The sequence below is a fragment of the Scyliorhinus canicula genome, chromosome 6 (assembly GCF_902713615.1).
Source record: "Scyliorhinus canicula chromosome 6, sScyCan1.1, whole genome shotgun sequence".
Classification (NCBI taxonomy): domain Eukaryota; kingdom Metazoa; phylum Chordata; class Chondrichthyes; order Carcharhiniformes; family Scyliorhinidae; genus Scyliorhinus; species Scyliorhinus canicula.
The window spans coordinates 86377182-86449270 of NC_052151.1; the positions used below are offsets into that span (position 1 = coordinate 86377182).

The 72089-nt window shown below is 48.3% G+C and overlaps 1 protein-coding gene across 3 annotated transcripts; it reads left to right on the top strand.

Moving 5' to 3' along the window:
* The first annotated feature begins 28219 nt into the window (after positions 1–28219).
* Positions 28220–55024, top strand: LOC119967291 (amine sulfotransferase-like). Of its 3 annotated transcripts, XM_038799627.1 has the most exons (8): positions 28240–28264; positions 29409–29508; positions 30882–31040; positions 41429–41631; positions 44151–44277; positions 47823–47917; positions 52212–52380; positions 54747–55024. In XM_038799627.1, exons 3-8 carry the CDS (start codon positions 30902–30904, stop codon positions 54860–54862), a joined length of 849 nt encoding a protein of 282 aa, XP_038655555.1. In that variant the 5' UTR covers positions 28240–28264; positions 29409–29508; positions 30882–30901; the 3' UTR covers positions 54863–55024. The 3 variants fall into 3 exon arrangements, with proteins under 3 accessions (XP_038655552.1, XP_038655554.1, XP_038655555.1); XM_038799624.1 differs by lacking the exon at positions 29409–29508 and having other exon boundaries at positions 28220–28264; XM_038799626.1 differs by lacking the exon at positions 29409–29508 and having other exon boundaries at positions 28220–28264; positions 30936–31040.
* The last annotated feature ends 17065 nt before the right edge of the window (positions 55025–72089 follow it).

Genomic DNA, 72089 nt, shown 5'->3' on the forward strand with positions numbered 1-72089 from the left:
AGAACAGTACAGCACAGAACAGGCCCTTCGGCCCTCAATGTTGTGCCGAGCCATGATCACCCTACTCAAACCCACGTTATCTACCTTAGATCTACCTTACTTTTATTAGGACACTACGGGCAATTTAGCATGGCCAATCCACCTAACCTGCACGTCTTTGGACTGTGGGGGGAAACCGGAGCACCCGGAGGAAACCCACGCACACAGGGGGAGGACGTGCAGACTCCACACAGACAGTGACCCAGCCGGGAATCGAACCTGGGACCCTGGAGCTGTGAAGCATTGATGCTAACCACCATGCTACCCTGCTGCCCCATATTGGGCAGCACGGTAGCATAGTGGTTAGCATCAATGCTTCACAGCTCCAGGGCCCCAGGTTCAGTTCCCGGCTGGGTCACTGTCTGCGCGGAGTCTGCACGTCCTCCCCGTGTGTGCGTGGGTTTCCTCCGGGTGCTCCGGTTTCCTCCCACAGTCCAAAGATGTGCGGGTTAGGTGGATTGGCCATGCTAAATTGCCCATAGTGTCCTAAAAAGTAAGGTTAAGGGGGAGTTGTTGGGTTACGGGTATAGGGTGGATACGTGAGTTTGAGTAGGGTGATCATTGCTCGGCACAACATCGAGGGCCGAAGGGCCTGTTCTGTGCTGTACTGTTCTAAATATCTAAACCCTCAGGAAGGCAAGTGGCAGAACAGTTTCAGGTCAGAGGCTCCATCTTTCCACCTGCCCTGCTTTAATCCTCCACAGTAAGGGATCAAAACACTTTGCAGCTTTCTTCATTACTCTCCCTGCAGGCACCTCACATCCCCATCTGAACAGTCAACATTCACATTCCTCGTCAGTTTATTAGCTTCTTGCACTAATTCCTCACAACCACCCTCCACAAATTGGATCCTGCCCTCCTTTCCACATGAGCCACTGAAAGCAATCGTTTATTGGCTTTCAGTAGACAATAGGCAAGTTGGTGAGAGGCAGCGACATGTTGGGGGGAAGGATGTGAGCTTCCTGTGTCAGAAACTTTGTCTTCCATTGGCAATGCATTCCCAACTGGTTGACTGGGAAGGAGGCCTTGTTCCAGGAGATTGCAAATATAAGCAGCGACCCACCATGAAGGTCTGAGTCGCCTAAGGCACTGGTGCTCAGATATGTTGAGACAACTGAACCTTTTCTTGGAGATTTGGGTCTCACTTCCTTCCCACTGGATCTTCATATTCATCCCATCAGACCTATGGATGGAGCATGCATCAACGGAGAACACAGCTGGTGCTGCTGTTATTCCTACTGCTGCTGGAACTATTGGGCATGGTTGGCTACAGCAGAAGTGGAAGATGGAGCTACGTAAGTTGCTGCAATGCTGTGGTGAAGGTTAGGAGCAAGGGAGTGCAGCTGAAGGTGAGTGATGTACTAGACAAGTGAGATACTTTCCACAAAGTTGGCAATCACCAGTCAAGCAGTGCAAGCATTCTTTTTTACAGGTTATTCTTTTAATTTAATGTACCCAATTCTTTTTTTGCCAATTAAGGGGCAATTTAGTGTGGCCAATCCACCTAGCCTGCACATCTTTGAGTTGTGGGGGTGAGATCCACACAGACAAGGAGAGAATGTGAAAACTCCACGTGGACAGTGACCTGGGGCTGGTATCCAACCTGTGTCCCCAGCGCCATGAAGCAGCAGTGCTAACCACTGCGCCACTGTACTGCCCAGTTCAAGCACTCTCTGAGAGAAGAAGTATTGTGGGCAGCACGGTAGCACAAGTGGCTTCAAACACACTGTGGCTTCACAGCGCCAAGGTCGCAGTTCGATTCTTGCTGGTTCATTGTCTCTGCGGAGTTTGCACGTTTTTCCCGTTCTGCGTGGGTTTCCTCCAGGTGCTCCGGTTTCCTCTCACATTCCAGAAACGTGCAGGTTAGGTGGATTGGCCAAAATAAATTGCCCATAGTGACCAAAAACATTAAGAGGGGTTAGTGGGTTACAGGGATAGGGTGGAAGTGAGGGCTTAAGTGGGTCAGTGCAGACTCGATGGGATGAATGGCCTCCTTCTGCACTGTATGTTCTATGTTCTATTTCAACAGCAGCCTCTCAATGGCCATGCTTGGAACTCTTCAGTATCACCGATCAAAGCCTTTCCAGCTTGTGAGTTTTACTGACAAAGTTCTTCTTGCTGTGCACTCACCTCAGTGACCCTGCTGAATTGCTGACCGGCCAGAAAACATGTCCCATGGCTGGGATATCCAGGATTCTGGGTTAAAAGCCCTCATAGCAAGCTTCTTAACAAGCTGAGAAAGCGCCTAATGAACTAACTGACAGAAACCAGGTTGTTCTCCACTAGCCTTTAAAGCTACCCTCGGGGAAGTTGGAAGTGGGTGGGATCACATCAGGATTCCAAAATGATGACACATTCCTGGACTTTCCCAGCCCACTCAGTGCAAAGTCCTAGCAGAGGAGTTTTCACTGTACACGGTGGTATTGTAGCACCCTTTGTGGCTAGTTTGTAGAACCTGGACGGGATTCTCCCAGCCCGTGCTGGGTCGGCGAATTGCTGGGGGGGGGGGGGGGGGGCGCCAATCCCGCCACGCCGCTCTGACGGGCTGCCAATTCTCCGGCGACCAGAGAATCGGTGTCAATCGCACCAGTGCGGTCACCATGGTGCCGGTCTGAGGCCGTTGAAAGCGGCCCCCGCGGCAATTCTCCGCGCTTGATGGGCCAAGGGCCCGCCAAGTTCTGCCGAGTCCCACCGGCGTCGTACGCATATGGACCTACCCAGTGGGACCTTTTCGTTCTGGTTGTGGGGACCATCCTGATGGGGGGGGGGAGGCCTCCACGGTGGCCAGGCTCGCGATCTGGGGCAACCGATTGGGGGGGGTGCTCATTCCAGGGGGGCCTATATTCTTCCGCGCCAGGCCCCTGTAGGCTTCCGCCATGTTGCCTGCGCGCCGGCACAGAGACGGCCGTGGCGCACATGCGCGGACCGCACTGGCTGTGGAGCCTATCCCGCGCGGACCCGGGCCAGCCATGGCGCACATGCGCAGAACAGCGCCAGCCGTGTAGGTGAGCATTCGGTGCCGGAGCAGCGCACAGCACTCCAGCGCCGTGCTCGCCCCTGAGGAAGGAATGGAGGCCCATTGACGCCGGCGTCGCTCGAGCTGGTTTTGACACCAGCGTCAACACTTGGCCGGGATTTTGGAGAATCCCGGCCCTGTGCTCTCCAATCTGCAAAGTGTTCTGGTGTTGGTCCCATGGGATCTCTGACTGTCTTATCCTGGTGCAACTGCACAGGGTACACGACCCCAACATGCCTCTGCATGAATAGAGGTTGTTGATGGGCAGGAAGTAAAGCATTACGTTTAAAGGTCATTGATTAGATTAGAGAAAAATTAGAAGGCACAAATAAATATCATACACAGAAGCAGTAAATGCTATTATTTCAGCTATCTTACCTTGAAGGCAAATACTCCTACTTCTAAACTGTGGCTTTTATACCACAGACACATGTTTCAAGGTCAATGAATTTTTGCTCTCATTATGTACAGATGATCCAGACTGGGGCATATTGAACATAATAATCAAAATTTGGAATGATATAGGACTGGAGGTCACAGGGCTAGCGCTGGACAAGGCCAGCAGGAATTTGAAAAGAAGGATATGAAATTTAAAATGGATGCATTGCCAGACCAGGGGTAAATGAAGCCCAGCAGTCAAAAGGATGACAGGTGAGTGATGTTTGGTGTGAGTTTCTAAACCAGCAGCAGAATTTTGGATGAGCTCACATTTACAGAGGGTGCAACCTGAAATGCCAGGCAGGAGAACATTGGAATATCGAGTCAAGAGGCATGGTTGCCGTGCAGATGAGCTGTGGCTCGAGCAAAGGTTTGACAAATAGATTGTTTTGGTAGTGAGGGTATAAGGGATCGGAAGCTCAACTCAGAATTGAAAAGCACAAGCAAAGTGGCAACTGTCTGGTGGCCAGTGGTCAGCGAGAGGCATAGAATTGGTGACCAGAGAATGGAATTTGTGACAGGACTTCACAATAATTGGAGGGAATTTCTGCCTATCTGGTACTGAATACTGGAGAAGCAATATGACAAATCTGAGGCAGTGGAAGAGACCAATCAGCTGATAGTCAGGTAGAGCTAAGGGAAGGTAAAAAAAAAATGCCAGAAGGAAACAATTTGAAAATTTAAAAACTCTCTTAAGAGCCCATTGGGTCACAGATCTGTAAGCTGCGTAGTTAAAATGGTGGACAATACCAGAACAGTAGGTAGAAATAGGGTCTACCGTTTCCTTCTGGTCAGGATTATTTTAAGATGCCTCTTATGAAGGCAGCTGGAATCTCCTTGGAGGGCAGTGGGAGGATCCATAGGCACTAATGTTGGAGTTTAAAGCATCTTCTACTGTAGGGGCCACCTCAGCTGCATCCCTAACACACCAAAGCAATTTATATCATAGGATTTTCCTCTGTTCCACCACCAACTTTGTTCTGCAGATTTATATTTATTTCCAGTTAACTGAAACCTTTTTTACGGAGGCCAATTTTTAGGAAACCATTCTTCAGGTGAAAATCCTTTTCAGTCAGTTTATTTGACCTTGATGGCAATTTGTATTGTGATTGCTGATTGGTTGTGAGGGGCTGCTAATGGACCACTTTATCAGAAATTGTGAGTTGCTGTGTGTCTGTGGTATAAAAGCCACAGTTTAGAAGTAGGAGTATTTGCCCTCAAGGTAAGATAGCTGAAATAATACCATTTATTGCTTCTGTGTATGCTATTTATTTGTGCCTTCTAAAGATTGCCATTGTCTTACATTAAAGAAGTTTGTGCTCTTGTTTTGTTGGCTGTCTCAGATTAACTGGATCACTAGAAAATTTTAATTTAAGTATCATTATAAAATTGAACCTTTGATCTTAATTGTGTTGATGCCATTGTAAATAACTTTGAATGGCTGAATTCCAGATGTAGAAAAAGCTGGAAATTCAGTTGAAGGTTGAATTGGAAGTGTGGACTAGCCCCCCCCCCCCCCCCCCCCCACATGTAGACTGCATATTGGGCTACCAATCAAAATTGGATGTGTTTCAATCCCTTGCCTCTGAATCACATCTCCCACTTTAGGGATTGGTGCATAAAATCAAAGCTAATGTTTGCGCAGTAAGGTATTGTTAATGGTACTGTTTTTGTGGGTTAAGGTCCTGAATGTGATGCTGGTGTGAGCTACCTGTTCTTTCAAAATGCATAGCTGGTGCAGCACGGTACCATGGTGGTTAGCATAAATGCTTCACAGCTCCAGGGTCCCAGGTTCGATTCCCGGCTGGGTCACTGTCTGTGCGGAGTCTGCACGTCCTCCCCGTGTGTGCGTGGGTTTCCTCCGGTTTCCTCCCACAGTCCAAAGATGTGTGGGTTAGGTGGATTGGCCATGCTAAATTGCCCGTAGTGTCCTAAAAAGTAAGGTTAAGTGGGGGGGTTGTTGGGTTACGGGTATAGGGTGGATACGTGGGTTTGAGTAGGGTGATCATTGCTCGGCACAACATCGAGGGCCGAAGGGCCTGTTCTGTGCTGTACTGTTCTATGTTCTATGGTGGAGGACTGTATTTGGGCTTAATGATCCTAATTGTTGTGTGGGTTGTTGTAAGGACAAAAGGGTTTGGCCATGGTCTGCTTTATGGCCTTCTGCCTCTTATCTAGATCAAGCCTTTGTACAATTCACAGCCATCTAATAAACCTCTGGCTATTGCATTCAACCCCATGTGCTTCAGCATTATGTTCTCTGTAGAATCCCTTGAGTGCAGAAGGAGGCCATTTGGCCCATCAAGTCTGCACTGAACTTGGGCCCACCCCCATGCCTTATCCCTGTAACTTCACCCAGGGCTGGAATTGCACCTGGGTCCCTGGCATGGTGAAGCAGTAGTACTAACCTCTGCTGCACATTCAAGTACAAAACACAACGCTAGTTGTGGATCAAAGGGAATGGAGTGTAGCAAGTTCAGAGGGGAGGGCAGCCTGGTTTGAGTGAGAAGATAAATTGAGACCAATATTATGCCAACAGCTCTAGGTAAGAGGTGGAAGAGAATGCTCAACCTGACAGGGTTTGCAATGTGGGGAGAAATCCTAATCCAAGTGGACACTGGTCCTTTCCTCAATTAGCCCTGCCTCTTTTTTTTTTTTGCAGGAGGTGCAGCAGCACTTGGGTGTGTGGGGGTATTGGTGGAAAAGCCAGTGTTTGTTGTTCAGCCTTAATTGCCCTTGAATGGAGAGTGGTGGGAACATTTGCTCCTGCCTGTCATGGCTGGCTGCCATTGCATCCCCCTCCCCCCTCCATAGGCTGGTGTAAAACCATTTTGTGTCTTGTTAATTAGTCCTAATCAGAATCTCCACCTTGTTCAGCCAGTGGGTTTTTGCACTTCTCCAGATTGCCTCCACACCAACATAACATGCACATGCCAGGACATAGCTGGAGGAAGGCAGTCTGCTGAGGTCTCCAGCAAATGTCCAGGAACACGTGCAGCAGTGGATGGGTGGAGCATTAATACATGGGCCGTCAAGCTGCAGTGGCAGCCTTGTGGGGAGGGTGGGTGGTTGGTTGGTTGGCAGAAGTGGGGGGAGGGTGGGGAGTGACTGTCAAATGATGCTTATGGAGAGGGATAGAAGAGGAGGGTGTGGATCACAAAGGAGGGATAATTGAGCAGCACATTGATGAGATGTGCCATGGCTGCCCACAACAGTGAGGAGCCTCAAAGCCAAGATCTCCAGATGCTGCAAGGGCTGGGTGGAAATGAATGAAATGAAAATCGCTTATTGTCACAAGTAGGCTTCAAATGAAGTTACTGTGAAAAGCCCCTAGTCGCCACATTCCGGCGCCTGTTCAGGGAGGCTGGTACAGGAATTGAAACTTGCTGCTGGCCTGCCTTTTTCTACATTACAAGCCAGCTATTTAGCCCAGTGTGCTAAACCAGCCCTCAACTGGACAACTAAAAGAGAACCCTAGCATGCCATGACTTTCATTGGAACAGATGTGTGAAGAGCAAAGGCTCTTTTGTGCAAGGGCCTTGGGAAATGTTTGCTTCCTACCGCTCTGCAATGCATTAGTGTGGAGGACAAAGATCCAGCCTGACATGGGAGTGGGCAATGGCAGATGATGTGTAAGGTACTCTGGGATAACACAGGCTGCAACTGGATGCAGCTTTAACCAAAAGATACTCCAGACCTTGAAGTTAGTTCAAACTGATTTATTGAACCTGTCGCACAATTCTGAGTTTGACTCTGACTCTTTGCAAACCTAAATGTGGTTACTCTGTCTGACTGAACCAGACTAGCAGACTAGCTCTTAGCCACGTGCTAGAGGCGTGATACTGTCCATATACCCTGACTCGCTCTGTAGATGTTCATCAGTGGAAAGAGGTGGAGTGTGAGTACCTTGTGCCTTTTATAGTGAGATACCACCCCTGAGTGTCCTGTCTGCTCATTGGTCACGTCCTGTTCTCGTGTTCATTAGCTGCCTGTCTGTATATCATTATCTGCATATCATGACAGCAGGGAGCATTAAGCTCAAGTAAAACTCATCCAACCCCAAGTGCAAGTACTAGTGTACCAGCTTGCTGTTGCTGTCCTGCTGTGTGCCAGCTGCTCCTTCTGCTATCAGAGGGCAAAGCTCAAGGGCTATTTTGAAGGGTTGGACAGTCTGAGTGAGAGGTCCCAGGCCACATCTCCCTTTGGATAACTAAGAGGCCCTGCATGACTCCTTGAAGGACAAATTTGCCACCACCTATCCCACCCCCCTCTGTCTCAGCCACCAGAAGCTAATCCACCATTACAGAAATGGTCTGCTTCTCTGGCAGAAATTGGCACTTGCATGGACCATGTTCTCAGTGCCATCTGTCACCCTCCCTATGGAGACCTTGTTGCATGTGCATGTTGGCACCATGCTGGCTTTGCTCAGTGGGCCAGACAGCTGGTTTGTGATGCAGAACAAGGCCAGCAGCGCGGTTTCAATTCCTGTACCAGCTGAGAATTTAGAATTCTCCCTCTGTGTAACCGAACAGGTGCCGGAATGTGGCGACTAGGGTTTTTTCACAGTAACTTCATTGCAGTGTTATTGTAAGCATACTTGTGACAATAAAGATTATTTACATTTACAGAGAGCAGGTGAATGGTACAAGAGCCCTTGGTGTTAATTCCCTTATTTCCAATTTCTTTATTTTTGCTGTTGTCATTTTGATCCATCGATGTGAAATGGATGAATAGGGGATAAAAGGAACACCAGTTAGGAACTCAAATGTTACAAAGAGAATACTGTGCTAAATTTTGAACAGCAAAACTCGTACTTTTCTGCAGTGGGACTTGGTTCGATTGGTTGGCTGATGGCCAAAGGCCATATGCTGCTCAGTAACGGGTGGTAATTGGATCCCACCCAAGCAGAATTGGTTTTCTTCACAAAGCCAAGGAAGGGCAGTTGAGTCCTGGATGCTGGGAGGAAAGGCCTTACTCTCTCTTGCTCCCTTTTCGCCAGAGACTTGAATGAGTCTACAGTTTAAAATCAAGATAGATTGAAAACAGAAATCTCACCAAGTGACTGTTTACATTGAAGGAAGAGGTGCTAGCTGCAGTGGCACCCTTGTGGGGAGGGTGGGTGGGTAATTGTTTGGTTGGCAGAAGGGGGAGTGGGTGTAGTAGATGTTGAATTTGCATATTTAATACCTAGTGACTGTCATCGCCAAAATGTTAGGTTTTTTTGAAGAATTTTGTTAATTTCAATAGTGTTGGATAAAGTGGGGCTGGAATTGACCACGCACTAGCCCAGGGGGTTGTAACAATAAACCTTGCATGCCACTCTGAGGGCCTCTGCCTAATGTTCCTCTACTTCTTGCAGCTTTCCTAGCATCTTGTGCAGGCCCCATCCCAGAGTCTTGTCATCTGACTTGGATGTCACAGATGCCTCTTCCCCAGCAGTCATCCAAGTGTCAAGTTTGGCGGTCCCTGCTGCAGACGTGTCCATGCAGTAATCGGCAAACTGAGACTGTGCCTGAACTATGTCTGATACCTATGGAGGTGTCTCTGCTCTGTTGATAGTGCTGTGATGCCTCCACAGTGCACTTTCTTCCTCTTTCTCTATGTCCGCTGTGGGCTGGAGGAACTACTGGGCAGGGCTTCCTCCTCTTTCGTTGCATTCTTCCTGCTGGCACCTGGAAGTGGGAGCAGAGATAGCGAGTGACTGCATAAGCTACCTCCACATGAAAGAATGCATGACCTTTTGGGTTCCTGTAACTACATTGAGCATGGACTGTTCCTGAGTGGAGGCTACCAGCTGGGCCGGCCGACTCTGAGAGAGAGGTTTTTGATGACAGGCCACTGCTCTCTTGCATCTTCCAGTCACCAAGTTTCTTTGTTTAGTTATTTCACCTCATTGTGTTTCGAACTACACCCAGCTTGGGTCACCTTGACCTGAAATGTTGACTCTGCTGCTTTTCCCTGTCTCTCTTTACAGATGTCGCCTTGCCTGTTTTAATATTTCCAGCATCCAGTGTGTTTTAATTGAGATTGTTAATTAAAATGGCAGATAATAGTCCTACCACCTAGTCCCTAGTCCTTCATATTCAGATTCCATTGTGGTTGGATGCTTCATTACCATGCAATTCCAATACTGTCACACCATTATTCCTTCTAATTCAACCAAGTGATGCTTTACACACAAACACTTGTCAATCCCAACATGTGTATAACCGACAATTGAACAAGATGTCAATTTGCATACCCCTGATTTCACTGCCCTTCTGTTGGGTCAGTTCAGCCAGCTGCTTCACTGACTGCATTGTTTTTCTTTTGCTCTGGAAATGCAAAAAATGAGCTGAATGGTAAGCAGAAAAGTGTCCAATAGGACATGTACCATAATGCCCGGCTCCAGCTAATTCTTTGCCAACATTAAAAATTTGTGTGCTTTCTTTGCCAAAATTAATGATATCCAAGCAGTGGAAATAAACTGAATGAATATCCAGCCTATTAGCAAAATATGACAAATATAAAATAAGATTTTTACAAGCACAACTGGAATATGTCAATCCAGGCAATGAAATCAACATTCATTTCTTCCCCAAGAATCAAAGTTGGTGGAATTGGCACATTCGGTGTGGTTGTCGCACTTAAAGCAATTGCAAAACCAGCTGGAAAATGTCCAAGGAGTAAAGTCAACAAGACTAACCACGGTCCCGGTTCAAAAAAAATCCACCCTTTGCCCTTTTCTTTCCTTGCAAACTATTGTCTCCTCCAATCCTTGAACACGTCACCTCCGAAATCAGTGTCCAACTTTTTTGAGCTCCTCCCATCCGATTCCTGCTCCTGCCATATTAATTAAACTGCTCTTATTGAAGTCTCATGATATTTGGGCTGTGACCTATTTGTAGCACAATCAAGCCACACCTCCCTCTTGTGTTGTTCCAGCTGAGCAGGTAAGCCTATGCCTGTGGGCAGCACAGTGGTTAGAACTATGGCATCACAGCGCCGGGGTCCCAGATTTGATTCCCGGCTTGAGTCATTGCCTGTGCGGAGTCTGCCCGTTCTCCCTGTATCTGCGTGGGTTTCCTCCAGGCTCTCTGGTTTCCTCCCACAAGTCCCGAAAGATATCCACTATTGGGTAATTTGGACATTCTGAATTCTCCCTCTGTGTACCGGGCAGCAGGGTAGCATGGTGGTTAGCATAAATGCTTCACAGCTCCAGGGTCCCAGGTTCGATTCCCGGCTGGGTCACTGTTTGTGTGGAGTCTGCACGTCCTCCCCCTGTGTGCGTGGGCTTCCTCCGGGTGCTCCGGTTTCCTCCCACAGTCCAAAGATGTGCGGGTTAGGTGGATTGGCCATGCTAAATTGCCCGTAGTGTCCTAATAAAAGTAAGGTTAAGGGGGGGGTTGTTGGGTTACGGGTATAGGGTGGATACGTGGGTTTGAGTAGGGTGATCATTGCTCGGCACAACATTGAGGGCCGAAGGGCCTGTTCTGTGCTGTACTGTTCTATGTTCTATGTTCTGCCCGAACAAGTGCCAGAATGTGGCGATATGGGCTTTTCACAGTAACTTCATTGCAGTGTTAATGTAAGCCTACTTGTGACAGTAAAGATTATTATTATTATTATAGTTCAATTTATTGCTATAGTGAAGTCAGAATTAACTGTAATGGCAACGCTCCCCAGTCAAGCCTCCAAGGATCTATTCTTGGTTTTGTCCCCTCCTATTTTCTATTTGCATGCTGTCCCTTCTATTTCTCCCCTCTGCTTTTCCATTGCCTCTGTGCCAGACTGGTGGCACAAACCAAAATTTCCTCCAATTAAATATTGAGGGCACCAAAATGATACCTCCTTTCCCTGCCCACTGCTTCGTCTCCCTTTCAATCCCCCCACCACCCCTGGTTGAAGCTGAGCAAGACTGATTGGGTTGGCACAGTGTTTAGCACTGCTGCCTCCGTGCCAGAGACCCGCGATCAATTTAGGCCTTGGATGACTGTCTGTCTGGAGTTGCCACGTTTTCCCTGTGTCTGCCTGGTTTCCTCCCTCAATCTGCAGGTTTTGCTTTCAGAATTGGCTTAGCTGGAGGAGACGGGGCGTGAATACAGATGGGTCCCCTATTGTTTGTCATTTTATTTAATTCCCGTACCAGCCTCTCTGAACAGGTGCTGGAATGTGGCGTGTGCGCGCGTGTGTGCGCGTGTGTGCGCGTGAAAGGTGAGGTAATACACTTTGGAAGGAGTAATTTGACAAGGGAAGTATTCAATAAATGGTCTGACACTAGGAAGTCCTGGGGACCTTTGTTTGTCCATAGACCTCTGACGGCAGAAGGTCAGGTTAATTGGCTGGTGAAAAAGGCAAATGCGGCACTTGACTTTATCGCTCAAGGCATATATTAGTAAATCACGGTGGTCATGTTGAGTTGTATAGAACTTTGATTAGGCCACAGCTTGAGTACTGTGTGCAATTCTGGTTGCCACATTATAGGAAGGATGTGATGAAGCGAGGTTGGATATGCTTCAATTGCTTTCATTTGGAGCAGAGAAAACTGCTCTGCCCATTGTGGGGCATGGGCAGGGTGGAGAGGGAGCAGTTGTTCCTGGTAGTTGAAGGGTCAGTTACGAGGGGACGTAATTTAGGGGAGATTCAAGGTAAATATCGTTGTTCCCCAAAGAGGGTTGTGATGGTCTGGAATTCACTGCCTGGGAGGGTGGTAGAGGTGGATTGCCTCTTAACAAGTACACCTAGCCATGCTGTGGGCCAAGCACTGGTAAATGAAATTGGTTCATATCCAGCAATGTCTAGATTTTTTATGTCACAAGTCAGAAAATGCTGGAAATATTCAGCTGTTCAATGTCCTTGGTCTGTATATTTCCAACATTTTTGTCTGTTTTTGTCAGATTTCCAGGATCTGAAATATTTGGACTTGGTTTCAAATCCCTCTGTGGTTTTGTTCCTCACTATCTCTAAGCTACTCCAGGCTAACACTGGCCTTGTACATGTCCAGGATTCTTCACTCCACTATGGAATTCTTTCCCTAAACCTCTCCATCCCTCCCTTGGCCTTTACAGGTTCCCTCTACCTCTTGGACCAAGATTTTGACCACCTGTTTGATAAATCTGTTATGGAAAAAGATAGGGCGGGATTCTCTAATCCCATGGCAGTGTCCACGCCGTTGTAAACGCCGTTGTGTTTTACGATGGCGTGAATGGGCTGACCCAAAGACTAATTGTGGCCCCAACAGGGGGCCAGCATGGCACTGGAACGGTTCACGTCACTCCAGCTGCTGATCCTGGCGTGAACTGGGCACCGCAGGATCCATTGTGCTGGCATCAACGTGTGCAGTAGCACTGGCCCTGACGCAACATGGCACAGGGCTACAAGGGCCAGCATGTAGGAAAGGAGGCCCCCAGACCCGATCGCAGGCCAGGCCATAATGGAGGGGCCCCACCCCTCCGATCCTTCCACGCTGAGGTCCCGCCGGCTGAGAGCTGGTGTGGATAGTGCGGCAGGACCTTTCATGGCAGCCGCTCGGCCCATCCCGGGCCGAGAATCGGAGGGCCAGCCGCGTAGTGCATCCCCTGACTGGCAGTGTCAACCACGCTGGCGTCAATTCTCTGCTCTGCGGAGAATCACGTGCTGGCATTGGGGCGGTGCAGCGCAATTTGCACCAGTCACGGGGATTTTGTGGTCCGGCCCCGGGCTGAGAATCCCACCCATAGTTTTCAAAAAAATGTGTGAATTGCGTGGGGGCAGGAGGAAGTGGACTTGGACCAGCTTCTTGTTGGTATTCAAAAGGGAAATGGGGGAGAGTACAGGCCCAACATGTTCCCTTTAGGGTGAAATGTAGAAGTAACTGTCCCAGAGAACCTTGGCTGTCTTGAAAAACACTGGATAAGAAAGAAAAGTGGCTTTTGGCAGGTTCAAAAGCAGAAAATCAGCATAGGCCAAAATTGTGGGAAAAGATCTTGAGAAAGCAATTGGAGAGCAAAGAGGGGTTGGATTAGGGTTTGGGATCAAGGGGGCAATCTGTGTGTGGGGCTGGAGGATATTGGTAAGGTGTTAAATGAGCAGCACTTCCCATCTGTTTTCACTTTGGGGAAGGGAGATGTACTACTGAATTTGGGGAGAGGGACTGAGGTTCTTGAACGGTTTGACATGTATAGGGAGTGAGACTATTTGATGTTTCGGTGAGCTTAAAATGCCCGGTCTGGATTAGTTTTATCCCAGACGGCTGTGAGAAGCAATGGAGGAACAGGGACTCTGACGCAAATTTTTAATTCCTCTCTGGCCACAGGTGACATGCCAGAGGAGTACATCTAATGTGGTTCCACTGAAAATTATAGACTGGTGGCGATAGAAGGCTGTTTGATACCACTGAGATCAGTGTTTGTCTCTTGTTGTTAACGAGAAAGTTCTAGTCACCTCCTAGGAAGGATGTGATGTACTGTGCAGAGAAAATTCACCAGGGTGGAATGGAGTATGTGAGCAATGAAGAGAAGTTGGCTTGTTCTCTTAGAGCAGAGAAGGTTGAGGAGGGACCTAATTGAGGGATATAGATAGGGTGGTTGGGAAGCAGCTGTTCAAATTGGTTGCAGAGTCAATAACTGAGGAGCAAAAGGTTGTTTCTTCCTCGGTGATCACTCACCAGCGAGTATGCCTGGCCACTACTGGTCATGGGTTCTTGCATGGCTAATAAGCCTGATCCTAGAGCCGCATCTTCGGCTGCACACATGACTGGCGTTTCAGGGAGCTGGGATTGATCCTTGGATTTGATGTCACTGATATTCCTTTTTCTGGGTCTCGTCCTGCTCTTGGTTGCCCTCAAAGAATTGTCCCTTCAATCTGGAGTTCCTCCAAGTGGTCCCTTCTGGGTAAGGGTATCCCAGGCATTGACATTGACATTTATGTTGCATTTCTTGAAGTAAGCCTTCAGGGCAGATTTGAAATGTGTCTTTAGTCCTCCTTGTTCAGAAGACTTCCTTGAGCTGGTCAAAGAAGATTTGCTTTGACAGTCAAGACTCTGAAATCCTAAACACATGGCCGGCCCAGCGAAGTTGGTTTTGGATGATCACAGCCTCGATGCTGGTGCTCTTCCTTCCTTTGAAGAACACTGCTAGTATACCTGTCCTCCCAGCTGATGCAAAGAATCTGTTTCACAGCGCTGATGGAACTCCTCCAGGTCCTTGAACTGGCATCTGCACATAATGCAAATTTCTGAACTATGAGTTCAGGGGATGACTGCTTTGTACGTGGAGGTCTTGGTGTCAGCACACATATGTCACAGTCCTTTGTCCTTGAGCGTCTGATGGATGTGCTTGTAGTTGGATACTATATTGGAGCTCCACATCATAGTCAGCTCCCCAGGTATGGGAAAAATTCCATACCGGCAAGGGCTTCGCCATTGATCTTGATTGGGCGGGTAGATTGGATCTTGGCCTGAAGCAGGTGGGTATTGAGTCTTTGAGGCTGAGACCGAAGATGTCATCTACATACTGAAGCTCCATAAGTGATGTCAGTATTATATATTGTAAACAATTTACTGTAACTCCATCCAACCACTCGATGGCGATCAAACGCATACATGTCGTGGATCATGTGATATTTGATTCGGGGAGAAGGTTGTTGGGCAAGATACAGAAAAGTTGTGTTATCAGGAGCTCTGTAATAGTTTTTTCCAAGCAAGTTAAATCTATTTAGTGGTAGTGTAAATAAATTAGCTTTGTTCAAAACATAGCTTGATGTTCTTTGTGAGACATTACACTTTGAAGCCATCCTCATTTAGAAAGCAAAGACCATCACAAGTATTACTTCTTGAGGTTTCAGCTGGTTGACATTGAAAAGCTTTTTTGTCCATCCTGTAGACCATACAATCTACTGGGAGACTTGCTCTTCACCAGGTGAAAGGTGGTGAAATTAAAGGAGATGTCAGAGACAATAATGTCTTGGGAGGTGTTGATGAATTTCACTGGGCAAACAGTTTTGACGGGATCTTCCACAGCACTTCCCGAAAGCCAAGCCTTGGTCAAATCTAAGGTGTGTAGCGTGGTTGATGTCGGCGAGCAGTCAAATCATGTCTGTTCCATGGTTTTTTTGGAAGCCACACAGGCTTTCCGGAAGGATTCCTTCAGAGATGGGGCTAAAGCAGCTGGCGAGGATTCGAGTAATGATCTTCCCAGCAATGGAAAGGAGGATGATTCCTTGGTAGTTCTGCTTTGACTCCTTTATTAGCGATGATTCTCTGTCCCAAATGGGTGATCTCTTTTCTACTGGAATCCTGTTCATTTCTGTGGCTTTTCCATTCTTCGTGTTAATGGTAGCTCCAATTCTTGGGAAGTGTTCTCTCCATTGTGCTTTCTGTCTCCAGAGGGGAAGAGTTGCAACTTCTTGGCTTTCTTAGTCCACTGTTAGTTCTTTATTTCCTTTGTACCTCTGCTTTGGCTAATTGAGCTCTCCTCTTTGCCTTGCTGGTTATGCTGTTTTGCCAGGCACAATAGCTTTCCTCTTCTTGTCGATGATCTTGAATGGTGTGGTCATTCTCATCGAACAATCTTGGTGTTTCCTGGTCATGTAGCCAATTTTGGTTTCTTCGCAGCTTGAGATATAGCTGTCTTCAGTTCAAATTGTTATTTTGCCATTGTTGGAAGTTCACAAGCATGCGTGGAAGCCTCTAACGTTGATCATTCTTAGCTGTTTCTTCATCTTCCGCTGCTTCTGATGAAGTTTGAACATAAGAGGAGTGGATGTGTCGGTCTGTCCAGCAGTCATTGCTTTGGCGTTTGAAGTCATCCTTCCAGAACAGCTGGTGTTCTGTGCATTGAGCAGGAGACCCCCGTCAAGTTGTAGTTCCCACCCCCTTCCTTTCCAATGGTTCCTTCCAACGCTGGCAGAAGGGTCATAAGGTGCTTGTTGAAGCCAACAGGAGCTTCTGAGTTGGTTGTTGAGTTCATTCTTGATGGCGAAACCAATTTGTGTCCTGAGCTGATACTTGGGGGTTTTCCTCGGTGTAACCACCACCACCTTCCCTCAGCCGCTCTTACTGCCTGAGTTCACCGGCAACAAGGACAGTTTCTGTTCTGATTATAGCTGCCAAAATACTCTCCTGTTCCTATTCCAAGACCAAAACAACTGAACCAAACTCCTCCACCTTTGTGCCAGTCTGAATCTAGGGGCTTCCAGATGTCATGGTCCGATCCCCATCACCTCTTTGTTAGTCACCGCAGTGGGACTGTGCTGGTTCCATCTAGGTAGATGCCTGTTAAACGTGGGTATGCCGTTGCACGGTCTGCGATGGAGCATTTAATCAAATCAAGAGGTTGGGTAAAGTTTGTCTTTAAAGCCGAGGATATACAAGAAAAGTAAGAGGAGCAGGATATTTGGCAGGGATTTCATCCAGTAGGTGGTGGGAGTGTGGAATGCACTGCCAAAGGCAGTAGAGGCAGAAACCGCAACTAGCTGAGCAGTCATCTTGAGGTCGGAATCTAACCTGGGTCCCTGATGCTGGGGCAGCAGTGCTAACAACTGTACCATCATGCCATATTAATGTTGGATGTTGCCTAGGCTGGAGAGCGTTATATATGAAGAAAGATTTTGATTCTTTTCCTTGGAGCAGAGGAGATGGGAGCAGGGGGAGAGGAGAAAAGAGAAAATGATTTGAGATGTATAAAAATGAGGCACATGGTTAGAATAGACAGAAGAACGCTCCCCTTTGTGAATCATAGAATCACTATAGCGACCCATCGAGTCTGTACCAAGCCTCCAAAAGATCACCCACCCAGGATCAGGTCTCAACCCAATAACTCCACTTTTGTACACTAAGGAACAGTTTAGCATGGTCAATCAACCTAACTAGCACATTTTTGGACTGTGGGAGTAAACCGGAGCACCTGGAGGAAACCCACACAGACATGGGGAGAAATTGCAAACTCCACAGACATCACCCAGGACAGAATTGAACCTAGATCCTTGCTGCTGTGAGGCAGCAGTGTAATCACTGTTTCCTAGAACAGTATGTAATGGAACCTACAAGGGAACAAGCGGTCCTAGATCATCTTGTCCTGTGTAATGAGACAGGATTGATTCATGATCTCATAGTTAGGGATCCTCTCTGAAGGAGCGATCACAATATGGTGGAATTTAAAATACAGATGGAAGGTGAGAAGGTAAAATCAAATACTAGTGTTTTATGCTTAAACAAAGAGATTACAATGGGATGAGAGAAGAACTAGCTAAGGTAGACTGGGATCAAAGACTTTATGGTGGAACAGTGGAGAACCTTCCAAGCGAATTTTTTTTTTCCTCCCCCCCCCCCCCCCCCCTCCCCCACAGTGCTCAGCAAAGGTTTATACCAACAAAAAGGAAGGATGGTAGAAAGAGGGAAAACCGACCGCGGATATCTAAGGAAATAAGGGAGAATATCAAATTGAAGGAAAAAGCATACAAAGTGGCGAAGATTGGTGGTGGACTAGAGGACTGGGAAATCTTTAGGGGGCAACAGAAAGCTACTAAAAAAAGCTATAAAGAAGAGTTAAGATAGAGTATGAGAGTAAACTTGCTCAGAATATAAAAACAGACAGTAAAAGGTTTTACAAATTTATAAAACAAAAGAGCGGCTAAGGTAAATATAGGTCCTTTAGAGGATGAGAAGGGAGTTTTAATAATGGGAGATGAGGAAATGGCTGAGGAACTGAACAGGTTTTTTGGGTCGGTCTTCACAGTGGAAGACACAAATAACATGCCAGTGACTGATAGAAATGAGGCTATGACAGGTGAGGACCTTGAGAGGATTGTTATCACTAAGGAGGTAGTGATGGGCAAGCTAATGGGGCTAAAGGTAGACGAGTCTCCTGGCCCTGATGGAATGCATCCCAGAGTGCTAAAAGAGATGGCTAGGGAAATTGCAGATTCACTAGTGATGATTTACCAAAATTCACTAGACTCTGGGGTAGTCCCGGTGGATTGGAAATTAACAAACGTGACACCACTGTTTTTTAAAAAAGGAGGTAGGCAGAGAGCAGGAAATTATAGGCCAGTGAGCTTAACTTCGGTAGTAGGGAAGATGCTGGAATCTATCATCAAGAAAGAAATAGCGAGGCATCTGGATAGAAATTGTCCCATTGGGCAGACGCAGCATGGGTTCATAAAGGGCAGGTTGTGCCTAACTAATTTAGTGGAATTTTTTGAGGGCATTACCAATGCAGTGGATAACGGGGAGCCAATGGATGTGGTATATCTGGATTTCCAGAAAGCCTTTGACAAGGTGCCACACAAAAGGTTGCTGCAAAAGATAAAGATGCATGGCATTAAGAGTAAAATAGTAGCATGGATAGAGGATTAGTTAATTAATATAAAGCAAAGAGTGGAGATTAATGGGTGTTTCTCTGGGTGTTTCTCTGGTTGACAATCAGTAGCTAGTGGTGTCCCTCAGGGATCTGTGTTGGGCCCACAATTGTTCACAATTTGCATAGATGATTTGGAGTTGGGGACCAAGGGCAAGGTGTCCAAGTTTGCAGATGACACTAAGATGAGTGGTAAAGCAAAAGTGCAGAGGATACTGGAAGTCTGCAGAGGGATTTGGATAGGTTAAGTGAATGGGCTAGGGTCTGGCAGATGGAATATAATGTTGACAAATGTGAGGTTATCCATTTTGGTAGGAATAACAGCAAACGGGATTATTATTTAAATGATAAAATATTAAAGCATGCCCCTGTACAGAGAGACCTCGGTGTGCTAGTGCATGAGTCACAGAGTTGGTTTACAAGTGCAACAGGTGATTGAGAAGGCAAATGGAATTTTGTCCTTCATTGCTAGAGGGATGGAGTTTAAGACTAGGGAGGTTATGTTGCAATTGTATAAGGTGTTAGTGAGGCCACACCTGGAGTATTGTGTTCAGTTTTGGTCTCCTTACTTGAGAAAGGACATACTGGCACTGGAGGGTGTGCAGAGGAGATTCACTAGGTTAATCCCAGAGCTGAAGGGGTTGGATTACGAGGAGAGGTTGAGTAGACTGGGACTGTACTCGTTGGAATTTAGAAGGATGAGGGGGGATCTTATCGAAACATTTAAAATTATGAAGGGAATAGATAGGATAGATGCGGGCAGGTTGTTTCCACTGGCGGGTGGAAGCAGAACTAGGGGGCATAGCCTCAAAATAAGGGGAAGTAGATTTAGGACTGAGTTTAGGAGGAACTTCTTCACCCAAAGGATTGTGAATCTATGGAATTCCTTGCCCAGTGAAGCAGTTGAGGCTCCTTCATTAAATGTTTTTAAGGTAAAGATAGATAGTCTTTTGAAGAAAAAAGGGATTAAGGGTTATGGTGTTCGGGCTGGAAAGTGGAGCTGAGTCCACAAAAGATCAGCCATGATCTCATTGAATGGCGGAGCAGGCTCGAGGGGCCAGATGGCCTACTCCTGACTCTAGTTCTTGTGTTCTTATGTTCTTATCGCTGTTACCCTGTCAATGACCACTGGGCATAGATTTCAGTTTGAGGGGGATGTGAAGAAAAACTGATCCCCAGAGGGTTGTGGAAGTTGGGACTCTCTGTCTGGAGTGAGACTCGGAAGTATTTAGATGTGTACTTGGATTGCTATGCCATGCAAAGCTACGGGCCAAGTGCTGGGAAATGGGATTAGAGTATTTGGGTTGTTTTTGACTTACGCAGGCTCAATGGCCCAAATAGTAGGATAGTAGGGTAGTAAGGGTTTGTCAGGATGAAGGTGTGGGGAAGGGGGCTCTTGGGTGGGAGTGGAGGATTGCTGTCATGGGTGTGGTTGGTGTGGCACAGTTGGGAAGGGAGCGATGGCGGAGGACATTGGGGCAAGCCTGGAAGAGCACATTATCCGGGCCGGGAGGGGCTGGTTAAAAGGGGTATGGTTGATGGTGGGGGGCAGGGAGCCCCCCAACCAGGCTGGTTACTTGGAATGTTCGAGGGTTGAATAAGACATTGGAGTCGAATTAAGCCACTCGGCCGATTGAGTCTGCTCCGCCACTCAAACATGGCTGATATTTTTCATCCCCATAACCCTTGATTGCCTTATTAATCAAGAACCTATCTATCTCTGTCTTAAAGACACTCAATGATGTGGCCTCCACAGCCTTCTGCAGCAAATAATTCCACAGATTCACCACTCCTCTGGCTGAAGAAATTCCTCCTCATCTCTTGTTTTAAGGGATAATCCCTTGTGTCCTCTGGTTCTAGTTTTTCCAACGAGTGAAACATCCCCTTCACGTCCACTCTATCCAGGTCTCGCTGTATCCTACAAGTTTCAATACGATTTCCACCCCCACCACCCTCATCCTTCTAAACTCCAATGAGTACAGACCCGGAGCCCTTGGCCGTTCCTTATCTAACAAGTTCTTCATTCCAGGATTATTCTTGTAAACCTCCTCGGGACCTTTCCAAGGCCAGCACATCCTTCCTTATACGGGGCCCAAAACTGCTCACAATACTCCAAATGGGGTCTGACCAGAGTCTTGTATAGCCTCAGAAGGACATCCCTGGTCTTGTATTCTAGCCCTCTTGACATGAATGCCAACATTGCATTTGCCTTCTTAACTGCCGACTGAACCTACACATTAACCTTCAGAGAATCGTGAACAAAGACTTCCAAACCCATTTGTGCTTCTGATTTCTGAAGCATTTTCTCATTTAGGAAATAGCCTCAATTCCAGTCTATGCCTCAATTCCTCCTTCCAAGTGCATAACCTCACACTTCCACATTGTACTCCATCTGGCACTTTTCCCACTCTCCTTGCCTGTCCAAACTTTGCCCACTCTCCTCGCCTGTCCAAGACCTTCTGCAGCCCCTATACTACTTGTCCCTCTACAGATCTTTGTTTCATCTGCAAACTTGGCAACAGTGCCTTCAGTTCCTTATTCCAGATCATCGATGTATATTGTGGAAGGTTGTGGTCCCAGCACAGACCCCTGAGGTACATCACGAGTCATCAGCTGCCACCCTGAAAAAGACCCCTTTATCCCCATTCTCTGCCAGTCAGCCAATCCTCTATCCATGTCAGGATCTTGCTCTTAACTTCTTTAACAATCTCCTATTAGCTTATTTAACCATCTCCTATGTGGTTCCTTGTCAAAGGTCTTCTGGAAATCTAAATAGATCGCGTCCACTGATTCTCCTTTGTCCAACTTCCTTGTTGCCTCCTCAAAGAACTCTTAACAGATTTGTCAGACATGACCTCGCCAATGACCGAAGGCGGGTTAGCCTGACTATAATTTCCCATCTTCTGCCTCCTTCTCTTCTTAAACAGCAGTGTTACTTTAGCCACTTTCCAGTCCTCTGGGACCTTCCCTGCTTCCAGTGATTCCTGAAAGATCACCACCAATGCCTCTGCTATCTCTCTTTTTTTTTTAGAACCCTGGGATGTAGTCCATCTGGTCCACGTGATTTATCCACGTTCAGACCTTTCAGCCTCTCCTTAGTGATGGCCACTACATTCACCTCTGCCCCCGATTCTCCTGGAGCTCTGGCATCCCACTGCTGACTTCCACCGTGAAGACTGATGCAAAGTAACTATTCAGTTTCTCTGCCATTTCTTTGTTTCCCATTATTACTTCTCCAGCCACATTTTCCAGTGGTCCAATGTCTATTTTTGCCCCCCTCTTGCCTTTTTATATATATTGAAAGAAACTCTTCCTATCCTTTTACCAGCTAGCTTACACTAATTTCATCTTCTCCCTCATCACCGCCCCCCTTTGCTTTTTTTAGTTGTCCTCTTCTCCCTTTTTTAAAGGCTTCCCACTAATCCTCGCTATTCTGTATGCTTTTTCTTTTGCTTTTATGCTGTCCTTGACCTCCTTGTCGGCCATGGATGTCCTCCGATAAACATGTTTCTTCCTCCATAGGATGAATTTCTGTTCTGCCTGCCGAATAACCCTGCAAAAGCCTCTACCATTTCTGTTCCACTGTGTTTCCTGCTGGGCTCCTTTTCCAATCAACTCTGGCCAGCTCCTCCCTCGTGTCTTGTAGTTATAATACAGTTGCATCTGATTCCAGCTTCTCCCTCATTCTATCATATTGTGGTCACTGGTTCCTCCACAAATTCCTTTTCCTGGGATCTACTACCAACCTGATCTTGCCAGTCCACCTACATATTGAAGTCCCCCATGATTATTGTAATATTGTCTTTTCTATCTCCTGATCTATTTTCTACCCCAGATCCTGCTAGGGGGCTTGTACTAATTCCCATCAGGACAACTCACATTAGGTTCTCTTTACCTTTGCGATTCCTCAACTCTACCCACGGAGATTCTATGCCTTCTGATCCTATATCGCTCCAAGCTATCTTACTAACTATGCAACCCTGCCCCTTTGCCCATCTGCCTGTCCTTTATGATAGGACACACATCCTTGTATATTTAGATCCCAGCCCTGACCCCCCTTGCAGCCACGTCTCTGATGCACACAACATTGTACCGGTCAATTTCAATGTACGCAACAAGCTCATTTTACCTTTTGTTCTATATACTGCGCGCGTTTAGGTAAAACACACTCAGTCCTGCATTGACCACCTCCCTTCTCATACTTGTCACCTTTTTTGCTCTACCTAAGGGTGTTTTTGTTCTCTTTTCCCTCCGTTATTACACCTTCTAAGCTAACGATAAATCCTCTTGAGCTACTCTCTCAAACCTCCCAGCCAGGATATTCGTGCCCCTCCAGTTTGGATGCAAACCATCCTTGTACATCTTCCACCTGCCCTGGTCCCAATGGTCCAAAAATCTGAAACCCTCCCTCCTCCTACACCACCAGCTCAGGCATATTTAGCTGAACTATCCTCCTATTTCTGGCCTCACTGGTACGTGGCACGGAGTAATCCTGAGGTTACAAGCCTCGGGCTAGTAAGCCCGAGTTTAAAGGCAGCGGTTGATTTTGCAGGCTGTGCACCTGAAATTGAGGATCAAGGGATGGGTGGGGCACGTGTCCCACTCAGGACTGGATATGAAGACTAGGGCGATGGCGGTACTGGTCAATAAGAAAGTGGGCTTTTGAGGTGGGTAGTATGGTGGCCGATCCAGGGGTAATTATGTGAGTCAGTCTGGAAGCTGGAGGGGATGCTGATGTGAATGTTGTGTCCCAAATTGGGACCACATGGATTTTTTAAAAATTTGTTCCTGGGATATGGGTGTCACTGGCAAGGCCAACATTCATTGCCCATCCCAAAATGCTCTTGAACTGAGGCTATTTCAGTGGTGGGCAGTTAGTCAACTGCATAGTCTGTGAGGTGGGTGTTGGGGAGGATCCCAGACCTGACTCACATCAGCTGATAATGGGGCGGGGGGGTGCAATTTAACACCATTCTGGATCAATGTGGACCAGTCAATTCCTGTGTCAGCAATGGCTGGGGAGCTATGGATCATATGAGGGTGGGGTGGACCCGTGGAGGAGTGGGAGGCCGAGGGTGAAGGAGTTCTTGTATTTTTAACGTGCACTGGATATATTCCTGGCATGGTTTCCTTTTGATGGATAAGTCCATGCTGGTGGGACGGGAGTATTCGCCGATGGTAATTTCTGGCTGCGCACTGCACTGGGTGGATTTGAGGATGGCATGGGGGAGGCTCAATGGTGTTGGAGGAGTGGGTGTGTGAGATGGTGAGGGCTAATGGAGGGTGAGGGCTGCCATTGGAGGCTATGTGAAGTGGAATGACACTGGGTCCACTAACTCCACGCTCTGGGAGGCACTTGTTAGGAGTCAATTTACTTTGATAGGGGGAGGGTAGAACGGGAAGAGAGCAAGGCTATTAGATGAGATTAAGTACTCGGTGGCACTGGAGGAGGGGGCTGTTGAAGGAGAGACAGAAGCTTCAGATGTGGTTAGGTTAGTGTCTATAGGGAAGCGGTGGGGCAATTGTGTAGGGGCCGTGTACAGGTAAAAGGGGAGAAGGAGGAGGATGTTGGCCCACCAGTTGAGGAAGCTGGCAGGGTGAGGGATCGGGGGCAAGGTGGTGTAGGGTCCAGAGGGGGTAAATGTGGTATTAAAATACAGGGGATCTGTCACCTGAGGGGTGGGTGGGGGGGGGGGGGGGAATTAGGCTGAAGGAGGTGACCGATGGCACTGCAGGCAGAGAAGACCCTGGGGTTTTGCCAGAAGTTCAGTGCGGAGTTGGGGCCCCTGTTGGTGAGGATCTACAATGAGACGAGAGGGAGGGCAGAGCTCTTTATTCCCCCTCCCGCTCCCACATTGTCACAGGTGTCCATCTTGCTGATTTTTGAAGAAAGATGGGGATGAGGACCTGGAGCAGAGTGGGTTGTACCGCCTGAATGCTTAATGGTGATGTGAAGGTGTTCGCGTCACAGAGGATAGCCTGCCAGGATTGATGGGGGAGAACCATACAGGATGTGTGAAGAGGTGGTAGTTGGCGAATGTGAGTAGGCTGCTTAATATTATGATGCCCTCAGGTGGTAGAAGCGATGGTAACAACAGATGTGGAGAAGGCTTTGATTAGGTGGAGTGGGCATATGGTACTGAGCTGGTTCTCGTTTGGCCAGGGTTTTGTGGATTGCCGATGGCAAGTGGCCGGACAAAGGAGTTTGGGCTACATCGGAGGATGAGGCAGGGGTGCCCATGCTCCCCGTTGTTCTTTATGCCTTTCTGGCAATGGTATTTAGGGCATTGAAGGGTTGGAAAGGATCAAGTGGGAGGGGGGGGGGGGGGGGGGGGCTGCAGGTGCAGTGCAGTCTTGTTGTATGGAGGCGATCTTTTGTTATATAGCTTCGAAATGATATTGGAGATCTTGAGGGAATTTGGCTGGCTTTCTGGGTATAAAGTGATCATGGGAAAGAGCAAGGTGTTCCTGATTAATGCAAGAGGTGATTGGGGGAGTTGCTACTCCGGATGATGTTGTCAGAACGGTGAGTATCGAACACCTACAGCGAATGGAGAAGATGAGATCAAGCATAAATGGAGGGAGGGAGGAAGTGTGCAGGAAAGAGGCCCTGCAGAGGGTGAATGCATCCTCCTCCTCATCTGCAAGGTTAAGTTTGTTTACATGGCTGTTGTAGAGGTGGAGAATGGCTGTGGAATGTGTGAAGTGGGGCCTGAGAACCACGTTCAGATGTTCTGGGCCTGTCTGAGGTAGAAGGAGTTCTAGCTGGGGTGATGCCAGAGATTCTGGATGTAGGAGTGGCCCTGAGTCCAGGGTGGCCATGGTGTTGGAAAAGAGGTTCACCCAGAGAGGAAACTGTTCATTGATTTTCTTGTGTTGCTGGGCAGGGGGAGGGAGAGAGTTAGGAATGTGGGGTGTGGCACCATGGAGTAAGTGGTCACACACAAGGCAGCTGCTGCCCAAGTTTACAGAAAAGAGATCTTTTTTTAATCAATACGGGGTGGAATTTTGATGAAAAGGTGTTAGTGAATATTGGAGGAGTACTTTCCCCCAGGAATGGTATGTTTCTTGGTTACCAGACCCGCAGAAACAGTGAAAGATTTGGCTGAAGCTGCAGCAAAGACAAAAGCCTCTTCCAGCATGCAGGCGGGGGAAGGGGCGAGCTTAAAGGCCTCAAGCTGATTTGAGGGCCTTTATGAAAGCTGAATTCTAGCAGCAGTGGGAGCAACTGTGAAAAGATCTCACCAAGGCCATTGAAGAAGCAGTGGCGGCTGACTTCCAGTGACGGCGGGCAGGAGGCAGCTGCGCGTTGGAGGGCTCCTGTTGGAGGGGCAGTGAAGGCCAGGAGAAAGCACAGGGAAGGGATATGTCGAGGTCCAGTAAGAAAACGGCTGTGAAAACAGCTGTAAGTTTGTTGGGAGTAGAAAGGTCACCGTGGGGTCACCAAGGAAAATAGAGGCTGGAGCAACAGGGGAGGCCGCATTGCTTACGGCTGAAGAAATAACTAAGGTAATGGCTGCGGAATTCGAAAGGCAGTTTACAAAATACATGGAGACAATGAGGAAGGAGATGAGGGAGGTATTGAGTGTGCTGGTGGAGGAGGCGATTTCCCCGGTGATGACAGCGGTGGCAAGCGCAGTGGCAGAGGTGCGTGAGCAAGGGGAGGCACTGAAGGAAGTGGAGGAGACATTATTGCAGCATGGTGATCAACTTACGTCGATGGGGAAGGAGATGAGGAAGATGCTGGAGATTAATAAGGATCTGCGAGGGGAAAAATGGAAGACCTGGAAAACGGGTCCAGGCGACAGAATTTGAGGATTGTGGGGCTGCCCAAAGGAGTTGAAGGGCTGAGACTGACTGAGTATTTTGCCGCAATGCTGGCGGAACTATTGGGGGAGGAGGAGGATCCCTCCCGATATGAACTGGATCGGACTCATCGGTCATGGAGGCCTGTACCAAAGGCAAGTGAGCCGCCAAGGGTAGTGACCCTGTGCTTCCGTAGGTACAGTGTGAAGAAGAAGGTCCTGTGCTGGGCCAAGCAGAAGCGGGTGGTGCAGTAGGCTGGAGCCTGTATACATGTATACCAGGACTTTACGGTGGAGCTGGCGAGGAGGCGGGCTGCTTTCAACTGGGTGGAGAGGGCACTGTACATTAGCAAGGTGCAGTGCGGCATTGTATATCCAGCGAAGCTGAGGGTGACTTACAAGCTCAAGGACGTTTATTTTGGAACGGCGGAGACAGCGGAGGAGTTTGCAAAGGCAGAAGGACTGTGGCAGAACTGAAAAATTGAGAAATGGCCATGTGCCGATGTAACCTCCATGACTATTTTTTTTGTTTGTTTGGTTCACTGCGTGCGGGTGTATGGGCTAAAGGAGCCGATGTTTTATATATTTGGACAAGGGAAGTGATGGGACTTTCACTCAAAGTGAGGGCTCTTTGGGGTGTAGGTGGATATGCGGGGTTTGTGTGCTAAAAGGGGATTTTTGGGCTTTCCTAGGGTTGGGCAAGGGGGAAAGGGACCCGGGCAGGAGCCTCCACACTGGCCGGTCTAAGCCAGTGAACGGGAGTGAGATGGGGGGAGGGGCTGCAGCCATCGGAGCCTGGCAGAACAGGGTCCGAGTGGTGTAGCCGGGGTGCAAAGTTGGGGGGGAAGGAACCGAGGTTGGGGGAAGGAGTTTTACAAGAGGCAGTGGACGGGAGGAGTGGGGGGGGGGGGGGGGGGTTTACAACTCTTGGGTATCATGTACGGCACTCGTTCAGAGGTTGGACGGCGTTGAGTGTGTGGGGGTGGGGGGGAGTGGACTCTATGGTGACCATGGGCGGTCCCGGACTCCTTTCTTCTTTTTCTCCTTTGTTTGTTTCCACCGTGGGAGGGTTTGTTTTATTGGATGCATATATTGGCAGGTGGGCTGTTGTTTGGGGTGGTGGGAGGATGGGATTGTTGTTATTGTTAAGGGGATTGATTTTGTATTTGCTGCCGTTTACTGTCTGTGGGTGGGGTGTAAATTTTGAAGGAAAATGTGAAAATGGAGAATAAAAACATTTATTGAATGTGGGGTGTGTTAGGGAGTATGTTAGGGCGTTTGTATCAGGCGATGGTGGGACATGTTCATGTTGGTTCAGCCAGCGATGCCTACATTCCAAGAACAAATTTAAAAACAAAAATCCCCAACCCACCAAAGAGCAAAGCAAATAAAATCCCTCATGATCTATCAACTGTGTCAGGATCCACAGATTTGTATCTGATTTTCATTCACTGGAACATTTTGATTTTTGTGAAATTGTTTTCGCTGGAAGAAATAGTCAGTCCATTTGACCTTTATGACCATTTGTGCTACACTGGCTGCTGATTGGTAGTGAAGAGCTGATCATTTGAATATATAATGATCATTTCCCTGAATAGTTCCTGAATGTGGTATGTACACAGGCCAGTTTGGAAGCAAGCATTTCTCCCAAGGTAAGGCAATCACAGACCAAACTAGTTCTTGCATGCTGTTTGGCATCTTCGTAAAGGTTGTAATTGCTGTACTTTTTGAAAGAATTTGTGTGCTCTTAGGATTTTAGTAGGTCAAATTTACTTTTGTTTCAAACATAAGCTATATACGATTTCAGTCAGTTGATGATGTTTACTTAATTGTCACAAATTGCAGATAAAATAGCAGAAAGTTTCAGATAAAATCAGGAAAATCTAGGATGAATGCCGTAGTTTTTAAGAGGAAAAGTTTGAAAAAGGGTATGTGGAAAGTAATTTGCTGGCAGAATTGAAACTGATTTGCATTCCCCTGAGAGCACATACCATATCCCTTGCCATGTAAGGTAAAAATCGCTTATTGTCACGAGTAGGCTTCAATGAAGTTACTGTGCAAAGCCCCTAGTCGCCACATTCCGGAGCCTGTCCGGGGAGTCTGGTACGGGAATCAAACCGTGCTGCTGGCCTGCTTGGTCTGCTTTAAAAGCCAGTGATTTTAGCCCAGTGAGCTAAACCAGCCCCTGATGAATGAGGGAATCCCACTATCTGGCTGCCATGGGAATCCATGATAGAATACCACTATCAGGCCATTATTTTCAGTGGGCGGCATGAAGTCCTGTGCCCCCCCCCCCCCCCATCTCACATGGGGATCCCCTGAATGGAGAGAGGCCCTGTCTGGAAGCTGAGCAGTCCAGACAGGAGCATTGAAAATCATTACTGTAACACTTGCCTGGATATTCCTCATGCCCCATTCCTGGAAGGAGAACAACTGTCACCTGTATTTCAACCCCTCCAATCAATTAGCTGCAAACCATTTGTTCCTTTCTAGTAATGCAAGATTAACCAAAGATCAGAGGCTGAATGCCTTTGACTGCTGAAGTGTTACTGGAAGGGAACATTCAAGGCATGGTACATTGGCAAGACCATGCAGATACTGCGACAACAGATGAATGGACATCGCGCGACAATCGTCTGATGTCTGATCGTGTTTCTGGTGTCGAAGTGGAGAATCCACCTCTGTATTTAAGGAATTTAATGGTCCCTAAGTTATTTCATGGTACTTGGAGCAGCAGTCAAATTAACAGGGAGTAATTGAGTTAATTGGAATGTGGTAATGCTTGTGTTACTGCAGGCACTTCCTTTCAGGCAAGGGTGACTATTCAATCGCATTCCTGTCTTGACACTTGCAGCTGACAAAAGGCTCGGAAGTCAAGAGGTGCACCATTCAGCGGGTATCCAAACTCTTCCTTTTACTGTCATGGTGATCTCACCGTTTGAGTTCAAATTTTGGTCAATGGCATCCCCATGCTTGGGGCTCAGGGTTGGTGGTGGAGAGGAGAAAAGGGTGACCGTCAAACAAAATCCTCAGCAGGTATGGAGGGAGACTCGAAGGTTGATGGACATTTCATTAGAACAGGGAAATTAGAAGTGTCTCCATTCTGAGCAGGTGAAATGGGAGGAGGTGGAGAGGAGGAGCTTGTCTGCTATTATTGTGGGTCTTCGATGAGGTCTGTTTTGATTTTGAGACTGCTGGAGGCCAGCTGGCTATTGGTAAATTTGACCTTTTATTGAACTCTATTCTACTAACTTTTATGTGCACAACAGGTCTTGTATGTATGTATGTATGTATGTATGTATGTATGTATAGGGGCCTCACGGTAGCATGGTGGTTAGCATCAATGCTTCACAGCTCCAGGGTCCCAGGTTCGATTCCCGGCTGGGTCACTGTCTGTGTGGAGTCTGCACGTCCTCCCCGTGTGTGCGTGGGTTTCCTCCGGGTGCTCCGGTTTCCTCCCACAGTCCAAAGATGTGCGGGTTAGGTGGATTGGCCATGCTAAATTGCCCGTAGTGTAAGGTTAATGGGGGGATTGTTGGGTTACGGGTATACGGGTTACGTGGGTTAAGTGGGGTGAGCATTGCTCGGCACAACATCGAGGGCCGAAGGGCCTGTTCTGTGCTGTACTGTTCTATGTTCTATGTAATATGTAGACATATTTATGCATGGCCTGTGTAAGATGGGAGAGATAACATGCCAAGGAAAATGGACTAGAAAAGAGAATTACATATGTGTAAATGGCAAAAGACAGCTGGTTCTGTTGCAGAGAGGGGCCAGCAAGCCCACTTTCTCAGCCTTGCCCCTCACCTGAGGATGGGTGCCCCCCCCCCCCCCCTTGTTTGTGGCCTATGGTCCCCGCTGGGGACTGTGGCGATGTTTATTATCTCAATGAATCTAGTAATTTCTCCATGGTTTTTATATTTTCTTTTGTTGAACTCCTGTGCTTGCCATTTTTAAAAGGTGCAGCACAGTGGGTAGCACTGTTGTTTCACAGCTCCAGGGTGCCAGGTTTGATTCCCGGCTTGGGTCACTGTGCGGAGTCTGCTCATTCTCCCCGTGTGTGCGTGGGTTTCCTCCGGGTGGTCCGGTTAGGTGAATAGGGTGGAGCTGTGGGCTTAAGTGGGTTGCACTTTCCAAGGGCCGGTGCAGATTCTATGGGCCAAATAGCCTCCTGCACTGTTGTAAATTCTATGAAAAGCAGGTCTTTGTTGTATTATGGGTGTTCTAAATTGCTGGTTGAGATTAGCATGTTTTTCTTTTTTATTCTAGCATTTGAAACCATTACGAAAATGTCAAAGAGTTATGATCTTTATTCCTTCAAAGGCTGTAACTTCATCTCCAATGTTCACAATGTAGAATATCTGGAAAAATTGCATTCTTTTGAAATACGGGACAGTGATGTGGTTGCAGTCACATATCCAAAATCCGGTAAGAAAATACTATTGTTCTCCTGTATTTTGGTGTAGTGATTTATAATTCAATACTGTTCCTATGAAAGGGAAGGTTGAGTGCTTAACCCAATCCAGGTAAACTAATCAAGGAGAATTTGGTCAGAATTTATTTGTTCCCCCACCACTCCTGCTGAGTTACAAACCAGCTGATAGCCAAATTTGTCCAGAACTGAAATACTAATGGCAGAGTAAGTGGGACTTCGGGCAGCAAGACTGCCTCTGTTCCCATTCCTACAGTAAACATGCGGTTGAGCTGGGGTCTGCTTTGGTTGCCATGCCTACAGTAAACATGTGGTTGAGCTGTGATTGCAAGTTGATTACTTGACAAACAGGGAGAATATTTCAATTTATTTCGGAGTACGATCATACCTTAAAAACGGGACAGGGACAAGAAATGATGGCACTCCTGCAGATACTGGTCCATTGCATAAAATTATGCACCCTATTAGCTTGCCCTTCTGCCTTCAGAGATCTATGGACAAACATGCCAAGGTCCCTTTGTTCTTCAACTTTCCAGTGTCATGCCATTCATTGAATACTTCCTTGTCACATTACTCCTTCCAAGTGTATAGAGTCATAGATGTTTACAGTATAGAAACAGGCCCTTCGGCCCAGCTTGTCCATGCTGCCCAGTTTCTATCACTAAGCTAGTCCCACTTGCCTGTACCCCTAGATCTCTTTGTTCCCTGGTTTGATCTATCAAAATACATCACCACATTTATCCAAATTAAACTCCATCTACCATTCATCAGCCTACTGGTCAAGATCCTGTTGCAATATAACCTTCTTCACTATCCACTATGCCACCAATCTTGGTGTCATCTGCAAACTTACTAACCATACCTCCTACATTCTCATCCAAATCATTAAAATATATTACAAATAACAGTGAACCCAGCACTGATCCCTGAGGCACACCGCTGGTCACAGGCCTCCAGTTTGAAAAACGACCCTCGACAACCATCCTTTGACCTTGATCGCCAATTTTGTATCACTTACTTTTCAAGGTTAAATTGCATCTGCCCGTACCATCCCGTCTATCTTCCTGTAACCCAAGACACTCAACCTCACTTAACGACCCGGCCTATCTTTGATGTCATCTGCAAACTTATTGATATGCACCCCCCCTCCCAATAGTAATCTGTAATTTATATAAATGACAAACCATAGTGGATCCACCATATCTCTGCAACCTTCCTTAAATAGTGGGACCACATTACCTGTTCTCCAGTCCTCTGGAAGCCCCCCTGAGGCCAGAGAGGAATTAACAATTTGCTTTCGAGCCCCTGCAATCTCCTCCCATACTTCCCACAGGATCTTGGGTCACAATTCATTTGGACCTAGAGATTTGTCCAATTTAAGCCTTCCAATATCTTGTCACTCCCTGTGACAATTTGCTTAAGCTCACCAGTCTCGCCCCCAAGTTCATATCTACCTCTTCATGCTCTTGGGTGGAATTATTCATTCAACACTCCCACCAATGTTCTCTGGCTCCACCTACAAGATGTCCCTGTTGGTCCCTAAAGGGCCCTACTCTTCCTCTGATCATCCTCTTCCCATTGATACACTTGGAATATCCAGGGATTTTCCCTACTTTCAATATCCCCTTTTTTGCTCTCCTAATTGTTTATAATCAATTGTGCACTTTCTGTACTCCACTAATGCCTCCTTTGATTTTGTTCCCCTTGTACTTGCTAAAAGTTTCCCTTTCTTTCTTTCTTTCTCCTATCCGGAATGTCTCTAGTCATTCATGGTTCTACTGGGCTCGTTACTCATTCCTGGCCTGTATCTTCCCCATTTCCTTTTTGAACACCCTCTCTCTTTCTCTCCCCCCCCCCCCCCCCCCACCCAACCTCCCTTGGCCAGATCCTGCCATATTTTACTAACATTCGCAACCCCCCCCCCCCCCCCCCCCCCCCCCCACAAAAATCCACGACTTTTGGGTGCGATTCTCCCCCAAAATTTCTCAGAACCAGGGGGCTACCCTGAACTATCCCTGACCAGCCAGGGATCTCCGATGGCCCTGGAGACCCCTGGGTACTGTTCTGCCTGGTTCATGTTTGTGTGGACCAGACTTCTGAGGCGCCCGCGAGAGGGCTGTCCCGGCATTAACCAGCCCCACTGTGCTCGAGCAAGAGCGCAACGCGGCCAGTGGATCATGCCCTTTTCTTAAAAAAAACTTTGTCCAAATTGAACCATGTTGTGGTCGCTATGACCAAATGCTCCCCCATCAACCACCTGTTCAGCTTCATTCCCCAGCCCTTCACAGTCCCTTGGTGGACCCCTCACATATATTGAGTTAAAAGGTTTTCCTGTATACGTTTTAAGGACTTGGATGAGTGGAGTTCTCAGTGACTTCTCAATTAAGTTGAAATTCTCTAATAATAGTAATTACCTTTTTGTTTTGTGGGACACTGACTACAGCATTGAGAAAAGGAGGTATAAGGACTGATTTTACTGTCCCCCTAGGCTTGGGAGGCAATGGATGATCTTAATATGGCAAGGAAAGATGCCTATTGCCTTCTGCCTCCATGGCATAGTGAGAAGATGGAGGATGATGCTCCTGCACAGAGACCAAATCTGGCCTCTTTGTCCTCTATGGGGGCTTAAAATACAGCCAAATAGCTGAGACAGAGTTGCCCTGGCTTTCCGACACAATGTCAGGGCAGTAGAAATAAGTAGGAAATGAGTAGTTTCAGACAAAGATAAGGAATAGTATAAACTCAGAACCCAAGTGTAACAATCCTCCTGTTATTACCTGTTCATCAATTTGTCCTTTAATTTCTCCCTTGTTTATTTTTTCCTTTTAGTTTTTGAACATGGACAATTTTGTGCCCATCACTTTTTAAAGTAAATTTAGAGTACCGATTTTTGTTTTTTGCCTGCACATACTTTTGGGTTGTGGTGGCGAGACCCATGTAGACACTGGGAATGTGCACATGAACAGTGACCGGGGCCTATGCCTTTAAGATAGACTTCACCTTTAATTCAAGTGGCTGTTAAACTGAGGTTGGCCTTGACCCAAGGCGAGACTGGTTGCAAAGAGCTATTTACATTTCAGATGAGCAGATTCCAGAGAGATCACTGCTGACACACATTGATGGACTTGGCTGGTGGCCAATGAGCTGGCTCAAATTGCCGGGTCTTTGTTAATACTCAATCCTGATTGGTGCTGACCACTCTGGAATATTCTGCAGAGCCAGAAGGATTCATCTTGCTTTCAGTTTCAAAAGTCCAGCTAGAGAGCAACACCTCTGCTGGAGCTATCCAGGAAAATGGATCCAGTCAACTTCTCTCTCTCTCCAGCCTGTGACTGTTTATTTCCTGAAAGCTGACCTGGAGGGAACTCTTTAGGTTTCTCTATGCAAAATATTAACAGACCTCTAAAATGTCATGGAAGTTGCTCCTCTGATATTGAATTTAAAACAGTATAAATTGAAATTGTTTAAACTAGGACTGCACCAGTAGCTGTAAATTTTAAATCCACACTATATGGGGCTCCAACACCATTATGGTACCTGGCTGGGTACCTATGAATGCAGCTCCTTTGTAGAGCTCCATTGTTGTGCTGCATTAAAACACCCTTGGGCAGTTAACCTTCAGGTTGGCACTTCTGGCTTGGTGGCTGCATCAGAATGTTATCACTATGCAGCATATACAGATGCTGACTCTACTGATTGGATCATGGTGGAAACTGTGGCAGCCAGGCACCAAATCTCTGCTCATGAGAAAGATTAACAGATTAATTTAATCAAACCACATCTACAATTGGACATTTGATCCGAACTTTGTTCCCTTCCTCATTAACTTTCACCTGAGAGAGGTTAAAAACAAAGAATAACTGCCTTTGTGGGTTTAGCAGCACAAGGTGATAGGATATTTACAAGTCTCACCGCTAAACATTAAGTGAACTTATTGAACTTGACTAAGTGAATTATTGCCTTGTTACATCTCCCCATTAGAATGCAGTTTGATTATATGATCTCTTGCTGAAAGATGGCCTCAGTTGTCATGGTCAACTTTATTTAAAAAAAACATTTTACTAAGGCATTTGTGGTTTTATAATGAGAAAAGACATGAGTACAAACTTAAACATAGCTCAACCTGTAACTCCCCTCCATCTCCTGCAGCTTTCTCCTAAGCTAGACCAAAATAGTCTAACTCCCTAACCCCCCCCCCCCCCCCCCCCCCACTTTATAGCATCTGCTGATGGTTCAATTTTCTCCAGGCTGTCACCTCCAAACAAGCCCTAATGATGAACCTCTCAGGGTGAACTTATTTTCTTAAGCCTGAGAAACCCAGCCATGTCATTAACCCATACCCGATGCTTTCGGGGGCTTCGAGTCCCTCCACGCTAGTAAGATCCATCTCCGGGCTACCAGAGAGGCAAAGGCCAAAATATCAGCCTCTCTTCCCCCTGAACTCTTCAGGTCTTCTGACACTCCAAAACTACTCGGTCACCTGAGGAAGGAGCAGTGCTCCGAAAGCTCATGTTTGAAACAAACCTGTTGGACTTTAACCTGGTGTTGTAAGACTTCTTACTGTGGTCACCCCAGTCCAATGCCGGCATCTCCACATCACTCCAAAATTCACCACCTCTGGACTCAGTGCCACCTTTAACACCCTGGACATGATATGTGAATCCCCTGAGCTTCGGGCATGCCCAAAACATGTAGGCATGATTTGCTGGCCCTCCTACACATCGCCCAGACCTGTACTCTACCCCAAAAAACTTGCTCATCTGGGCCACCGTTGTGTGTCCGGTGAACCATCTTTAATTGTATCAGGCTGAGCCTGGCACATGATGAGGACCTATTGACTCTGCTCAGGACATCCTCCCACAGATCCGTCTCTAACTCCTTTCCCAATTCTTCCCATTTACGTTTCGTCTCCTTTTCCCATTTACATTTTGTCTCCCTTAACTATGTTTCCTCCCACTCCATAAGTTCTTTGTAAATTTCTGATACCTTCCCCTCCTCCACCCCCGTTCTAGGAAATACCTTGTACTGTGTTCCCTGTGGCAGAAGGAGCGGAAAGGTAAAAACCTGCCTTGGCACAATATCCCTTCCCTGGAGATATCAGAACCCATTCCCTCCCGGCAATTCAAACTTCACTTCCAGATCCTCCAGACCGGGAAAGCTCCCATCAATAAACAGATCCCCCAGTCTCAATACATGCTGTCTGCCACCTCCGAAACTACCCCCCCTCCCCCATCCATCTTCCCCAGGACAAATCGGTGATTACCACAGATTGTAGCCCACACCGACTCTCTCTCTACTCCCATATGCTTCCGCCATTGCCCCCGGACTCTCAGGGCTGCCGCTACTACTGGGTTTGTGGAGTACCTGGCCATCCGGAACAGCAAGAGGTGCCATTACCAGTGCCCCCAAACTTGTGCCCTTGCATGATGCCGCCTCCACCCACTCCCACACCGAACCCTCGTCATAATAACCCATTTCCTAATCATGGCTATATTTGCCGCCCAGTAGTAGTTCCTAAAATTCGGCAGTGCCAGCCCTCGCTCCGTCCCAACACTTTCTTTTACTCGCGGGATTTACCAACCCACACAAACCCAAATATCGCCCTGTTCACTCGCTTAAAAAAGGCCTTTGGAATAAAAATAAGGAGACAAAATCTTGGGAGAACCGTCATCTTTACGGTCTGTACCCTCCCCACCAGTGACAACGGAAGCATGCCCCACCTCTGCAAGTCCTCCTTCATTTGTTTCCCTAATTGGCCCAGATTTTATTGTGTAGCTGCTCCCATCTCCTTGCCACCTGAATACCAAGGTAATGAAAACTACCTCTCAACTACCTTAAATGGCAACTCCTCCAGAATCCTCTCCTGTCCCCTTGCCTGGAGACAAAAACATCACTTTTGTGCCCATATTCAATTTGTACCCTGAGAACCGGCCAAATTCCCCTAAGATCCACATAATCTCTCCCCCCCCCCCCCCCCCCCCCTCCCCCATTCCACCTAACAGGTCAAAAATATATAAGAGTAGGTCGTTTGTATATTGTGAGACCTGTGTTCTACCCACCACCCCATGACTAGCCCCTTCCAGTCCTTTGACGCTATCACCAATGGCTCTATAGCCAAGACAAACAACAGTGGAGAGAGGGGACATCTTTGCATTGTCCCCCAGTACAATCTAAAATAGTGCCAGTACAGCAACCGAACCCAGTCAATGAAGCCCTACCCAAACCTGAACCGTCCCAGGACGTCCCACAGGTATATCCGTTCCACCCGGCCGAAGGCCTTCTCCGCGTCCATAGCGACTACCATCACTGCCTCCCTCCCCTTGGAGGGCATCATGATCACATTCAGGAGCCTTCTAATATTGGCTGTTAACTGCCTACCCTTAATAAACCCCATCTGGTCTTCCCCTATCACCCTTGGAACACAGTTCTCTATCCTCTAGGCCAGGATTGTGGCCAGCAATTTGTCATCAACATTTAATAGGGAGATTGGTCTGTATGACCCACATTGCTCTAGGTCCTTCTCCCGCTTCAGGATTAATGAAATCGAGGCCTGTGACATTGCTGGGGGAAGAACGCCACACTCACTTGCCTCATTAAATGCCCTCACCAGCAGCAGGCCCAGCACCCCCGAACATTTCTTGTAAAATTCCACAGTGTAGCTGTCTGGTTCCAGGGCCTTGCCCGACTGCATGGCCTCCAACCCCTCTAGTATTTCCTCAATCCCAGCCCCTCCAGCAACCCTTGTGGGGTGTTAGAGGGAAGCACAAGATCCATAAACATAGGTGGAGTCCTCCAAGTGAGAAGAGCTCATGTTCTTTGCCCTCACTCAAGCCACCAACAATCTGGCCCAAGAATTTAATTCATAAACCTACCAGATGATTTTGCAGTAAAATTGTCCTTCCCTCTGGACCAAACCACCCAACAGTTAACCTTCACATATTTTTGACATGGTGTTGCTGATTTGATTGGATTCACACTGCAAATCCTGCCCTGGATGCAACCTGTCTTCATCCCCAGTAACCAAGATTCTCTGCCTGCTCCAAATGCCCTGATACAGCTACTTACCAAGCAACGCAGGCATAAGCGACATCTGTTTTGAGTTTGTTCTTTGAATCTGGATTGCACCCTGCCTTTTCTTGTTGAATTTTTCCAATTAAGGGGCAATTTAGAATGGCTAATCCACCTACCTGTACAGCTTTGGATTTTGGGGGCGAGACCCATACAGACTCTGGGCGAATGTGCAAACTCCACTGGACAGTGGGCCAGGATTGAACCTTTGTCCTCGGTGATCTGAGGCAGCAGTGCTAACCACTGTGACACCATGCCGCCCTGCACACAATTGCATGTACCAGCTAAGTGACCAACGCCCAACATGGGGTTGCTTAAGGCTGCCCTCCTACATGGCCTTACCAAGCCGGTGGTGCAGAGGACATGAGGGCCCTGCCCTGTGTCTGGCCAACCTGGGGCTCCAATGGCTACTGAGCCCCCCCAGCTACCCAGCATCATGGAGGCCAATAGTGATTCCTGCTGTGCCAGCAGGTGTGGAGAATCCCAGGAACCAGGAGACTCCCATCTAGTACCCAGCAATGCATATTTAAATATGTAAGTCTGGTTCTTGCCCAGTGAGGGAGTGAACCAGATCAAGTCTGGGTTGCGGGCACCAGAGAAGGATTGGGGGAGTGAGCCTGGGTAAGGTACTCGAGAGTCGGTGCAGACTAGGTGGGCTGAATGGCCTCCTGCACTTTAAGAATTCTATGGCATCGTACTCCATTTAGGGCCTGGCGTGATCCCTGTTTAGGGGCTCACCTGGTCTCCAAGAACACAAAATTATGCATTTACTTAATTCAACAAGGGAGTTTTGAAACAGGGTGTCCTGTTCTGTAGACTGGCCAAAGTGAATGATTACTGACAACATCTAGTTTAAATGTATTATGAAACAACTGTGTGATAAAATAACTTGGATAAATAAAATAATAAACTAGTAACACTAATTATTGTAGAGCTACGGCGAAATGTGTCTATCCTGCAGCACGACCTATTCCTAACTCCCCATACACAGGGTCACGTGGTGGGTTTACACTACCACCTAGTGGTCGGAGGTTGTGCATAACATTATGTACAGACTTGCTTTATACATATCATCATGCGGGGGGGGGGGGGGAACAAGAGAAAAAGTCATACCATTTATGTTAACGCTCTGATACACCATCAATAACACACGACGAGTGATGAATGTAACTGAAGCTTTAATACTGTACACTAAACAGCAAGCCTCCTGCCTCTGGACCTGAACTGGGTGGGAGGCGGAGACTTGCCACCTTTTATAAATAAGCCTGAGGGGAGGAACCAGACATGGAGCCAGCCTGCACAAGCCCAGGCATGTACAATACATATAGTGCAATAATGTTTACCACATGCTCTCTGACTGAGAGCCCATGTAGGCAAAGCTATTTTGTTAGTCATGAGACACATCAGCTCCAAACTTCCAGGTTGCATTAATCCATTGCAATTCACCTCGCGCCACATCTGCTCCACAGCACATACTATCTTCCTGGCCCGATACTCGTCCCTGGAGCATCTTGACAACAACGACTCCTACGTCATACTCCTATTTATTGACTACAGCTCCGCCTTCAACACCATAATCCCAGCCAAGCTCATATCCAAACTTGAAAAGCGATGACTTGGCTCCTCCCTCTTCAAATGGATCCTCTACTTCCTGATCCACAGACCACCATCAGAAAGGATAAACAATGACACCTCCTCCACGAGGTCCTCCGTGCCGGGGCCCCGCAAGGCTGCATGCTTAGTCCCCTATACACACATGGCTGTGGCAAAATTCAGCTCCAACTCCATCTAATAGCTTGCTGATTACATGACTGTAGGTGGTCGTATCACAAACGCTGAGTTTGACAGCAATCTCTTCCTCAGATGACAGCAAAACTAAGAAGCTGGACATCAATTTGCATACCGTATACATCCCTGTCTGCATCAGTGGTGCCGTGGTGGAGATGGTTGACCACTTCAAATTCCTTCATCACCAACAATCTGTCCTGGTCCACCCACATCGACACTATGACCAAGGAAGCACAACAGTGCATTTACTTCCTCGGGAAATTCAAATTCTGCATGTCCACACTGACCCTTACCAACTTTTACAGATGCACCATAGAAAGCATCCTGATTACATGTACCGAAGTAGAGTGAAAAGTATTTTTCTGCAGCCAAGGGAATGTACACAGTGCGTACCTAGACAAAAAGAATAATCAACAGATTATTTCAGAGGCTTCAGTAGGTGTAGACAGAATCATGTGAGGGTGGCAAGCTTGTGTGATGCGTTGGGCTGAGTTCAACGCACTTTGCAGTTTCTTGTGATCTTGAACAGAGCAGCTGCCATACCAGGCTGTGATGCAGCCGGATAAGACGCTCTCTGTGGCACATCTGTAGAAGTTTGTGAGTTGATGCAGACATGCCGAATTTCTTTAGCTTCTGTAGGAAGTAGAAACATTGTTGGGGTTTCTTGACTGTTGTATCAATGTGAGTGGACCAGGACAGACTGTTGGTGATGGTGACCCCCAGGAACTTAAAGCTATTGACCATCTCCACTTTGGAGCCATTGGTGCAGATGGGAGTGAGTCGTTCTGTGCTTCCTGAAGTCGATGATCAATTCCTTGGTTTTTCCGATTATTTAGACAGAGGTTGTTTTCAGTACATCATGCAACCAAGCATCCTGTCTGGTTACATCACAGCCTGGTATGAACTGCCCGACCCAAGACTAAAACGACAGACTGTTATAAACACAGCCAAGTCTATCACGTGAACCCACAGCCCGTCCATTAACTCTGTCTACACTTCCCGCTGCCTTGGAAAAGTGAGCAGCATATTCAAAGACCCCCCACCCCGGGCTATTCTCTCTTCCATCAGGCAGAAGGTACAAAAGTCTAAGAACATGGACAAAACTGCTTCTTTCCCAATGTTACCAGACATCTGAATGGATCTCATCTTCTCTATCTTCCGTATGCTTCACCTTATGTGTATTTACTGTAATGTTCATGTTGCCTGGACTGTACAAAACTACAGAGAACTTTTCACATACCACGGTACATGACAATAAATCTTTGTAATTGTACAGCTTGATCTTTGTCTTGAATCATGCTATTTTCACCTAATTGGGGGAATAAAATACTCTACATTGGTTTTTTTTTTAAAAGAACACAAATTGGTTTACTCACAAATTCGCCAGATTTTCAGCTGACGTCAATAGAGGGCTGAAATCAAATAAGGGTTGTGCAATATAGTGTAAATTGTGCAATATAGTGTAAATTGTAGGTCTGGGATTTGTTCTGCAAGCACTACTTTACAATCTATTTATGTCTCCCTCCAGGAACTGTGTGGATGCAGCAAATTTTGAGTTTAATTCATTCTGATGGTGACCCAGCTACTGTACAAAGCAAACCAGCAAGCGAACGTGTTCCTTGGATCGAACTTCCATTCTTAGATTTTCAGTCCCAACCATCACCCCGTTTGTCTGTCACACATTTGCCTTATCACTTAATTCCAGAGGGTCTGAAAAAGAAAAATGGGAAAGTGAGTAAATCTCTTATTGCCAGTTCTTGTTTTGTTTTTCCTCTCTTAGCTCTATTTTTCCTCCATGTATATTCTTTTTTTTTGTAAAAAGGGTGGATTTTCTATTTCGGGGAATATGATATCCGTGGGAGCACTAAACTGGAAACAATTCCATATCCCTTGCCAAGCAAATTTTATGCATTGGAAAGAAATACGACTGAATCTGGTGGAAGTCCCACGATCATCCAGCACCCACCTCTGCATTGGTCACAGCTGTCCTCCTTTTGAGGAATGGACACATGGAGCTTGCACGGTGTTACAGCTGTAATTATTTTCACTGCCTCCGCCTGAACTGCTGCCTAGCTTCTCGTGTGTGTGTGTTCCCTATTCATGGCATCCCTGGGGGGTCTCTATTAAGGGGGTCCCCAAGGGAAGGAGTGGTAGACAAGGGGTGGGAACGTAGTGCATTGTAGGGCACAGGAGGGTGAACCTTGGATGGACTCTGGGGACAAGGCTCCCAAGTAGTTATTCCTTTGGCCCACTATGCCAGGGCCACGCTGGTACAGACCACAGTGATCCAGGTTATTCCTAGCCACTGGGACTGAAGAATCCCAGGGAGCCGAAGCATAAGGTGCCGGGCCCACTATATTTCCATTTACATCCTCTCCCTTGGGCACAGTGATGGATCTCGACTGTGGTGGGGGGAGAAGAATAGAAGCATTGTGGTCCTCGATGCCAGCGTCGGTCAATGGAGAAACCAGCCGAAAGTCAGGAGATGGTGAGCATTGCTTGCGAAGCCAGCATTTGTTGCCCATCCCCAATTGTCCTTGAACTAAGTTGCTTGTAAGGCCATGTTCAAGGGCAGCCAATAGTCAACCACGTTGCTGTGGTTCTGGAATTGCTTATAGGTCAGATCGGGTAACAACGGAAGATTTCTTTCCCTAAAGGACAGGACCTTGGTGAACCAGATGGGTCTTGTGATAGTCTATGATAATTTAATGATTATTGAGACAAGCTTGTATTCCAGATTTATGAATGTAATTAAGTTCCATCTCGTGGGATTTGCACCCATGTCCCTTGTGCGTTAACTTGGGTCTCCTGATTACTCACCCAGTGACATTACCCCTGTGACACCACCTCCCACGGTTCATTCCATTTTCTATGTCAGTTGACTGGGGGGTTAGTAATGCAATTGAGGTTGAAGGAAGACTTCTAGGAGACATCTGGGCCAGTGAAGATGGAAACAGTTCAGCCTTTTCTGCCTAGCATATTGCTCATGCCTCATTTCAGAGAAGCACATTGAGGACACCAACTTGGTCGGCTCGCAGTTTGGTGTTTCCAGTTTGAGACACTACTCCACACACTACTCCAGCATTTGCAATGCTTGTGTCAATTTCAGCACATTGTCCATCAACAAAGAAATGGACAACTGTTGGTACAGGTATGAAATGCTGGCTATCTGAAATAAAAGCAGAATGCTGAAATGACTCTCTTAGACAGGGAGCATTTGTGAAGAGAAGAACCTTGTTCATGTTACCAGTCAGTGAACGTTCACTGAAACTGGGGAAATAGCTAGGTAAAGGGTTTTGAGTGGGGTGGGGTGCTAGAACAAACATGGTTGTGGACAAGAGAGATTAAATGATGAGGTTCTATTGGGCAAGGTCAATGGGAATGGGGCAAGGAAAGAAACCAAGTAGCAGAGGTGTCAACGGAAGGATCCTGAATAGCTGCCATCCAGAAGTAAATGAAATGGGAGGAACTAATGAACAAAAGAGGAGGTGTTATCCTTTGCTTGAGTTCAGCTTCGGAAAGGGTCAGAAGGAGCCAGGTAGAGAATTGCAATGACAAGCGACCGGGAGCACAGGGTCTTGCTTGCCTCCCCAATGTAGAGGCAAGCACACCTTAGAGTGAATGCAGCATGCTAACTCCCTCCTTCACTGGGACAGTGAGAAGAAAAGATAAAAGGGGCAGCTGTTACATCTCCTGTGCTTGCCATAGGGGAGGGGGGGTGATGTTGAGCATGGTACATTGGATGTTCTGAAAATATCCCAGGCAACAATAGTAACAGTTGAAGACTTGTGTTTTGAGGATGCTTCTGGAAGTAGAGAGAAATGCAAACAAATTGAGGATGTTTGGAGATATTTGGAAGATGCTGACAGAAACAGCATGAAGTCACATCTGTGAATGCTGTTGGCTGCAATCTTTTCTAATCATATGCTGCAATAGGACAAGACTACAGATATTTGGAGAGGAGGATTGTTACTTTGAAACTGGTGGACAGAAAGGAAATTGGGCTAGTGAAGACAGACAATTAAGGAAAACGTAGCTTTGTTTAAACTACTACCAGTGATATCATAACTAACAGGACTATAAACAATGGAAAGCAGAAACAAATGAATATGACATTTATTTTGACATGATTTCAAATGTAGTACTATGAAATGTAAATAGTTACCATGTAGTCGACTACAATCGTAGAAAGTAAATGTAATCTTTTTTTTTACAATGCTATACGACTGATCTGATATTTTGCGCTTCAGGTTATTTATGTCATTCGAAACCCAAAGGATGTTATTGTGTCTTTATATCACTTTCAAAATTATATCACGTGCTTGGATACGCCATCCAGTTTTGAAGACTTTTTGAAGCAATTCCTAGAAGGCAAAGGTAAATAATTCTCATTCGCACACTAAATGGTATTTCTTGTTTTTGGTTTTTATCATGTCAGAAATTGTTGATACACATTTTGCATGCCTCTCTGACTGCTTTTGTTGATTGGCACTAAGAGTAGTGAGACAATTTGGAAGTAGCCCTCGTGTATTCACAGGAAGTGCCTCACATACTCTTCTGCTTCCAAAGTTGAAAAATCCAGTCATATTGAGAGCTTTATCTGCTATCAGTCATCTTTAAATGTAATCCTTTTCCTTTACGCACTTGCCGGTTGTACCCATATGATGATGATTTAAAAATTATCTGCAGTCTGGTTTCTATGCTGAATATTGTTGATAAAATTATCAATTATTAAAGATGGTCAGGATTCTCTGTTTGCCGACGCTGAAATCGCAAAATTCGATTGAGCAGAGAATGGGTTCCGATGCCAAAATCAGAGCAGGCACTGATTTGATGCCAAATTGTGATTTCCCCTTCACCTAGTGTGTACCGAAATGCATGTACAGTAAACACCGTTTGCATATTGTTGGCGGGCCCAACCTGGTATTCTACAGGGCTTCGTTAATTCTCCTCCTCCAATGGACTGAGTTCCAGGCAGCATGGTTCACTTGTGCTTTCAACAATCATGAAACCGGTGTGGTAGCTGATAAGGGAGAAAGAGGAGGTAGGACACAGAGACGAGCATCTGTGGGCTGCTGGACCGGACACTGGCTGGAGTGGGGGTCGTGGCAGGGCCAGGGGAGAGGATGGACGGGGAGGGAAAAAAAAGTGTGTCCAGGATTACGCCCCCCCCCCCCCCCCCCCCCCCCCCCCATGGGACTGGGGCGGTGCCCAGGCACGGACAGCCATTACCGCTGCCATCTTGCTACACACCCCACTGTGTCTCCATCCCCTATAACTAAACTGTGCTCTGCGCCTGTGCTAACGTAACTAGTGTCTAACTTTCTGGCCTTATGGGCCCTAATGCTATGTCTCGGTGGTTCCCCAGATGGAACACCAGAAGTGGAGGCGGCCTGCTGTAATTTCTGCTCTGCGACCTGGGTCCCCATTGACGGGCATCTACTGGGGCGCCCGGGCCTGGTTGCTGTTCGGGTGTCCAGGGTATTCTGCAAACTAGTGCTAGTCCAGGGTGCTGCTGTGTTCCAGCTTCACCTCTGTGGGGCTCACCGGCATGGATCCCATCACCTCCCACCTCCTTCTGGGTACCCGGTGGCTCTCTGGCTGCTCCACAGGGTGGGGTGCGAGGGGAGCTGCTCCACAGGGTGGGGTGCGAGGGGAGTTGCTCCACAGGGTGGGGGGCGAGCGGAGCCGTTCCACAGGGTGGGGTGCGAGGGGAGTTGCTCCACAGGGTGGGGGGCGAGCGGAGCCGTTCCACAGGGTGGGGGGCGAGGGGAGCTATCTCCTGAGGCTCCCCCACCACCTGGCATTGCCAGTCCTGGCAGCCTGCTCAGGTCTCGACCAGAGTCAACGTGCTTGTAGCCTTGTAGCCTTGGAGCACAGGGAGTAGGCCATCTCGGTCTGGGACTGCACAACATCACCCATTGGCAATGCCACCACCTTCTGCGTTTGTGTCACATCAGCCAGAGGGGAAGAAAAAGAAGACAACAGTGTTAGACAGTCCAAGGCATGCAGCATAGGGGGTGGGTAGCTGGTGGCCCCAGTGACCAGGTCACCCGGCCATTGTGGTGGTATAGGTGCCAGCATGTGGGGCGGGGGGGTGGGAAGGAGGATGCAGGGTAGGGCTAGGGCTAACGGTGTGTGGGATGCAGGTTAGTGCCAGGGGCACAGTGCTGCCTTCTCGCCCTGAGGAGTTTGTGTAGTTTCTTCCTGGGTCCGGACAGTATTGCTGGCGGTGCTGAACGCCTCTGCCACCTGTACCCCGCCACGACTAATGGCAACGGCTGGCAGCCTCCTTCACGGGCCGGGGTATAAGGCCACCCTCCTCACATCCACGGCATACACGATGGTCTCCAGCTCGGCATTGGTGAAGCGGGGTGCTCTTTGCCATCTTGTTAGCCGAGATGGTGCGTGTGGGGAGTGAAGTGTGTATCTACGGCTGCAGCTTGTCAACCTCCTTCAATCGCGAATCCGGCACCATTCCCATTGGAATCTATTGTATTCCACATGGCGCCGGTGCTAGCCCCTTTAACATTGCGGAATTGGTCCTGGTGTAGTGCCAGTTTTGCTGTTGTGATAGTCCACAAATCGAATTCTGCGTCAGTGTCAACACTTAGTCTCAAAGACGAAGAATCCCGCCAAGTAAGTCTACTTTTAGCACTGTTCCTTCACCGGTCCAAGGTCCCAAGTTCGATTCTCGGCTTGGGTCACTGTCTGTGCAGAGTCTGCATGATCTCCCTGTGCCTGCGTGGGTTTCCTCCGGGTGCTTCAGTTTCCTCCCACATGTCCTGCAAGACCTGCTGCTAGGTGAATTGGATATTCTGAATTCTCCCTCCGTGTACTGAACAGGCACCGGAATATGGCAACTAAGGGCTTTTCATTGCAGTGTTTACTTGTGGCAGATCATTGTATATTATTATTATCAATTTGTTATTGCATTATGACACACTGGTTTCAATGGGTATTTTTTTTTAATGCTAAAAATAGCAATGACCACTTCGATTTTTATAGGCCACCATAATGCAGCAATCTATTCCAATAATGGAAGAGTTATTAAACAAAATTCAGTTCTGATCTACATGAGCTATGGTCCCAAGCTTTAGTCAAAAATGCAGATCCTAAATTCTTTTTAAATAAAGGGAATGCAGCTGAAGCCATGGCAAAGTGATTGATATTGTCGAGGAGAGGTAGAGGGAAGAGAAGAACACCACTGCAAGAGGCCAAAATGGGACGACCAAACAAATGGTTTTTATGAGCTGCCAAAAATGGCGATGGACACATGCTCCAAATAGGCTATGGTTCTTGAGCAGGTCAAAGCAGAATTTGCCATATATTTCATGACCTTAGCCATAGAACATACAGTACAGAAGGAGGCCATTCGGCCCATCGAGTCTGCTCCGACCCACTTAAGCCCTCACTACCACCCTATCACCCTAACCCAATAACCCCTCCTAACCTTTTGGAGACTAAGGGCAATTTTAGCATGGCCAATCCACCTAACCTGCATGTCTTTGGACTGTGCGAGGAAACCGGAGCACCGGAGGAGAGTCACGGGGAGAACATGCAGACTCCACAGAGACAGTGACCCAGCAGGGAATCGAACCTGGGACCCTGGTGCTGTGAAGCCACATTGCTAACCACTATGCTACCATGCTGCCCTGATGATCTCGCATCATGATGATGATCCACATGCATGCAAATATAGTCAAATCTAACCATTGTTACCAGGCAAATGAACAGGCCCTGGTGTATCCAGCTGCTGGTTTGCATGAAAATAACTCTGGACAGAAGACCTGAGAAATTCTCCTTTTTTTCTTTCTAGAGATCTAATGCGCCTCCTATCCAACAGTGTTAAATGTCTGGTTATTACATTCTGAAATTTAGTTTGCCATTTGATATCATGCATTTTTTTTCCCTCCTAACAGTGGTGTTCAGCTCTTGGTTTGACCATATTCAAGGCTGGTACACCCACAAAGATGAATTCAACATCCTGTTTATAACCTATGAGGAAATGAAGCAGGTAACTACTAGATATTTAACCAAGAGATAAAACTCTTATTTCTGGTAAAGCAGGAAGTACTGATAGATTTTGCCAAGGTTGAGTTACAATTGGGTTGGGGAAATTAGACCCTTAGTTTTTTTGGCTTTCCTCCCCTTTGTCGCCCAGAAAATTACACTCTGGGTTGTGGGAATAAGTGAGGAAGAAACTAATGAATTTCCCTTTTCATCTTGCCAGCTAGTTCCTTCCTCACTTAGTTCTAAACTCCATCCTATCCAATCTGGTGGGTCTATCTCTAACCCTTTCCCTTTCTGTTTCAAACTTTTAAAATTGTGTGCGTGTATGTAAAAGGGGGTTTGCAAAGTGTCCAACATCACAATAGTTGTGCTGTTTGGTGGGGGGGTTGGCTAGGACACGGGCTGTGAAGTTCAGGTTGATGGGCATGGACCACCATTTCTGCAGTGTACAAGGCAGCCTTGCTGCTGTGCATGCCTCTCACTGCCCACTGAGAACTTAGCATCTCTGGTCATATGGGTGCCTCCCCAGACACCCCCCCCCCCCGTACCCTCTGGCCTGTGCTCCAGCACAACGAGTGCCATTTTCTTGGCTGGATGTGGGTGTGTGGAGAGTGTAGGGCCTGTATGTAGTTCCTGCTAGTCAGGCTCTCCGAGAATTCCGGCCAAGGAATGACACCTTTTATAAGACTATAAGACATGGAAGAAAAATTGGACCACTTGGCCCATCGAGTCTGCTCCGCCATTCAATCATGGCCAATATTTTTCTCATCCCAATTCTCCTGCCTTCTCACTATAATTATCTTCTTCTTATTTTGTTCTAATTGTAATTTTCCGGTGGTTCTGCAGAATCCTCCAAACTGTGCAGAAGCCACATCCCTTTTCATCTCCGCAGAGCAAAGGTCCAAATATAATGCCCCAGGTTTAATACCACAATGATTTAGATGCACCTTGACTCTTATTATACTAAGCAGGGATGTTGCAATGACTTTTTTCACAAAAGGAGGAAATGGAGGAGGACCAGCTGCTGTATTCGGGAAAGACTTTAAATGCCCCAAAGCTGCTGAGAGAAGGTAAATGGGCAAGAAGATATGGGGCGGGATTCTACCTTCTGGGGACTAAGTCCACATGCCCGCCAGAAAACGGGCAAGCATCACTCCAGACTTTTTCCTCAAAGGTCCGGGGTGATTTTCTGTTTTCCAGGGGGCTAGCAGAGCCCCGACACGCGTCCCGCAGCTCTGGCTGCCGGTGGGGCCCTGCTAGCCAGAGCGCACAGCCTCTCATGCGCACAACTGCTGCAAACCGGTCTGTGCATGCACACGGCGACCTACCTCGGCGCGAGGGCCATTGACATGGCGGAGCCACACAGCGAGCCTGTGCAGAGGAAGGTAGGTCCCTCCCAGATTGCGATGGCCCGCCGATCGGTAGCCCCCCGATTTGCGGGCCTGGCGACTGCTGAAGCCCCCCCACCCCGGAGTCAGATGCCCGCCAACAAGGCCACGGGTCCCAGCTCCCACCGGGTGGTACCACATGTAAACCACGCCAGCAGGAGTTCGGCCGGTCGATGGCGGAGAATCACTGCGGGGGCCTATTCCAACGGCCCCCAACTGGCACCGCATCGACTGCGCGCAGGACTGGTGGGTACATGGCGAATCGCGGAAGCACCATAGTGCTGGATTTCTGGCGTGAACAGCTATTCTCCGCCCCTGCACTGGGTGCAATTCCAGCGTGGAGGGTCAGAGAATCCCGCCCACGGTGAGGTTGGATGTGGATGAAGTCAGGAGATCTATGCTAGTCCGGTTGGGAGGAGGATAGTCAGATGATAGCTATGAGTCTCGGGGGAGTGATTTGGGTGTAAGCTGTATAGTCTCCCAGGATGTTTAGACTCTGTTCCCAAGGAAGTTTATTGAAACCACCTAGGTAAGTCCGAACTTATGGAGAGTTTGACTCTAATGCAGGAGTTGGAGAACCCTACAGTGCAAAAGGAAGCTGATGTGACCATCAATTCACAAGACACGTGATTGGAAGTGAACAGTGGTTTTAATAATCTTACAACAGCCTGCCTGCCTGCGACGAGATGAACTGGCAGCAGGCTCACGACTGCAGAGCTTTATACTTCCGGTTAGTGGGAGGAGCCATGGGCGGAGCCAAGGGTGGAGCCCAGTATAAACTCCTCATCTCCCCCTATGGGCAGAGCCGCACAACGGCTTGTATACAGAGCCCACAAGGACACAATACATATACTGGAACACAGTGTGAATTAGTAGGTTTATAATTCACCACAGAAGCCATTCGACACAGTGGGTTTTTACTGATACTCTGAAAGAGCACCTTATCTAGACCAACTACCCTGCCCTACCCCCATAACCTCACCTAACCTGCACATCTTTGGGCTCTAGGAGGAAACCGGAAAACCCACGGAGACACTGGGAGAAACATGGGCAGGAACCTGGGGCTGGTTTCTCCACCATCGGGATGCCCCGCTTTGCAGGCAGCCCAAGGTGTTCCCGATGGCGTGGGGCTGCCCCGCAATTGGAAACCCCATTGACCAGCCGATGAAACGGAGCATTCCACTGGAGTGCTGAACCAGAAATCTGGAGCGTCAGGATGGAGAATCCAGCCCCTGACTCCTGGTGTTGAGGCACCAGTGCTAAGCACTGCGCCACCATGCTGTGATTTCCTGGAAAATCCCCATTGAGTTATTGCATTGGGACTTCGGGGTCCCATAGTGCATTTTGGGCTGCATCTAGTTTCTGACTATCTGGAGAGTGGAAGGTTTGAGCCAATGTTCTCTGTCCCCAGTCTTTTTAATGCTTACTCTATTTTCTCTATTTTGAAGCATAGGGTATTATGAGGCCGGCAGTAAACTGGCCTTCCTCTGAACCCGTGTATTGGCCTTGTATCCTTGCCTAGATTTGGAAGTTTCCCTAAACATCTGACGATACAAGACATTGCCTTGTATTGTGAATTATGTTTCCACGTGAAAATGCTTGTTCTAACTTGCTTCTCCTAACTGTTACTAACCAGCTCCTTCCTAACAAGACTGGTTTATCACCCTACATATACAATGTTGGTAAATTTAGCATGCAGCTCCTTGTATGTGACTAGACTTCCCATTATGGAGATGTTTTTCTCTCATTTTGTGTTTCTCCAGCTGATGCTGACTCAGCTTCTGGTTCAGTGGGAATCCTGCCCCGGTGTTACCTTTGTTTACTGGAGCTGCATCCACTGTTATTTATATTATATTGCCCTGCGAATTTCCACTGCACATCTTTGTACTTTGAATCGTTTGGGTCTCAACTGACCCCTCATTTAACCTGCTGTTTTTTTGACAACTGTATACCGTGACCACTATTTCCTCCAGCTGGTGTTTTCTCTCCTTGCTGCTGCAATGCTTCATTCCAGATCATGAGGGGCGTGGATAGTCAGAGGCTTTTTCCCAGGGTAGAGGAGTCCATGACATAGGTTTAAGGTGCGAGGGACAAGGTTTAAAGGAGATGCAAGAGGCAAGTTTTTTTTTAACAGAGGGTAGTGGGTGCCTGGAACTCGCTGCCGGAGGAGGTGGTGGAAGCAAGGATGATGGTGGCATTTAAGGGGCTTCTTGACAAATACATGAATAGGATGGTGTGATGAATGGTATCAGTAACTGCTGTAACTGTACCTTGCCTTTAATACATTGGCCCTTCGGGCTTGGAACCCTGGGGGACTCTGCCTCTGGCTCCGCCCCCAGGAAACAGTATATAAGATGAGACTCACTCGGCAGCATGTGGTGAGCACACTTCTCGGCTGCTGTTCAGTTCTCTGATGAATAAAGCCTTTGAATTACCGATCTTCTCTCCTGTGTCATAATTGAGGGTATCTCGGATGGGAATAGAGGGATACGGACCCAGGAAGTGTAAAAGATTTTACTTTAGACGGGCAGTATGGTCGGTACAGGCTTGGAGGGCAGAAGGGCCTGTTCCTGTGCTGTACTTTTCTATTCTTTGTTCTATCATTGTCGTGTATTTTTTTTAACCTAGGGCACAATATTTAGATCTCTGCACTGTAGAAAGAATTCACCTTTTGGATCACTTTCTCCTTCCTCTTGGGCCCACTCCACTTTTTGAGGTTACCTTGTGATCGGCTATATTTGGAGCTTAAAGAAATATATTTTGTGATTTAGCACATTCAGCCCCAAGACTCATGTACATTTGCACAATTACACAAATGTATATTTACTAATATCATGGGGACTGTTGTTTATCCTTTTTTATTTGAATGTTGAAGGATTACTAATGATTGACCATATTTGCATGCTACAGGATTTAAGAACATCGATACAAAAGATATGTGACTTTCTGGGGAAGAAGTTGGATGATAAACTTGACACTGTTGTGAAGCACTGCACTTTCAAAAATATGAAACTTAATCCAATGGCAAACTATGAAAATGTTGAAAACAAAAACTCAAGTGGGGCCTTTCTTAGAAAAGGTAAGAATTCTAAATATTGACATAAATAGGTTAATTGGTCATTTAATTAGCACTCCTTGCTGGATCAGAGGGTCAAGTGCTTGAGCAAATAATCTAAACTGACCACCCTGCAGGAGCGAGGTATCAGGGCGCGATTCTACGCTGCCCACGATGGGTCGGAGAATAGCGGGACGGCCTTCCCGACAATTTTCACGCCCTCCCGCTATTCTCCCCCCACGGCCGTCCCACGACACGAATCGCTGCTCGCCGTTTTTTACGGCGAACAGCGATTCTCCCCAGGCCGATGGGCCGAGTTCCCAGGCCTTTACGTCCGTTTTCACGAACTCAATCACACCTTCTCTCACCGTTCGTGAAAACGGCCGCAAAGTGCCGTCCAAGGGTGGTGTGGGCACCGATACCCACGCACTATTTGTTCTTCTGCCGCCCCGCAGGATCAGTCCGCGGGGCGGCTGAGGGGCATGACGGCCCGCGCATGCGCGGGTTTGACGCGTCTGCGTGATGACGTCATCCGCATGACGTCATCCGCGGCTGAGGGGCATGACGGCCCGCGCATGCGCGGATTGGAGCCGTCCAACCCGTGCATGCGCGGCTGACGTCATCGTGCGCGTCAGCCGGCGTAAAGCCCGCGATGCCATGCTTCACGGGGCCCCGCTGCTAGCCCCGCCCGGGGGGGAGAATCGGGTCCCGGGAGGGGGCACGGAGGCTGCCGTGAAACACGGCCAGTTTCACGGCAGCCTTTACGACTCGCCGCATTTGCGGAGAATCGCGCCCTAGGCTTTTGGATGTTCTGAAGAGGTCAGAATTGGTATTTTAGAAGGATCAGGTCAAATGGTTTTTCCCGCCTGAACTGATCCAATTAGTATCTTCATCTGTACTTTCTCTACGTTCTATTTTGATTCTTATTCAATACTCAATACACAAAGGGGCTGGTTTAGCACACTGGGCTAAATCACTGGCTTTTAAAGCAGGCCAGCAGCATGGTTCGATTCCCATGCCAGCCTCCCCAGACAGGCGCCGGAATGTAGTGACTAGGGGCTTTTCACAGTAACTTCATTGAAGCTTACTTGTGACAATAAGCGATTTTCATTTTTCATTTCATTTCATTTCACAAGGTCAATGTTAGTTGGAGTGATGAGATTATTTCACTAGGGAACAGCCCAGCATCAGGACCATGGAATTTTGAACCTGACTTGCTGTGTACTTAGCACTAACTCCTGATTCGTTGGAAGGGAAGGGTGCATTTCATCTTTATTTTGGGTTGTGCTCCATGTATGGATGTCCTCATTTAAACTTTACAAGAAAATCATGAATGTAGTAGAGTCTTATGATGTAACCCAGCTTTTGCTTTTAAAAGATCTCTATAAAGGCCTATTTTGACCAGATGGTTAATCTGCTCAATCCTTCTTTCGTCTCTCCTATTATCATTAAAACTTCTCTGAAATCACACTTTGCATCTCAAATGGAGACCCACCCATGTAGAGGGAAATGTAGCAACATTGCAACAGGAGAACTAGTATTATTAGAGGCAAGGAGGCATTGGGAAGGCAGGAAGCTCCTAATGAGGGAATTATTTGTGCAGCAGGACTTGAGCTGGTGTTTCTAGTCCCAGTGATGAGGGTCCACAAGCCTCTCCATTGCCCCTTCATCCAATTACTGCGGGAGCTTCCTAACAATGCAGAAACCACCACAATTCTCATATTCCCTTAGGATAACAAACTATGGGATCGTTGTCAACCCAAGGGGCTATTCCTGTCCAGATATGACGATCCCTTAGTCAGGATCATGCACCATGCTTTTACATTGCTATGTGTTGGCCAAAATGGGTCAGTTTAAAAGCCTTAACTTTTTTTCTGGATCGAGGAGCAAGTGAGGAAGAAATGAATTAGACTGCACAAAGGCGGCTATATTTATTCGGATGATATCTGATCCTGCCAACATCATTATAATATAGGACAACTACAGTCTATCTTATCCACATGCTGAAGAGGAAGGATTCATTGGATAGTTTTTGGAAGAACCTCTTGAGGGGTGGGGTGGGGCAGAAACTCGCCCACGTGTGAAACCTACTAATGGGAGAAAAGGGTCATCTAGAGAGCTGGAGCACTTGCATAAACTAAGCCAGAACGTCTTCCCTCCAGCTGTACGAAAGTGCATCATGCAACTTGGGCACAACAAGGTGTAAAATGCACAATCTTCCAAAATGCTTGTACACTTCCAATTTGGTGTCTGCAGTGTTTTTGTGCTGCAGAATCTGCCTGTTATACTTTTTTACAATCTGACTTTTTAAAAAATAGAATTGTACATTCTTCTAATTATTTTAATAATTCCAACGTTGATTTTTTTTCCCTCCCCTTTTTTTTTTTCAGGAATAATTGGCGACTGGAAAAATCATTTCACTGTGGCTCAATCGGAGATGTTTGACAGAATATTCCAAGAAAGAATGAAGGACTTCCCTTTGAAATTCATCTGGGATCGCCAATAACTAACAAACCAATACCTTAATGCACATAGAAAGAGAGAATATGCATCTGACGTTTAACCATAAACATGACCACTCCTGTTGACACATTAATTCATGTTTTCCAACTTCCTTCTGGCTCAGCTAGCTCGCTCCTCTTTCTAATAAATCTGCTTCGTTCTAATATTCAATTCTCATTTTCCATCAGCTCCTTCATTCCCATTCAAGGAGCTGGTTTGCCCATCGCTCTCACTCGAAAGAATATTGAGCTACAGGGAATGGGAATAATTGGACAACTCTTCTCAAAGGCATAATCAGCCATGCATTTCCTTCTCTGAATTCAAGGGTCTGTGGTCCAACCTTATCACTGCAGAAAGCTTTTATTGATCCTTAATTTCTAATCTTTTTGTGTGCACATTATTATGATTCCAACAGGGGCTAGCTTACTTAACCAAAACTCCAATATTTTATTTTTAAAAATGTATTTGTAAGACTGTGCGTTGGGGTGGGGATTTCCCTCCAGGAGTGATTGCATGAAAAAAATAGGGCTTTGATATTTCTAAAACAAAAACTTGTAAACTTCTAAAATAAACTTATTAACTTCACACCTGAAAAGAAGTACTTACAATTACCCCTTAACACAACTGTACAGAAAAGAAATTTGCAGCTCTTAAACCGTTTTAAAATTAACAAGACAAAGAGTAATACTTGCTTTAGATAACATGCTTGCTCCATTTGGAACTTTTTCAGACTCTGGCTGAGTATCTTCAAACAGTTGCTTCAACTAGATTGTTTCAGCCTCCCTTCCGACAAGAATGCTCTGCTTTAAAATATTATTACTTTTATATTTTTTACCTACCCTTCCTATAGCCTGAGTCTGGCAGACTAGAACTCCGTCTCTGGCTCTTGCTCTCTCAAACTCTCGAACTATCAGGGTGGGGTGCGGCCTGCAGATACAGAGAGAGGCTTCCCTTGCAATTCCCAAGGCTAAGTGAGTATCCGGTTAGCTGAATCTAATGGCACTCTGACATCTATCGGCCTCACTGAGCAGACCCCAGTTGGACATCATTCAGTACTGGTCCCCCACGAACAGGGACTAGGCGGAATGGTACGGGGGTGGGGGGAGGGGTGCTCGGCTCCCTGGCAAACTGAAGTCCCTGGGTGGTTGGCCTCCGGGCAGGTTGGCACCCTGAAAAAGCTACTCTGGCATCCTGGCAATGCCACCCAGGTGCCAAGCTGGCAGTTTGCCTGGTGGTGCCCTGACCATGTGAGGTGCGGTGTGGAGGAGGGGTCGGTAACACACTTGTAGGTGAGTTGGGGCATTGGAGGGGTCGGGTTGTCGCGAGTAGCCTTCACCGTACAGGAAATTAGGCTGAGTGTGACCTCTGGAGAAGGCGGGTATTAACCGTGCTGTTAGATAGCAGAGTCATTCCCGGCGCTTTTATATACCCAAAATCTCTGCAGACTCCAAGAGCACACTCACGACCAGGGACCTCCCCAGTCAATCATCTGTCCATTAATCCAGACTGAGAGAAACATTCCTTCATCAATTTCATCTTCTGACTGCTAAAAACATCCAGACTCTAAACAAAATGTTCCTTTTTTAAAAAAAACATGACACTGCAGTCACAAACTAACCCCACGCTTTTAACCCTTTAATACTTCAATTTTCCTAAAATCTTCCAATTGTCACAACATCGCAAGAGCTTGTACTTACTCACCAATATTGCCCTTATCACTCTGCATCCTTAAAAATAGAAAAGAATGATTTTACAACTATTTTCCTGATACTTCTGTTAGGTTTATCATCTCCAGCCGCGTGCTGCGTTACATGCCTGTTATATTTTTGTTCCACCGTTAAATTTGTCCTTTCCCTAGATCTTTTGGTCAGTAGTTTTTTCTCAATCTGTTTTCCCTGTTTATTAAGGATTGATTTTTATTTTGCTCCTTGATTCCTTTCTGCCGGTTATTGCTTTTGGTTCTTTTTTACAATTCATATGTTTCTTGTTACTTATTTCATGTTACCTTGTTGTGATTCTTCACTTCCCCAATTAGCTGCTTTGTGAATTACTTGGCTCCCCTCCCAATATAGCCCAATTCTAAAGAGGGGCAGGAAAAAATTAGATCATCCATCAAGCCTGTTTCACACTCCTGGTAGTGGAGACGTCTGGAATGTCTGAGCTCCTGGTAAAGGATAAGAAAAGAGATTGGGAGGGAGGGGGGGAGAAGTAAAAGTACTCTCTGAAATTCCTGACTCCCTCAGGTGCTGAAAACCATTTACCTTCTATAGGTTGCAAACCACTCCACTCTAGACCCAAAGCACCCACCATATCCAAGTGGGATCCTATCTTCGTCAGACTTAGTATCAACTTTCCATAAGTCCAAATCCGCCCCAAGTTAGCTGGAGGGAGAGAGCAAGTTAACATTGCAGCACCAGTTGTGCTGGGTTTTCCCAGCAGATGCCATGCCCAATATCAATTAATTTTCAGCAGTTATGTCACCATTGAAATGTACTGGCATTTTCTTTAAAGATTAAGGGCGCAATGTGCCCGAATGGAAGAGTCCCACAGTGCATGAGATTATCTGGGTGTTCCCTGGCGCATGGAGCGCCAGGAAACACCACGCTATCAAACAGTCTTTTGGGTAGATTGGGTCCTTGGCAGGGAATGTGCGGCTGAGGCTGCACTTCGTCCTGTTTCCTGCACTGAGGAACTCCACTCACCGGAACACCTCAGTGCAGGAGGGGATCAGGGCTCCATTTTTAAACCGCTTCCCATCTCTTGAACCCCCAAGCCCCACATCGCCTATAAGGGGGTCCTCAGGGGGCCCCTGATCCTCGTCGCAGGAAAGATGCCAGATGGCACTCAGGTGCCACTGTCAGGGTGCCACCCTGCCCAGAAGGCAAGCTGCTGGGGGGTCTCCGATCCCCTGAGAGACCCTCACAAGTGCCGTTCCTTCTGGCCCCTGTTTGTGGAGTCCAGCACTGAACAATGCTTGCCTGCAATGTCCGAGGCGAAGGGATTAGAACCTAACACCTGGATAGATCGTGGGGACATATATTAGAGTGAGATTAGCTGTCTCACTCTAATGTGCAGATTTGCTAAAATGTGATCCTACAAGGCATTCGATCTCACAAGGCGTGGCAAGCTGGGTAGATCACGGAGAAGGGATCTCCTGGCATCTACCAGCTGCACAGCACTGCCTAAGATTATCATAAAGCAGATATGATGGTAAGCGCAAGGCAGAAAATGGGTTTCCCTGCACTGTGAATGAGAAATGGTCCTGAGGTCTACTCATCTATTTTTCTGAACCTTCCTTGTTTGATTAGAACCAACAAGTAGATAGAAAAATAAGCATATTGGATCATGGAGTCCAGTAAAAATAGTCTCAATCGCTGAGCCCAGGTATGATCCCTTTCATTTTCCATGCAGATGTATGCATGAAGGGGAGCTCATGGGATTCAATCGGTAATGGGCTGCTACTTTGTGTTTGCGCCCCCCCCCCCCTCCCCCACACCACATCCCCCAACCTTTGCTGGCAAGGAGGAGTACCCACTCCCACACAGGAATTATGGTTCACCCCCCCCCCCCAAAATCCACAACACACACACTAACGGGCAACCTGACTCCTCCCCACTGGTTCCCCCCCCCCAGCTGACACCCCCATTAGATCCCCTCCATCAGACAGTTCCTCACCACATCAAAAGCAGCTAAGTGCTTTGACCTCCATAGCAGGAAGAACTTAGCTGCCTTTTTGATGCTTTGATTTACAGCAACTCATGAGTGTTGTTGCGGTTTGCATCAAAGCAGGGTAATAGAGATGCATTCAAGTGTGAAGGAAAAGATCAATGTTCCAAGCAGCTGTCTCTGGAGTAATAAAACTGTCAATCACTGGATAATGCAATGTATTTCTGTGTGAAATTGAATGGAAGATCTGCATTTTCAAAGACTGTTGAGGGATTTCAAGCCCTTTGAAGTGTACTGGGCTTTTGAGCAAGCCTTAGACTCTTGTAACAGTTGTTGCTTTGAACACCTCTGTCTGAGTCTGTCTGAGGCAGCAGATGTTGGTGAAGGGTAAAGTGAAAATAAAGTGATTTTCGAACCTACTGCCTGGACTAATCTTCAACTTGGCAGGGGTCTCTGATTGAGGGGGAGCAGGATTTACATTGTGTAGGGGAGGGGGGAAATCTCCAATGGACTTTGTGGGTCAACTATATTACACACTTACCTCTTCGGTCCACCGTGTCATGGCGCACTTGATAATACTTGCACCAATCCATACCCACATGAATCTGGCTGAAGCATCAAGGTGGCAAGGGGAATCGGGCTTCTAGCACTGGCACAGTGTGTGCAGATTGCTGCAGGTGGACTGGATCTTTGGAAGGACTTGATCACATTTTTAGCCTGTGCTCGATTCTCCGCCAGATTGGGAATTCTTCTAATGGTGTTGAATCCATCCCCTGACAAATATAGGGGCCATGTTATGAGCAGCAAAATGGTCCCTAATTTCCAACCATTCATAGCTTGGGACATTTAACATGGTTTAATGGTAACACTGGCGTCTGACAAAGAAGGTGATGGGGCCAGATTCCATTCCAACAACCTCAGCACAAAATCTAGGCTAACATTCCATTGCAATACCAAAAGGAGTGTTGCAATGTTAGTGGTGATATGTTAAACCTGGTTCCATCTTCCCTCTCAGATGGATATAAATGATCCTATGGCACTACTCAAAGAAAAGCAGGGAAGTTCTCCTAGTATCCTGGCCAATATTTAGCCCTCAGCCAACATCACTAGAACAGATCACCTGCTTATAATCAAATTGTTGTTTATGGGACCTTGTTGGACATGGATTTCCTATGGTTACATCTGTATGGTTACATCTGTATGCTTATTTGTTCTGAACATGTGATTTAATTAATGAGACTGTTGTCAATGTTTCAATTTTGCTCCATTTAGTAGAATCAAAGCAGTTTGATGTATCTTTCATGCTGGGAGCTGTAATCGCATAAACCATGATTAGGCATACCTGCCAACTTGTAGTCATTACAATATGCTTCGTAAATAAATGCAAACATTTATCTCTCTGCAACTACAATATGATCTCTCCACATTATGCCGTCAATTGTTAACAATCTCCATATGTACAACACTAATATTTTAGTCTCTACATATATTGTCAGTCACCAGTTTCCAAACTTATCTAAAGGATCTTGGGTAGTAGAAGTTGTAGGTAGCCAATTCCAGCAGATTCTCATCTGCTCTCAGAAAAAGTGCGAGAATATTTTGAAGATAATATTGCAGCTACTTGGAATACTGCATTTTAAAATGTTTTTATTCGACTGATGTGACAAAATGGCCAACGGCCTGAACTTTAGGCCCGATACAGATTTGGACATTTTAAATTAAGAATTGGATCACAGACAGACCTGATGGGAAATCAAATAGCTAAACTTGAATATGCTGGGCAGAGACAGGTAGCTGGGGAAAGTCTGGGCCTTTCCTGCAAACAGCACATCAGAAGATAATCAACCCCATTCAAATGGATCGATGGTTGTGGATTGCCCAGATGAAGCCAGACTTTCTGGCATCAAGATTTCCCTTATATGGATAATGTGCAGACAATGTAAGGGAGGGGGGCAATCGGTAACTCCATTGGGTGTTGCAACAATCGCCCATTGACCTTTTTGGCTGAACCAGAGAAACCTCTGGAAGGATAGCAAGAGAGGGATAAGAGGAGGCACCCACAGACCCTCCTAAGACTCAACACAGAGGCAACAGAGAAGACTCGACGGCGGACCAGAGAACAGATGGACGAGGAATGTGTGATCCTTAGCAGATGAGGCTCCTGAGATGATAAAGGCTCAGAGTATTGGCCCCGCATGCAACTCGATCAAGTTCATTGGCACGGGTAGTATTAACATCTTGGGCAAAAGATATTTTGGGAGGATAACTGTTTTGGTGTGTCAGTGAATAAATTTGGGTTGAATTGTGAACCTGTATGTCCTTTGTCCATCTCGCAAATAAGGGCACCTGGGTAAAATGTTTGACTAATAAATTGGTTGAAATGTCTGATAATCTACAGGCAACATTGGTGTCCCTGGGAGGGCTTCGACAGGCAACATTGGTGTCCCTGGGAGGGCTTCGACAGGCAACATTGGTGTCCCTGGGAGGGCTTCGACAGGCAACATTGGCGTCCCTGGGAGGGCTTCCACAGGCAACATTGGTGTCACTGGGAGGGCTTCGACAGGCAACATTGGTGTCCCTGGGAGGGCTTCGACAGGCAACATTGGTGTCCCTGGGAGGGCTTCGACAGGCAACATTGGCGTCCCTGGGAGGGCTTCGACAGGCAACATTGGCGTCCCTGGGAGGGCTTCGACAGGCAACATTGGCGTCCCTGGGAGGGCTTCGACAGGCAACATTAGCGTCACTGGGAGGGCTTCGACAGGCAACATTGGCGTCCCTGGGAGGGCTTCGACAGGCAACATTGGTGTCACTGGGAGGGCTTCGACAGGCAACATTGGCGTCACTGGGAGGGCTTTGACAGGCAACATTGGCGTCCCTGGGAGGGCTTCGACAGGCAACATTGGTGTCCCTGGGAGGGCTTCGACAGGCAACATTGGTGTCCCTGGGAGGGCTTGGACAGGCAACATTGGCGTCCCTGGGAGGGCTTGGACAGGCAACATTGGCGTCACTGGGAGGGCTTCGACAGGTAACATTGGCGTCCCTGGGAGGGCTTGGACAGGCAACATTGGCGTCACTGGGAGGGCTTCAACAGGCAACATTGGAGTCCCTGGGAGGGCTTCGACAGGCAACATTGGCGTCACTGGGAGGGCTTTGACAGGCAACATTGGTGTCCCTGGGAGGGCTTCGACAGGCAACATTGGCGTCCCTGGGAGGGCTTCCACAGGCAACATTAGCGTCCCTGGGAGGGCTTCGACAGGTAACATTGGTGTCCCTGGGAGGGCTTGGACAGGCAACATTGGCGTCCCTGGGAGGGCTTCCACAGGCAACATTGGTGTCCCTGGGAGGGCTTCGACAGGGAACATTGGTGTCCCTGGAAGGGCTTCCACAGGCAACATTAGCGTCCCTGGGAGGGCTTCAACAGGCAACATTGGCGTCCCTGGGAGGGCTTCGACAGGTAACATTGGTGTCCCTGGGAGGGCTTGGACAGGCAACATTGGTGTCACTGGGAGGGCTTCGACAGGCAACATTGGCGTCACTAGGAGGGCTTCGACAGGCAACATTGGCGTCACTGGGAGGGCTTCGAGAGGCAACATTGACTTCACTGGGAGGGCTTTGACAGGCAACATTGGCGTCACTGGGAGGGCTTCAACAGGCAACATTAGCGTCACTGGGAGTGCTTCGACAGGCAACATTGGTGTCCCTGGGAGGGCTTCGACAGGGAACATTGGCGTCCCTGGGAGGGCTTGGACAGGCAACATTGGCGTCCCTGGGAGGGCTTGGACAGGCAACATTGGCGTCCCTGGGAGGGCTTCGACAGGCAACATTAGCGTCACTGGGAGGGCTTCAACAGGCAACATTGACGTCACTGGGAGGGCTTCGACAGGTAACATTGGTGTCACTGGGAGGGCTTCGACCGGGAACATTGGTGTCCCTGGGAGGGCTTCGACCGGGAACATTGGCGTCACTGGGAGGGCCTCCACAGGCAACATTGGTGTCACTGGGAGGGCCTCCACAGGCAACATTGGTGTCACTGGGAGGGCTTCGACAGGGAACATTGGCGTCCCTGGGAGGGCTTGGACAGGCAACATTGGTGTCCCTGGGAGGGCTTCCACAGGCAACATTGGTGTCACTGGGAGGGCTTCGACAGGGAACATTGGTGTCACTGGGAGGGCTTCGACAGGCAACATTGGCGTCCCTGGGAGGGCTTCGACAGGGAACATTGGTGTCCCTGGGAGGGCTTCGACAGGCAACATTGGCGTCCCTGGGAGGGCTTCGACAGGGAACATTGGTGTCTCTGGGAGGGCTTCGACAGGGAACATTGGTGTCCCTGGGAGGGCTTCGACAGGCAACATTGGCGTCACTGGGAGGGCTTCGACAGGCAACATTGGTGTCCCTGGGAGGGCTTCGACAGGGAACATTGGTGTCCCTGGGAGGGCTTCGACAGGGAACATTGGTGTCCCTGGGAGGGCTTTGACAGGCAACATTAGCGTCACTGCGAGGGCTTCGACAAGAAGTGACCTAGTTGCTCTGTATTCAAAACCACCAACCTTGTACTCTCCAGCACCCAGCCTGAGCTAAGAATGCATTTGCCCCACATAACTGCCAGGATTCCAGTGGGTTGATGAGAGTACAGGCATCCAACAGTAAATTAGGTTATAAACCAAGTGTCTGTAACACGAGGTGAACAAACAATGGAGTCAGAACGAGGATAGTCAAGGTTGTTGGGTAAACTCTGTGGGAGGGAATTTAGTGAAAGCTGGACCCCTACTCTGCAGAGAATTGCGTCCCGGCGTCGGGGCGGCGTGGCACGATTCACGCTGCGCCATGCTGATTCTCTGAACTAGCGGTGGGGTTGGAGAATTCCGCCCGCAATCTCTCCTTTGACCCAGTGAACTGTTGTACATGGCTAATGGCCTAGACCAAGAGGTCTAGGTAGAATATGGTAGAATTCAGTCTGCAATTTGAAAGAAAGAAGGTAGAATCAGATGTAAAGGTTTTACAGTTAAATAAAGGTAATTACAGGCGCATGAGGGAGGAACTGACGAAAATCGACTGGAAGCAGAGCCTAGTGGGAAAGACAGTAGAACAGCAATGGCAGGAGTTTCTGGGAGTAATTGAGGACACAGTGCAGAGGTTCATCCCAAAGAAAAGAAAGGTTATCAGAGGGAGGATTAGGCAGCCATGGCTGACAAAGGAAGTCAGGGAATGCATCAAGGCAAAAGAGAGAGCCTATAATGTGGCAAAGAGTAGTGGGAAGTCAGAAGATTGGGAAGGCTACAAAAACAAACAGAGGATAACAAAGAGAGAAATAAGGAAGGAGAGGATCAAATATGAAGGTAGGCTAGCCAGTAACATTAGGAATGATAGTAAAAGTTTCTTTAAATACATTAAAAACAAACGGGAGGCAAAAGTAGACATTGGGCCGCTCCAAAATGACGCTGGTAATCTAGTGATGGGAGACAAGGAAATAGCTGAGGAACTTAATAAGTACTTTGCGTCAGTCTTCACAGTAGAAGACATGAGTAATATCCCAACAATTCAGGAAAGTCAGGGGGCAGAGTTGAATATGGTTGCCATCACAAAGGAGAAGGTGCTAGAGAAACTAAAAGGTCTGAAAATTGATAAATCTCCGGGCCCAGATGGGCTACATCCTAGAGTTCTAAAGGAGATAGCTGAAGAAATAGTGGAGGCGTTAGTTATGATCTTTCAAAAGTCACTGGAATCAGGGAAAGTCCCAGAGGATTGGAAAATCGCTTTTGTAACCCCCCTGTTCAAGAAGGGAACAAGAAAAAAGATGGAAAATTATAGGCCAATTAGCCTAACCTCGGTTGTTGGCAAAATTCTAGAATCCATCGTTAAGGATGAGATTTCTAAATTCTTGGAAGTGCAGGGTCGGATTAGGACAAGTCAGCATGGATTTAGTAAGGGGAGGTCGTGCCTGACAAACCTGTTAGAGTTCTTTGAAGAGATAACAAATAGGTTAGACCAAGGAGAGCCAATGGATGTTATCTATCTTGACTTCCAAAAGGCCTTTGACAAGGTGCCTCACGGGAGACTGCTGAGTAAAATAAGGGCCCATGGTATTCGAGGCAAGGTACTAACATGGATTGACGATTGGCTGTCAGACAGAAGGCAGAGAGTTGGGATAAAAGGTTCTTTTTCGGAATGGCAACCGGTGACAAGTGGTGTCCCGCAGGGTTCAGTGTTGGGGCCACAGCTGTTCTCTTTATATATTAACGATCTAGATGACGGGACTGGGGGCATTCTGGCCAAGTTTGCCGATGATACAAAGATAGGTGGAGGGGCAGATAGTATTGAGGAGGTGGGGAGGCTGCAGAAAGATTTAGACAGTTTAGGAGAATGGTCCAAGAAGTGGCTGATGAAATTCAACGTGGGCAAGTGCGAGGTCTTGCACTTTGGAAAAAAGAATAGAGGCATGGACTATTTTCTAAACGGTGACAAAATTCATAATGCTAAAGTGCAAAGGGACTTGGGAGTCCTAGTCCAGGATTCTCTAAAGGTAAACTTGCAGGTTGAGTCCGTAATTAAGAAAGCAAATGTAATGTTGTCATTTATCTCAAGAGGCTTGGAATATAAAAGCAGGGATGTACTTCTGAGGCTTTATAAAGCACTAGTTAGGCCCCATTTAGAATACTGTGAGCAATTTTGGGCCCCATACCTCAGGAAGGACATACTGGCACTGGAGCGGGTCCAGCGGAGATTCACACGGATGATCCCAGGAATGGTAGGCCTAACATACGATGAACGTCTGAGGATCGTGGGATTATATTCATTGGAGTTTAGGAGGTTGAGGGGAGATCTAATAGAAACGTACAAGATAATGAATGGCTTGGATAGGATGGACGTAGGGAAGTTGTTTCCATTAGCAGGGGAGACTAGGACGCGGAGGCACAGCCTTAGAATAAAAGGGAGTCACTTTAGAACAGAGATGAGGAGAAATTTCTTCAGCCAGAGAGTGGTAGGTCTGTGGAATTCATTGCCACAGAGGGCGGTGGAGGCCGGGACATTGAGTGTCTTTAAGACAGAAATTGATAAATTCTTGATTTCTCGAGGAATTAAGGGCTATGGGGAGAGAGCGGGTAAATGGAGTTGAAATCAACCATGATTGAATGGTGGAGTGGACTCGATGGGCCGAATGGCCTTACTTCCACTCCTATGTCTTATGGTCTTATGGTCTAATAGTCACCAACAGAAGTAGCCAAAGCAAGCTATGCAGGTAGGCCTTCCACCATCAGATAGTTATTGATAAAACCCACAAACATAACAGATGGTCCAGGACACAAGGGACTCATTGCGAAGCAGACACAGACATTCGCAAACAACAAACATGACTGCAGCATAATGAAAGGGGATGTCATTATGGAAGGCCTTGATCCAAAACCCCAAAGTACAGCTTACCCAAGCAAGGTGACGGGGAATTGAGCAAAGTCATCAATAGTTTATTAAGCAGCGAGTTGCTACCACCAATAATTCCCCAATTTGGCCGGTAAGAAACCTGGACGAGTCATGAAGGCTGACGATCGATTACTGAGAACTGAACAAAAGCACCCTGATCACAGCCCCCACAGCAACGACTAGCCCAAAGCCGTGATGAGGCAGGCACTACACACCACGTATTTCACGGTGCTGGACATCAGCAATGGCTTCTGGTCAATTCCCCTCGATCTGCAATGAGAGTATTTCTCCCCGGTCAATCCCACTCTTAGAAATTTTTTCAGCACTGGGGAGTTGAACTCGCTGCTGAAGACCAGCTCCTCAGAGATCGGGCCGTCATTTTGAAAGAGTGCCCTGATCTTTAAGTGAGCTTGAGGGTCCCCCACACCCCCACCCATGGACAATGTCACCCCTCGCAAACATAGGCATTAACCCCCCCACCAAGTGAGGACACCCCACTATGGGGCCACTGAGGGCCCCCTTTTCAGGCCACCCCACTCCCCCCTGCAGCCCCCCCCCCTTTTCAGGACCCCCACCCTTAACCCCCCAATCTTTATGACAGGGGTGGGCAAACTACGGCCCGCGGGCCGCATGCGGCCCGCCAAAGGTTTTTATGCGGCCTACCAAGATCAAGTCATAAAAAAAAAATAAAATTTTTTTTTTAAAAATTAAAAAAAAATTAAAATTTTTTTTTTAAATAAGGTTAATTGGGGGGGGGGGGGGGCTGTTGGGTTACTGGTATAGGGTGGATACGTTGACTTGAGTAGGGTGATCATTGCTCGGCACAACATCGAGGGCCGAAGGGCCTGTTCTGTGCTGTACTGTTCTATGTTCTATATGAGGCGCCCAGAATCATAACCGGGTGAAGAGCCATTTTTGAAAAGTAGAGAAAAAGAGGGCTAAAGGCAGGATGCCGCCGGGGGAAGCGCTGAGGTATATGCTGCACGCTAATTGGTTACAACCAGGACTATTAATTAATATACTATGCGGCCCTTTAAAATTGTGAATTTCTGAATGTGGCCCTTGCACGGAAAAGTTTGCCCACCCCTGCTTTTTGAGGACCTTGCACACCTTTCACCCCCCCCCCCCCCCATCCCTCATACTCTCTCTCATTCCCCCTTTCTTGAGAATGGTCCCCCTCAGGCCAAGACTCTTGGTAGTGCCACTCTGGCACCTAGCAACCTGGCACTGACACCTAGGCATCTGGCAGTGCCCCTGAAGTCTGGAAGGGCAGCCCAGGCACCTTGAGGTCTCCAATGGCCTGGAAACTCCACAGGTGCTGTTGTACAGCCATGTTTGTGTGGACCAGTGCTAAACGGTGCCGGACTTCGGCTGGACCAGAAAATCTCGCCAGCAGCAGGGGCTATATAATTCCACCCCAGATCTCCCTGCATTACAGGAGTGTAGAGATGACAACTATTCTGTATGCTGGGACTTTTGTTGACTTGTGGAGGTCTTTTTGTCAAACACTCTCTGGAACAACTGATCAGATATTGATCTCCTCAAAAATAGTGACATTTTGAGAGGAGTGGCTGTCAAGGTATGGGAAGTCCTTTAACATGTGGGGAAAAGAATATTTGGCTGATCAGCTGTGGCTTGATATACGAGTTTTGTTTTAGCAACAGGCACAGTTTATTGACTGCAGAATTGAAGAGACCGAGGGTGGCTTTGAAATCTGGCGCCGAGTGCACAATGGCACTGCAGCTTGTAGATTTTGTGTGTCTATGGTCGTCAGTTTAGTTAGGGCCGGAGTAGACTGAGGTAAAAGAGTTTTCCTTCTCGGTTGTTTTTAGTACTCTCACCCGAGGGTAGTTGATCGTTGAAGAGGTGAATAGAGGTCAGATGGTGACTACAGTTTCGCCAACGGCGGAGGGTGCGAACAATGAGAAAAACTATTGACAGTGGCGGTCCCAAATTCTCCCGCCACCAGCCAATGCTCATTAACTTCAGTTTCATACTGAAATTTCAGACATGCCCATCACCCCAACTAATCAGCCGGGTTCTTTGTTCCTGAGACTAAGTAAGCCGGGGCAGAATCATAGAATTATAGAATTTACAGTGCAGAAGGAGGCCACACCTACAGTAACCCCACACCCAGCACCACCTCCACAGTAACCCCACACCCAGCACCACCTCCACAGTAACCCCACACCCAGCACCACCTCCACAGTAACCCCACACCCAGCACCACCTCCACAGTAACCCCACACCCAGCACCACCTCCACAGTAACCCCACACCCAGCACCACCTCCACCCTAACCCCACACCCAGCACCACCTCCACCCTAACCCCACACCCAGCACCACCTCCACAGTAACCCCACACCCAGCACCACCTCCACAGTAACCCCACACCCAGCACCACCTCCACCCTAACCCCACACCCAGCATCACCTCCACCCTAACCCCACACCCAGCATCACCTCCACCCTAACCCCACACCCAGCATCACCTCCACCCTAACCCCACACCCAGCACCACCTCCACCCTAACCCCACACCCAGCACCACCTCCACAGTAACCCCACACCCAGCACCACCTCCACCCTAACCCCACACCCAGCACCACCTCCACCCTAACCCCACACCCAGCACCACCCCCACCCTAACCCCACACCCAGCACCACCTCCACCCTAACCCCACACCCAGCACCACCTCCACCCTAACCCCACACCCAGCACCACCTCCACCCTAACCCCACACCCAGCACCACCCCCACCCTAACCCCACACCCAGCACCACCTCCACCCTAACCCCACACCCAGCACCACCTCCACAGTAACCCCACACCCAGCACCACCTCCACCCTAACCCCACACCCAGCACCACCTCCACCCTAACCCCACACCCAGCACCACCCCCACCCTAACCCCACACCCGCACACCTCCACCCTAACCCACACCCAGCACCACCTCCACAGTAACCCCACACCCAGCACCACCTCCACCCTAACCCCACACCCAGCACCACCTCCACTGTAACCCCTCACCCAGCACCACCTCCACAGTAAACCCTCACCCAGCACCACCTCCACAGTAACCCCACACCCAGCACCACCTCCACAGTAACCCCACACCCAGCACCACCTCCACAGTAACCCCACACCCAGCACCACCTCCACCCTAACCCACACCCAGCACCACCTCCACAGTAACCCCACACCCAGCACCACCTCCACAGTAACCCCACACCCAGCACCACCTCCACCCTAACCCCACACCCAGCACCACCTCCACCCTAACCCCACACCCAGCACCACCTCCACAGTAACCCCACACCCAGCACCACCTCCACAGTAACCCCACACCAGCACCACCTCCACCCTAACCCCACACCCAGCACCACCTCCACCCTAACCCCACACCCAGCATCACCTCCACCCTAACCCCACACCCAGCACCACCTCCACCCTAACCCCACACCCAGCACCACCTCCACAGTAACCACACACCCAGCACCACCTCCACCCTAACCCCACACCCAGCACCACCTCCACCCTAACCCCACACCCAGCACCACCCCACCCTAACCCCACACCCAGCACCACCTCCACCCTAACCCCACACCCAGCACCACCTCCACAGTAACCCCACACCCAGCACCACCTCCACCCTAACCCCACACCCAGCACCACCTCCACTGTAACCCCTCACCCAGCACCACCTCCACAGTAAACCCTCACCCAGCACCACCTCCACAGTAACCCCACACCCAGCACCACCTCCACAGTAACCCCACACCCAGCACCACCTCCACAGTAACCCCACACCCAGCACCACCTCCACCCTAACCCCACACCCAGCATCACCTCCACCCTAACCCCACACCCAGCATCACCTCCACCCTAACCCCACACCCAGCACCACCTCCACAGTAACCCCACACCCAGCACCACCTCCACCCTAACCCCACACCCAGCACCACCTCCACCCTAACCCCACACCCAGCACCACCTCCACCCTAACCCCACACCCAGCACCACCTCCACAGTAACCCCACACCCAGCACCACCTCCACAGTAACCCCACACCCAGCACCACCTCCACCCTAACCCCACACCCAGCACCACCTCCACCCTAAACCCACACCCAGCATCACCTCCACCCTAACCCCACACCCAGCACCACCTCCACCCTAACCCCACACCCAGCACCACCTCCACAGTAACCCCACACCCAGCACCACCTCCACCCTAACCCCACACCCAGCACCACCTCCACCCTAACCCCACACCCAGCACCACCCCACCCTAACCCCACACCCAGCACCACCTCCACCCTAACCCCACACCCAGCACCACCTCCACAGTAACCCCACACCCAGCACCACCTCCACCCTAACCCCACACCCAGCACCACCTCCACTGTAACCCCTCACCCAGCACCACCTCCACAGTAACCCCTCACCCAGCACCACCTCCACAGTAACCCCACACCCAGCACCACCTCCACAGTAACCCCACACCCAGCACCACCTCCACCCTAACCCCACACCCAGCACCACCTCCACCCTAACCCCACACCCAGCACCACCTCCACCCTAACCCCACACCCAGCACCACCTCCACCCTAACCCCACACCAGCACCACCTCCACAGTAACCCCACACCCAGCACCACCTCCACCCTAACCCCACACCCAGCACCACCTCCACAGTAACCCCACACCCAGCACCACCTCCACCCTAACCCCACACCCAGCACCACCTCCACCCTAACCCCACACCCAGCACCACCTCCACCCTAACCCCACACCCAGCACCACCTCCACCCTAACCCCACACCCAGCACCACCTCCACCCTACCCCACACCCAGCATCACCTCCACAGTAACCCCACACCCAGCACCACCTCCACCCTAACCCCACACCCAGCACCACCTCCACAGTAACCCCACACCCAGCATCACCTCCACCCTAACCCCACACCCAGCACCACCTCCACCCTAACCCCACACCCAGCATCACCTCCACCCTAACCCCACACCCAGCATCACCTCCACCCTAACCCCACACCCAGCACCACCTCCACCCTAACCCCACACCCAGCATCACCTCCACCCTAACCCCACACCCAGCATCACCTCCACCCTAACCCCACACCCAGCACCACCTCCACAGTAACCCCACACCCAGCACCATTTCCACCCTAACCCCACACCCAGCATCACCTCCACCCTAACCCCACACCCAGCACCACCTCCACAGTAACCCCACACCCAGCATCACCTCCACCCTAAACCCACACCCAGCACCACCTCCACAGTAACCCCACACCCAGCATCACCTCCACCCTAACCCCACACCCAGCACCACCTCCACAGTAACTCCACACCCAGCATCACCTCCACCCTAACCCCACACCCAGCATCACCTCCACCCTAACCCCACACCCAGCACCACCTCCACCCTAACCCCACACCCAGCACCACCTCCACCCTAACCCCACACCCAGCACCACCTCCACAGTAACCCCACACCCAGCACCACCTCCACAGTAACCCCACACCCAGCATCACCTCCACCCTAACCCCACACCCAGCATCACCTCCACCCTAACCCCACACCCAGCATCACCTCCACAGTAACCCCACACCCAGCACCACCTCCACCCTAACCCCACACCCAGCACCACCTCCACAGTAACCCCACACCCAGCATCACCTCCACCCTAACCCCACACCCAGCACCACCCCCACCCTAACCCCACACCCAGCACCACCTCCACCCTAACCCCACACCCAGCACCACCTCCACCCTAACCCCACACCCAGCACCACCTCCACCCTAACCCCACACCCAGCACCACCTCCACCCTAACCCCACACCCAGCACCACCTCCACAGTAACCCCACACCCAGCACCACCTCCACCCTAACCCCACACCCAGCATCACCTCCACAGTAACCCCGCACCCAGCACCACCTCCAACCTAACCCCACACCCAGCACCACCTCCACAGTAACCCCACACCCAGCATCACCTCCACCCTAACCCCACACCCAGCACCACCTCCACCCTAACCCCACACCCAGCACCACCTCCACCCTAACCCCACACCCAGCACCACCTCCACCCTAACCCCACACCCAGCATCACCTCCACCCTAACC

Bases quoted from the DNA above. Each gene is read 5' to 3' on its own strand.
- LOC119967291 (XM_038799624.1), top strand. From the start codon at position 28,225: ATGTACACAGGCCAGTTTGGAAGCAAGCATTTCTCCCAAG. The intron at 44,278-47,822 runs GTAAATAATTCT...CCCTCCTAACAG, and splicing joins GCAATTCCTAGAAGGCAAAG to TGGTGTTCAGCTCTTGGTTT. The intron at 52,381-54,746 runs GTAAGAATTCTA...TTTTTTTTTCAG, and splicing joins TGGGGCCTTTCTTAGAAAAG to GAATAATTGGCGACTGGAAA.